Source organism: Pelobates fuscus, chromosome 9 (genome assembly GCF_036172605.1).
Source record: "Pelobates fuscus isolate aPelFus1 chromosome 9, aPelFus1.pri, whole genome shotgun sequence".
Lineage (NCBI taxonomy): Eukaryota > Metazoa > Chordata > Amphibia > Anura > Pelobatidae > Pelobates > Pelobates fuscus.
This window is the reverse complement of record NC_086325.1, coordinates 7,165,842-7,237,930: the sequence shown is the minus strand read 5'-3', so window position 1 is coordinate 7,237,930 and position 72,089 is coordinate 7,165,842. Positions and strand designations below refer to the sequence as shown.

General features: G+C 42.9%; 1 protein-coding gene across 2 annotated transcripts; it reads left to right on the top strand.

Annotated features, from left to right (window-relative positions):
* Window positions 1-25,344: 25,344 nt before the first annotated feature.
* On the top strand, window positions 25,345-65,410 carry CCDC9 (coiled-coil domain containing 9). Of its 2 annotated transcripts, none has more exons than XM_063431048.1 (15): window positions 25,345-25,407; window positions 26,468-26,507; window positions 27,003-27,107; window positions 27,819-27,962; window positions 31,242-31,682; window positions 31,765-31,848; window positions 32,139-32,309; window positions 32,606-32,787; window positions 32,923-32,975; window positions 33,504-33,618; window positions 34,713-34,806; window positions 37,830-38,262; window positions 47,740-48,201; window positions 53,284-53,465; window positions 65,126-65,410. In XM_063431048.1, exons 2-15 carry the CDS (start codon window positions 26,505-26,507, stop codon window positions 65,153-65,155), a joined length of 2,499 nt encoding a protein of 832 aa, XP_063287118.1. In that variant the 5' UTR covers window positions 25,345-25,407; window positions 26,468-26,504; the 3' UTR covers window positions 65,156-65,410. The 2 variants fall into 2 exon arrangements, with proteins under 2 accessions (XP_063287118.1, XP_063287117.1); XM_063431047.1 differs by having other exon boundaries at window positions 25,346-25,407; window positions 32,136-32,309.
* The last annotated feature ends 6,679 nt before the right edge of the window (window positions 65,411-72,089 follow it).

The window sequence follows — 72,089 nt, the reverse complement described above, 5'->3', positions numbered from 1 at the left end:
CGGGTTCCTCTCGCGAGATCTGAGCGTTGCCGCTCTAGCCCTCCCTACATAAAGTAAGAATGGAGGGGGGATATTAAGTAATGTACCTCCACTCCCCACAATCACCCACACACACATATACACAGCACCAACACACATACAGCACCCATATACATACACAGCACCCATAGACATACACAGCACACACACACATACACAGCACCCACAGACATAAACAGCACCCACAGACATACACAGCACCCACAGACATACACAGCACCCACAGACATACACAGCACCCACACACATACACAGCACCCACAGACATACACAGCACCAACACACATACAGCACCCACACACACAGCACCCACACACATACACAGCACCTATACACATACACAGCACCAACACACATACAGCACCCACACACATACACAGCACCCACACACATACACAGCACCTACACACATACAGCACCTACACACATACACAGCACCTACACACATACAGCACCCACACACATACACAGCACCAACACACATTCAGCACCCACAGACATACACAGCACCTACACACATACAGCACCCACAGACATACACAGCACCTACACACATACAGCACCAACACACATACAGCACCCACACACACATACAGCACCCACACACACAGCACCCTTACAAACACACAGCACTCTCACACACATTACACAAACAGCACTCTGACACTCACACAGCACACTAACAGTACCCTCACAAACACAAACAGAACCCTAACAAACACACACAGCACACTACCAGTACCCTCACACACAAACATCACCCTCACACACAGTACATTTACAGCACCCTCACAAGTGCACACACACAAACAGCACCCTGACACACAGTACATTCACAGCACCCTCACAAGCACGCACACACAAACACCCTCACCCACATAGTACACTACCAGCACCCTCACACACACATCACACTAACAGCACCCTCACACAGCACACACACAGCTTTGTATCTGTGTGTGTATATATGTGTATATATATATATACATATATACATACATACATATACACACATATATATATATATATATATATATATATATATATATATACGCCGCGTGTGCTTGTGCTTTAGGGTGCACACCCTAATGCAATAGGCTGCGCACGCCTATGCCTAAACTCCTTTACTGTGTTAACCTCTGCCACTTCAGCTGGAAGGCTATTCCATGCATCCACTACCCTCTCAGTAAAGTAATACTTCCTGATATTATTTTTAAACCTTTGCCCCTCTTATTTAAGACTATGTCCTCTTGTTGTGGTAGTTTTTCTTATTTTAAATATAGTCTCCTCCTTTACTGTGTTGATTCCCTTTTTGTATTTTAATGTTTCTATCATAGCCCCCCTATTATGATAGTATTGGGATAGTGTTGTGATATTATAATATGATAGTATTATGATAGTATTTTGTCAGTATGTTGATATTATGGTAGTATGATATGATAGTATTATGAAAGGATAGTATTATGATATTACGATAGGATTATGATATTGTTATAGTGATATGATAGTATATTGATATTATGATAGTACGGTATGATAGTATTATTATAATTTGATAGTATAATAGGATAGTAGTATATTATATTAGTATATTGATATTATGATAGTATTATATGATATTATGATATAATGATAGTATTTATGTATAATATTATGATAGTATATTGATAAGATATAATGATAGTATTGTGTATAATATTATGACAGTATATTGATATTATGATAGTACTGTATGATAGTATTATTATAATTTGATAGTATAATAGGATAGAAGTATATTATATTAGTATATTGATATTATGATAGTATTATATGATATTATGATATAATGATAGTATTTATGTATAATATTATGATAGTATATTGATAAGATATAATGATAGTATTGTGTATAATATTATGACAGTATATTGATATTATGATAGTACTGTATGATAGTATTATTATAATTTGATAGTATAATAGGATAGTAGTATATTATATTAGTATATTGATATTATGATAGTATTATAATATTGTGATAATAATATGATAGTATTATATGATATTATGATATCATGATAGTATTTATGTATAATATTATGATAGTATATTGATAAGATATAATGATAGTATTGTGTATAATATTATGACAGTATATTGATATTATGATAGTACTGTATGATAGTATTATTATAATTTGATAGTATAATAGGATAGTAGTATATTATATTAGTATATTGATATTATGATAGTATTATAATATTGTGATAATAATATGATAGTATTATATGATATTATGATATCATGATAGTATTATGTATAATATTATGATGGTATATTGATAAGATATAATGATAGTATTGTGTATAATATTATGACAGTATATTGATATTATGATATAATGATAGTATGATAATACATTGCAGAAATGAGGTAGGTAACTAAAGGGCTTTTAACCCTTTATTCGCCCAGGCGGGGAGGTGCGGGGGAGGAGGGGGGCTAGAGGGAGATATAGTGCCAGCTTCGTGTTCCTGGTACTATAGTATCCCTTTAAGTATGGCAATCCCATACGAGGCGATATCAGTCAATATGATGCAGGACTTTAAAACACAGACATATATAGATTACAATCAAATAGTGATCAATGCAATTACTCTGTTCTCCTTCAGGGCGTAATCCATATAATATAATACATTACAAGAGCACATTAAATACAAATCAATTAATCTTTATTAGAAATCCAAAGTAGCAGAATCCAGTTATAAATTAGAAACCAGACAATAATCACAGAAAGGGCATCATAGTAACAAAGTCTGATACTCATAGTAACAAAGTCTGATACTCATAGTAACAAAGTCTGATACTCAGAGTAACAAAGTCTGATACTCATAGTAACAAAGTCTGATACTCAGAGTAACAAAGTCTGATACTCATATTAACAAAGTCTGATACTCAGAGTAACAAAGTCTGATACTCAGAGTAACAAAGTCTGATACAATAGTAACAAAGTCTGATACTCAGAGTAACAAAGTCTGATACTCATATTAACAAAGTCTGATACTCAGAGTAACAAAGTCTGATACTAAGAGTAACAAAGTCTGATACTCAGAGTAACAAAGTCTGATACTCAGAGTAACAAAGTCTGATACTCAGAGTAACAAAGTCTGATACTCAGAGTAACAAAGTCTGATACTCAGAGTAACAAAGTCTGATACTCAGAGTAACAAAGTCTGATACTCAGAGTAACAAAGTCTGATACTCAGAGTACGAAAGTCTGATACTCAGTAACAAAGTCTGATACTCAGAGTAACAAAGTCTGATACTAATAGTAACAAAGTCTGATACTCAGAGTAACAAAGTCTGATACTAATATTAACAAAGTCTGATACTCAGAGTAACAAAGTCTGATACTCAGGTAATAGTAACAAAGTCTGATACTCAGAGTAAAAAGTCTGATACTCAGTAACAAAGTCTGATACTCAGAGTAACAAAGTCTGATACTCAGAGTAACAAAGTCTGATACTCAGGTAATCACCAAACCTAACAAACCCGCATGGAGGATAATACAAAATCAGTTACAAAGGAATCTAGAAATAAATTGAACTACAAAGCAGATAATAAACATAGAATCGTGTAATAACAGAGTAGGGGATCCTGAGACCCTAAGATTTCCGCCTTTGGCCGAGCTGCCGTGGTAAAGGCAGGGTCGGGGGGGTGAGGGAGGGGGGGGGGGGGATATAATGATTTTGGTATCAGAATCCTCTGCTCTCTATTACCCTATTGTATGTTTATCCTCTGATATGCAATCCAATTCATCCCTAGATTATTTGTAATTGTTTTCGTGTTATCCTTGGGCGGCAGCAATGACTATAATGCACAAAATTCAAACAAAAGAAAAAAGTTACTATCCGAAGCCCCTAGCGCACAAATAACTCTGTCTTTGTTTTTTATTGTATGTATTGGGGCTGGTGTGAACTCTGCTGCCCAGGAGTAGTGGGACTTGTTTTTGTATATTTGGAACAGACAATTATTACCAAAATTAAAAGGAAACTTACAAAGGGACGGGACTGATTATGAAACATAATTTGGCTTGGCCGTGGAGGACAAATCAGGCCAATTGGAGAAAATTAATTCTGAAAACGAACATGCAATTTATCGGAAGGTTCTAGGAGGGAGTCAATTGTAAGGGAGAAGATTTTTACGTTTGCCAGCGCGCTGTGCGTGAAAATCTGCAGACAATGACATGAGGCCGTCCGTTCTGTCATGTATTCCAGGGTTGTAACTAGCCCCATAAAGAAAAATAACTCTGGCTGTGCAATGTCTCAAGCTGAAACACTGCACAGACAGGCAAATACCACCAAAACCACTTCAAATCACTTCAAAGGGCCATATTTGTACATGTTGGGCCAAAACTCAGGGCAGGTATTGAGGAGTCAATAACTTTTTTCTTAATGAACCAATTTCCATGATATTACACCCAATGAATTCTTTCCATTTACCTCTTCATTCCCTCTATACTCTTCCCTCTTACTTATTTAGCCGTCACTTCCAAACTTCCCCTGCTACCTCTTGTTTCAAATCCCCACGGTATCCTTTAGATTGTAAGCTCATGGGCTATCTACCTATGCACTTTGTATAAAAGAGCGTAAATGGCTAGATTTCAGCTTACGGGCAGGGCCCTCTCTACCTTTTGTATTTGTCTGTATATATTGTATGTTCTCCACTCATTGCGGAATCTGTTGGCGCTTATAAATACCAGTAATAATAATAATAAGAAGAATAAATGATTAACGTATGGAGATTTGTTTGACGAGGTACGGATGATGACATCTTTTCAATGAGCGCCATTTGCCGCCTCGCACGTCAGGCTCTTTGGATTGCATCGTTCAGAACTTTAGTTAATGTTTGAGGTTCTAGTGATCGTATTTCTCCACCAATATTCTCCTTGAGCTGCTAAAGTGAACATGGTTTATTCACGTACACCCGCTCCTTCAGATATCCCCACGGGAAGTAATCGGGAGCTGAAAGGTCGGGTGAACGTGTCGACTAATTAATCAAATTCTGAATCTGTAAATTACTTGAAATGATTCCCTTGACTAACAGTAATCTCAGGAGATCCATTGCGGCCCTGGCTGTATGGGCAGTAGCCCCATCCTGTTTAAACCACATTTCACGACAATTTTCCACTAATGGACATAAAACATTTTTATTATTTCCGATATCTCACACCAATAAAATGGCACTATTTTTACTTGTTGTTCCTTTGTGACATTACCCATGATGAATTTCCTAAGACTCAGTTATAGTATACTCCTGCAAGAAAAAAAATGGATCTACGAACAAATAAGTTGTTTACCTGTCAAATCCTACTCTGAATTATGGGCTACCCTGCAGTAACCCTTTGATCTTCTGATAGATTCATATCCCACACAGGAGATATGATATCAAGAGATATGTTTGTAGGCAAATTGCAAAGAGAAGTGAAAAGAGATTTAACACAGTTAGCCAAACAAATGTAAATGTAATTAAATAAGAACCAGTGGATAGGTCTTAATTAATGCATGATAATCAGACCCAACAATAGATTGGGGAAAAGTCTATTTTAAAGGGACACACTCAGCTCCAGCAGGGGGGATCCAGAGTCCAGTTTTGGAGGATTATAAGATAATGTAATCACAGTACTGCAGATTAAAAACATATTTAAAGAAACACTATAGTCACCTAAATTACTTTAGCTAAATAAATCAGTTTTGGTGTATAGATCATTCCCCTGCAATTTCACTGCTCAATTCACTGTCATTTAGGAGTTAAATCACTTTGTTTCTGTTTATGCAGCCCTAGCCACACCTCCCCTGGCTATGATTGACAGAGCCTGCATGAAAAAAAAAACTGGTTTCACTTTCAAACAGATATAATTTACCTTAAATAATTGTATCTCAATCTCTAAATTGAACTTTAATTACATACAGGAGGCTCTTGCAGGGTCTAGCAAGCTATTAACATAGCAGGGGATAAGAAAATATTAATTAAACAGAACTTGCAATAAAGAAAGCCTAAATAGGGCTCTCTTTACAGGAAGTGTTTATGGAAGGCTGTGCAAGTCACATGCAGGGAGGTGTGACTAGGGTTCATAAACAAAGGGATTTAACTCCTAAATGGCAGAGGATTGAGCAGTGAGGCTGCAGGGGCATGTTCTATACACCAAAACTGCTTCATTAAGCTAAAGTTGTTCAGGTGACTATAGTGTCCCTGTAACCCCTTAGTGACCAGGCCATTTTTCAATTGTATTACCGTTAAGGACCAGGGCTCTTTTTACATTTCTGCAGTGGTTGTGTTTAGATGTAATTTGCCTCTTACACATTTACTGTACCCATACATATTATATACCATTTTTCTCGCTATTAAATGTTCATTCTAAAGATACCATCATTTTCATCATATCAAATAATGTACTAGAATAAAAAAAGTAAAATATGATAAAAAAACAAACAAAAAAAAACACAGCTGGCCATCATGCACCCATGTCCCAGTTGGAACATGTCTGAAGCCGACCAATGTAATTCACCTCAGTCAAACTGTATGTTTTTGAAAAGTACACACCCTAGGGCATTTCACATGGTGGCATTTGAACACTTTACATGCACTAATTCTACCACCAGTCTCTGTCAAACGTTTTTGTGGTGTTATTTTTCACTCACACATTCTACTTTGTGCATAGATTCTAAGCTCCTGTTAGGTGTTACTGCCAAAGGACACCACAATATGTACTTGGCATCATCTCCCGAGTACAGCGATAACACTCATGCATACGTTTGTCGGGTTCACTGGGGGGGTGCAAAGCAAAATGTCTGATATGCGTTTTTCAAATTTTATATATCTTGTTTGCCTATCTTGTTTTGAGGGCCTTATCAGATATCCCAATGTATTTTCTTGCCATGAGCGTGCATATATTTGAAAAGTTTACACCCCACAGTAGTTGAAGAACGTGTGTGGAGGTAACTGTTCAATCCTCAATTTTACACACGCACACCGCTATTTGACTGTGATTTAGGAGAGCCCGCTGTTGGTTATTGCAAGAACACACCCCGGGTTGTTTTCTGCGAGGCCTCCTAAGGACACCCATGCCCCCCCCCCATGCATAGGTCTGCCAGGATTTGGGGAAGGTACGGTAACAATTGAATGACTTGCCATTTGAGTTGAAATTGAGAGTATGTCTTCTGATAGGCCTATCTTTAGCTTGGGGCTTAACACATACCCCAGTTTTATATATCGCCACAAAAGGGTACATACTTGAAACGTAGACACCCCGAGGTATTGCATGTATGTGGAGTGCTTTGATGCAACTTTTTTTTAGCCAGAAAAAAGATAAAACAAATTGAAGAACGTGTGTGGAGGTAACTGTTCAATCCTCAATTTTACACACGCACACCGCTATTTGACTGTGATTTAGGAGAGCCCGCTGTTGGTTATTGCAAGAACACACCCCGGGTTGTTTTCTGCGAGGCCTCCTAAGGACACCCATGCCCCCCCCCCATGCATAGGTCTGCCAGGATTTGGGGAAGGTACGGTAACAACTGAATGACTTGCCATTTGAGTTGAAATTGAGAGTATGTCTTCTGATAGGCCTATCTTTAGCTTGGGGCTTAACACATACCCCAGTTTTATATATCGCCACAAAAGGGTACATACTTGAAACGTAGACACCCCGAGGTATTGCATGTATGTGGAGTGCTTTGATGCAACTTTTTTTTAGCCAGAAAAAAGATAAAACAAGTTGAAGAACGTGTGTGGAGGTAACTGTTCAATCCTCAATTTTACACACGCACACCGCTATTTGACTGTGATTTAGGAGAGCCCGCTGTTGGTTATTGCAAGAACACACCCCGGGTTGTTTTCTGCGAGGCCTCCTAAGGACACCCATGCCCCCCCCCCATGCATAGGTCTGCCAGGATTTGGGGAAGGTACGGTAACAACTGAATGACTTGCCATTTGAGTTGAAATTGAGAGTATGTCTTCTGATAGGCCTATCTTTAGCTTGGGGCTTAACACATACCCCAGTTTTATATATCGCCACAAAAGGGTACATACTTGAAACGTAGACACCCCGAGGTATTGCATGTATGTGGAGTGCTTTGATGCAACTTTTTTTTAGCCAGAAAAAAGATAAAACAAGTTGAAGAACGTGTGTGGAGGTAACTGTTCAATCCTGAATTTTACACACGCACACCGCTATTTGACTGTGATTTAGGAGAGCCCGCTGTTGGTTATTGCAAGAACACACCCCGGGTTGTTTTCTGCGAGGCCTCCTAAGGACACCCATGCCCCCCCCCATGCATAGGTCTGCCAGGATTTGGGGAAGGTACGGTAACAACTGAATGACTTGCCATTTGAGTTGAAATTGAGAGTATGTCTTCTGATAGGCCTATCTTTAGCTTGGGGCTTAACACATACCCCAGTTTTATATATCGCCACAAAAGGGTACATACTTGAAACGTAGACACCCCGAGGTATTGCATGTATGTGGAGTGCTTTGATGCAACTTTTTTTTAGCCAGAAAAAAGATAAAACAAGTTGAAGAACGTGTGTGGAGGTAACTGTTCAATCCTCAATTTTACACACGCACACCGCTATTTGACTGTGATTTAGGAGAGCCCGCTGTTGGTTATTGCAAGAACACACCCCGGGTTGTTTTCTGCGAGGCCTCCTAAGGACACCCATGCCCCCCCCCCATGCATAGGTCTGCCAGGATTTGGGGAAGGTACGGTAACAACTGAATGACTTGCCATTTGAGTTGAAATTGAGAGTATGTCTTCTGATAGGCCTATCTTTAGCTTGGGGCTTAACACATACCCCAGTTTTATATATCGCCACAAAAGGGTACATACTTGAAACGTAGACACCCCGAGGTATTGCATGTATGTGGAGTGCTTTGATGCAACTTTTTTTTAGCCAGAAAAAAGATAAAACAAGTTGAAGAACGTGTGTGGAGGTAACTGTTCAATCCTCAATTTTACACACGCACACCGCTATTTGACTGTGATTTAGGAGAGCCCGCTGTTGGTTATTGCAAGAACACACCCCGGGTTGTTTTCTGCGAGGCCTCCTAAGGACACCCATGCCCCCCCCCCATGCATAGGTCTGCCAGGATTTGGGGAAGGTACGGTAACAACTGAATGACTTGCCATTTGAGTTGAAATTGAGAGTATGTCTTCTGATAGGCCTATCTTTAGCTTGGGGCTTAACACATACCCCAGTTTTATATATCGCCACAAAAGGGTACATACTTGAAACGTAGACACCCCGAGGTATTGCATGTATGTGGAGTGCTTTGATGCAACTTTTTTTTAGCCAGAAAAAAGATAAAACAAGTTGAAGAACGTGTGTGGAGGTAACTGTTCAATCCTCAATTTTACACACGCACACCGCTATTTGACTGTGATTTAGGAGAGCCCGCTGTTGGTTATTGCAAGAACACACCCCGGGTTGTTTTCTGCGAGGCCTCCTAAGGACACCCATGCCCCCCCCCATGCATAGGTCTGCCAGGATTTGGGGAAGGTACGGTAACAACTGAATGACTTGCCATTTGAGTTGAAATTGAGAGTATGTCTTCTGATAGGCCTATCTTTAGCTTGGGGCTTAACACATACCCCAGTTTTATATATCGCCACAAAAGGGTACATACTTGAAACGTAGACACCCCGAGGTATTGCATGTATGTGGAGTGCTTTGATGCAACTTTTTTTTAGCCAGAAAAAAGATAAAACAAGTTGAAGAACGTGTGTGGAGGTAACTGTTCAATCCTCAATTTTACACACGCACACCGCTATTTGACTGTGATTTAGGAGAGCCCGCTGTTGGTTATTGCAAGAACACACCCCGGGTTGTTTTCTGCGAGGCCTCCTAAGGACACCCATGCCCCCCCCATGCATAGGTCTGCCAGGATTTGGGGAAGGTACGGTAACAATTGAATGACTTGCCATTTGAGTTGAAATTGAGAGTATGTCTTCTGATAGGCCTATCTTTAGCTTGGGGCTTTACACATACCCCAGTTTTATATATCGCCACAAAAGGGTACATACTTGAAACGTAGACACCCCGAGGTATTGCATGTATGTGGAGTGCTTTGATGCAACTTTTTTTTAGCCAGAAAAAAGATAAAACAAGTTGAAGAACGTGTGTGGAGGTAACTGTTCAATCCTCAATTTTACACACGCACACTGCTATTTGACTGTGATTTAGGAGAGCCCGCTGTTGGTTATTGCAAGAACACACCCCGGGTTGTTTTCTGCGAGGCCTCCTAAGGACACCCATGCCCCCCCCCCATGCATAGGTCTGCCAGGATTTGGGGAAGGTACGGTAACAATTGAATGACTTGCCATTTGAGTTGAAATTGAGAGTATGTCTTCTGATAGGCCTATCTTTAGCTTGGGGCTTTACACATACCCCAGTTTTATATATCGCCACAAAAGGGTACATACTTGAAACGTAGACACCCCGAGGTATTGCATGTATGTGGAGTGCTTTGATGCAACTTTTTTTTAGCCAGAAAAAAGATAAAACAAGTTGAAGAACGTGTGTGGAGGTAACTGTTCAATCCTCAATTTTACACACGCACACCGCTATTTGACTGTGATTTAGGAGAGCCCGCTGTTGGTTATTGCAAGAACACACCCCGGGTTGTTTTCTGCGAGGCCTCCTAAGGACACCCATGCCCCCCCCCCCCATGCATAGGTCTGCCAGGATTTGGGGAAGGTACGGTAACAACTGAATGACTTGCCATTTGAGTTGAAATTGAGAGTATGTCTTCTGATAGGCCTATCTTTAGCTTGGGGCTTAACACATACCCCAGTTTTATATATCGCCACAAAAGGGTACATACTTGAAACGTAGACACCCCGAGGTATTGCATGTATGTGGAGTGCTTTGATGCAACTTTTTTTTAGCCAGAAAAAAGATAAAACAAGTTGAAGAACGTGTGTGGAGGTAACTGTTCAATCCTCAATTTTACACACGCACACCGCTATGTGACTGTGATTTAGGAGAGCCCGCTGTTGTTTATTGCAAGAACACACCCCGGGTTGTTTTCTGCGAGGCCTCCTAAGGACACCCATGCCCCCCCCATGCATAGGTCTGCCAGGATTTGGGGAAGGTACGGTAACAATTGAATGACTTGCCATTTGAGTTGAAATTGAGAGTATGTCTTCTGATAGGCCTATCTTTAGCTTGGGGCTTAACACATACCCCAGTTTTATATATCGCCACAAAAGGGTACATACTTGAAACGTAGACACGCACACCGCTTTTTGACTGTGGAACACACCCCGGGTTTATCACGATTCCGGGAACCTAACACGCTAACAGACACACACACACACACACACAGAAAAGGTGCCATACCGGACCTTAGAGTGGCCGGGCTAAGCACACACAGAATAGTCAGGGGAACCAGAAAACAGAATAACGAGAAACAAGCCGAGGTCAAAGGGTAGGAGAAAGTCACAAAGTCAGCTTAACAAGCCAGAGAGTACGTAACCACAAATCACAAGTTCAGAATCAATACTATACAGCAAAGACCACAACAGGGCAGGGAGGAACAGGAAAGGTGAGTATAAATACCCTAGGTTAAATTCTGATTGGATAACTTCCAATCAGAATTAACAATCACATGTGGGAGATATCTAAGCCTCCCACTGTGATTGTGGTACTGTTGCTTTAACGCCGGGTCACTCACGTGACCCCGGCGTTTGCATAAATCAACGACCTTTCAGCGTGCAGCGTTATACATGCTGCCGCTGGGAGGCGTGACGGATGCGAGCGGCGGAGAGGAGACGCCGCTCGCCGACAGGTAGGAGGAGGGGAGACCGCGGGCGGCGATGGACTGAGGGTGAGTGCTGCGAGTTGCGAGCAGCCTCCCCTACTAGCCGCCCGCGGACCCCTTACAGGGTTGTTTTCTGCGAGGCCTCCTAAGGACACCCATGCCCCCCATGCACGGGGTAAATGTAACAACCCCCCCCAAAGAAAAAGACACCAAAAAAAAATAACTGAACGGCAAAAAATAAATTAAAAATGGGCCAGCGTGTGGTATCGTTTGAAACAGTCTCCAATGCAGAGTCCAGGCTGCCCAGGGCAATCAGGACAGTAATATACACTGTCTTTTCTCTGCCCCCTCTTAGAACAGACCCTGCATCTTTTTTGGGGACTCTGTTTTGCCGCAGTAGGGGGGATTTTAAAAATAAAATGTGTAGCCCCAACTCTGCTCTCTCCCATCACCGCCCGGGGAGCAGGTGCATCACGGTACAAAATCCCCGAAATGATCTGGAGCTGAAACTGTAAAAATCTCAGTTGCGTCCCGGGGTTTGCTTTTTTGAACAACAAGAAAGCGTTGTGGGTTGCAATCTGCATTAGGTAGATTGCAACCTTTTTGTACCAGGCCCTTGTCTTTCGTATAACTAGGTAGGGCTGCAGCAGCTGATCTGCCAGATCAACCCCACCCATATGACGGTTATAGGCCTTGATGCACACTGGCTTCCTTGTTCTCTCAGCTCTGCCACGTACAGGGACCTCCACAGTCCCCTCAGTGTGGATGGTGGTAAGAAGGTACACATCCTTCTTGTCTCTGTACTTAACTGCCAACAGCTCCTCTTGGCGCAGAGCTGAGGTCTCCCCCCTCCGTAGCCGGGTGCGTGCAAGTTGTCCTGGGAAACCTGTGCTGTTCTTTTTAATTGTGCCGCAAGCTACTGTATCAAAACAGTACAGTAGCTTGAACAAAGGGACACTTGTATAAAAATTGTCAGTATACAAGTGGTACCCTTTGTTCATCAGGGGGAATATCAGGTCCCAGACAATCTTGCCACTGGTTCCCATATGTTCTGGGCAACCTGGAGGGTCAAGGTGGCTATCCTTTCCCTCGTACACCCGGAAGGCCTGAGTATACCCAGTCTCGCTATCACAGAGCTTATACATCTTTACACCATACCTAGAGCGCTTGGAAGGAACATACTGCTTGAATCCCAGCCTTCCCTTATACTTCATCATGGATTAATCCACGCATATATTCCTTCCAGGTGTATAAGCCTCTGCAAACCTGGCAGCAAAGTGGGTAATCAGGGGGCGGATTTTATACAGCCTGTCAAACTGGGGATGCTCCCTAGGGGAACACAGGCTGTTGTCGCTGAAGTGCATGAAATGCAGAATCATTTCATACCTCTTCCTCGACATACATTGGGAGTAAATGGGGGTAGAGCAGATGGGGCTACTGCTCCAGTAGGAGCGGATGGAGGGCTTCTTTATGATGCCCATCAGCATAGTCAATGCCCAGAATCTTTTAAATTCTGGCACATCGATGGGGGCCCATTGCTGCTTTGCCAAAAAAGAGTCCGGTTTTTTAGCTCGGAATTGATGGGCATATAAATTAGTTTGGGCGACAATGTTCCCCAATACATCATCACCCAGAAACACCTCCATAAACTGCTGAGGGCTAAATCCTGTGACATCCAAATTAATGCCAGGATTTGCAGTAAAGGATGGGATGTCTGGCCTCTGGTTATGAGGCACTACCCACTCCTCAGCAGTTCTGCCAGCTGGAGCAGCACGTCTCCTTCTGGCAGGGGGACTAGCAGGCACAGATACAACATCACCAGATACATCACTAGCAGTAGACACTGTATCGAGTGATGATGTATCTGAGCACCTGGCAGGGTCAAAATCAGGGTCAGAGTCTGACATAGACGCGTCAGACTCTAGCGCAAGGGTGGCATATGACTGCTCAGCGCGGGTTGTCTTCCGTGACCCGTGTGCCATGATCACAATTGCTTTACTTAGTGACCTGTCACAAAAAAAAAAAAAAAAATAACCCCTGAAAAAATGAACAGACAGCAAAATAAGTGATGCTGTGCAAGAGCCTGTGATCTGTATAGTGATCACTGGCAGGGCAGGGGTTAATCGTTCTGAAAAGAGCTTTTGGGTCTCAAAAAAGATCACAAAAAAATGAACCCCTAAAAAAAGGCACAAACAGCAGAAAAGATCTGCTGTGCAAGAGCCAGTGATTATAGTGATCACTGGCAAGACAGGGGTTAATGGCTCTGAAAAGAGCCTTTGGGTCTCAAGATTTTACAAATCCCTACCTATAAATACCTAAATCTCTCTAGCTAAACCACAGATCTCTCTCTCTCTCTCTCACACACTAAATCACAAGTGAAGAGAGGGAGGCAGATCCACACTAATCAGAGAAATGGGGAACACACTTGGGATGAAATTGCTAATGGGGCAAGCTGTGATTGTATGACTCCAGCCTGCCCCTTATGATGCGGCATGCTAGGGACGCCCCCAGAAGCCCCATGATTCACTGCCTTTCGAAAAAAAAGGGGGGGGGGAGTTAATATTGATCATTTTCTTTATTTTATATTTATTTTTTTATATATATTATTTTATATGCACGGAGTGCCAGGACCCCTCAAGGCACTCATCACATGCAGTACATCACTGCTATACTATCAGAGCTTCCAGAGCTCAAAATAGGTGCAGACGTACCAGGTACGTCCAAGGTCATTATGGACTGTTTTCTGCCAGACGTACCTGATACGTCCGCGGTCGGGAAGGGGTTAAACAATGCCTTTTACTGTATGTTTATTGCTGTGCATTTTATATTCCAAAGGAAATGAAAAGAGAATTAACACAGTTGTCCAAACAAGTGTAAATGTAATCTACATAAGAACCAGTGGCTAGCTCTTAATTAATGCAATCAGACCCAACAATATCAATATACTATCATAATATTATACATAATACTATCACTATATCATAATACTTCCAAAAATGCCGATTGGAAAATGTGTCAGTCTTAAAGGGACAGTCTAGGCACAAGCACGGGGGGATCCAGACCCCAATCTTGGAAGGGACATTATAGGAATATTAAATCAGAGTACTGCAGATTAAAAGACATCTTTAAAAATGCATGTTATGGTGTGTTTATTGCTGTAAAAGTCATTGTACAGGAGAGGATGCAAGAGTTTGGAAGCATTAAAACTCGCCCTGGGATAAGAGGGGTATATCGGTATATTATTGTGTGTGTCACTGTGCATGATGTGTGTGATTGTATGCACATTGTATGTTAATATACATGATCTGCATATTATGTTACAGTTATATAAAATATATTATTAATTAATAATGATATAGTAATAGTAGGGTTTGGTGTGTAATGTACATAACTGGTTAATGGTTGTGAAAAAATCTGGGTTCACAATGAAAGGTCAGCGCTGTGGAATATGTTGGCGCTTTATAAATCCCAGTAATAAAAAATATAAAAAAATCATATTCCAAACTGGCTCTGGGGGTTAACCTAATTAAATATGAAAAGGAACTTGACACATGTAAAGAGGACTTGGAGGAGGACAATAGGGGTTGTAGATCCTCCAGACTCCCTGTCTCTGTACAGTGAGGGGAGAGAGGGGGGGTTAGTTTAACCTGATGCCCCCAGATCTGTTAAACTGAACTCAACGTGTGACTCTTTTGTAAGTACCATTCCTCCCAACCATACCGATCTTGGCAGGACAGTCAGAAAGAAAAGAGAGGTGAGGGATACACTATAAACATATAATGGAATACTTAACTGAAGGGAAAGTAATAATATCACTTTTAATAGTAGATCCTTAAAATATCTCCCAAAACGTGGAAGAACCTATTACAACACAGAGATCATAGTACTATGGACACACAAACAAAAAGTAAATAAAATAAAAATTAAAAAAATAGACAGAGGCTGGTCCACACTCTAGACCAATATATACATATATAGATATAAAGAATATATATAAATATATCTGAAAAACCTAGAAAAAGCAGTGAGGAAATCACTGGGTAGTCAAACAATGAACTGTAAAGTGACAAAGTGTTCAATGTTACAAAGTAATGCTGATAAATAAATCTAGGTGGTCTGCAGTGATATGAATAACTAGTGGCAACTTAATATCTAAATAGTAATATGGTATAGAATGTAGCCTTAAAAGACAGCAACCACACTCTCAGCTTCCAATAGCTATTGTTTATATATGTAACGCAGGAGAGGAATTCCTGAATTCTCAGGTAATATGGAATTAATGAGGGAGGGATACCAGGAAGGGAAAGTTAAAAAAAACTCTGTCCCTACCGTGCCTTCGAGGGCACCCCTTAACCTTAGATGACCCTACAGTATAATTCACACCCAATCCTGCCACAGTACTAAATAGATCGCCAGAGAGATGCCACAAAAAGAAAAAAGGAGGAGAACGACCAGTAGTCAATGTAAGATGGTCGAATTCCAAAATAAGACTAACACTGCATTCAGTAGTGTGGACTCAGCATGCCCCACAAGCCCCTGACGCACATTTCGCTAGTCGGCTCATCAGAGGGGAGCCGGTTAGTGGATTTTCCGGGTATTTAACCACTTAAGGACACATGACGTGTGACATGTCATGATTCCCTTTTATTCCAGAACTTTGGTCCTTAAGGGGTTAAAGGGAGGGGCTGGGCGCTGATGGGAGCATTCAAAATATCAAGCACCAATCAGAATGTCCAATAATCGGACTGAAAGTTGTGAACCAGTATAATAACATGAAGCAAAATATAATAATAATAATTAATAGTATCTAAGTGTCCTTATAACAGAAGGAGGGGATTGACGAGTATATCTTTATGCTGTCCATCCATTCGATCTGGATGTTAATAACTGCTCAAAGGCAGTTACATTGATTGGACCTATTATTAGTGGGATCGATCTGGTATGACTAAATGAAAGGATATTAAGAAAATCCGATAACTATTCTCTTGATCCTTATTCATAACTTAAAAGATAAAGAATAATCGAATAAAATAGAATGTAAATTATAATGATAAAAAATAATAAATAGTGACAGAACGCGACTGGTATGTTTTACACTAAGTAAATGCAAAGCGTAACAATGAGACACCTCATTTTTATAACAGATTGATAATATGACAGGATTTAGTGTACTTGTAAGTGTGATTGAGATGACGATATTCCAATAGGAAACAATGTGTGAGTTACTGGGAAACGGATCGTGAAATCGGTGCTGGATTAATAATGTCTCAATTATGGACCCAAAAACTAGAGACAGAAATTAGTAAGATTAGAATAAATCTAATTTTATAAATATGTTTATATTAAATCACTCACGTAGAATAAGGAACTCGGCATAGAGGTCTTTATGCCGAGCTAAGATACTCGCTAATATAAACGGAATTACAGTAATTGTATGCTATTGGTTATAGCCTCACTATAATCTCGGACGTGTAATACTAAATACTTATCAAAAGTTAATTAAACCAATCTAGAAAGAATAGATTATACCGACAGAACAAATGGATAGTAGTTTAGTATTAACATACCAATAATCAGAGAACTCAAATCTTTTTGACAAATTAATAAAATGCAAGAATTGGGTGTACTTATATCCGTATGAAAGTTGACAATTTTTTATGGGAAAGCGATGTATAAATTACTGGGGTACAGTTCATGAACTCAACAGTGGATTCACAGTATCTTTCCTGTGCCAAAAGATTAGAGACAGGGGCTAATAAAATTAAAATGAATCAGGTTTTGGTAAATAAGTTTGTTTTAAATCGCCAGAATGAAATCACAGACTCAGCATAAAGATCTTCGTTGCCCTAAGATACTAATAAATATCGGTAGAATTACAATAATTACATACTATTAGTTATAACCACTCCACAATCTCGTACACGTGGCAATAAATGCTTATTAAATCCATCGAGAGAAAGTGAATTTCCAGATGTAAATGGCAATACCGCAAAAAGTTAATAAATAGTGAATAAATAAATAAAACGGATAAAGGGCCCCCCATCAGTTCCAAGAATTACAAATGAATGTGCCTTGTATAGGTAGGCAATAATTAAATATAAATATAAGGGAGCTCTTAAAGGTACCATTAAAATAACAGGTAATATAACTATGTCCAAAGAAAGAAAATCGATTACACATTCGCAGGTTGTCCCTGAAGAAAAATATATAGATGTGTAGTAAATTATAAGGTATCTCTTAAGAAAAATAATAATAACAAAAGAAATGAATAAATAAGGAAAAATGAATAAAAAGAATCACTCCTAGATTCCCGTATTAATAGGAATATTATGAAATGTATATATAGATAGCATTAAATAAAGAATTAATAAACCCTTAATGGATGATAGAGGTGTGTAGTAAAATAGGTAATAACATCTTATTTATTTGTAGCGGAGAGCTGATTTCCCACAGCTAAACTCCACCAATATATTAAGAGGATGCAGGAACAAGTAATAAATCCAAGAGAATATCCAGCACACTCAGCAAATAAAATCCAATAGGATCCCATCACCTTTCCCAATCACTGGACAACACACAGTATCAGGAGTAGAACTGAAGTTTAATGGCAACATTCCTGCTTTTATGAGATTCTCCCATGCAAGGGAGGGATTCACCACAATTAGTACAGTAACCAATCCCATAGACGTTACCTCCCACACATCTCCTCCCCTTAGATTAGCAATTAACACAATTATACAATGCATACTTTTCCCTACTTTTTAGATGTACCCCAAATATGTGTGATATACCTTTAAATATGGTACTCCCTGGTAGCCCTGATCTGGGTGAGGAACATATCCAAAAATCACCCAGATCAGACCAGGGGCTCGGGAGTTATGGGAAGGTAAAGTTTTGACCGACCGCATGGGTAAGGTAGACGAAAATAGTTCCATGAGATCTGGCCCTGCGGTCAGTCTCAGTTCGTGCCTCAAAAGTCCCGAAAGCCTATACCATCCATAGTGAAGTCGGTAACAGGGCCGGACTGGGAACAGAAAGCAGCCCTGGAAAAAAAATTATTCCAGCCTTATAATTCATCGTGCCACAGAGTGTTTATGTTTTTTATCTCGATGTGCTTTGGGAGCGGTTATATTGTTTTTTTACCCGCAGTCCCTCACTCCATATGATCCATTGGTATTACAGTGCTGTAATACCTACCCTCCAGGCTGACACACACAAGCTCACTACAGACAAGCTCCACAATGCACACAAGTTCTCTTACTCATACACATGCTCACTACAGACAAGCTTACTGATACACACAAGCTCACTACAGACAAGCTCGCTGACACACACAAGCTAACTCAAGTCAAGATCACTGATACACACAAGCTCACTAAAGACAAGCTCAATGACACACACACAAGCTCACTACAGACAAGCTCAATGACACACACACAAGCACGCTACAGACATGCTCACTGACACAAATACAGACAAGCTCATTTGACACACACAGCTCACTACAGACATGCTCACTGACATACACAATGTCCCTATAATCTCACTAACACACACTCAATCACAGTACAGACATGCTCACTGACACTCACACAGGCTCACACACACATAAGCTCACTACAAGCTTACCGACACACACATAAGCTCACTACAAACGCACTGAAACACACAAGCTCACTACAGACATGCTCACTACAAGCTCACTGACACACACACAGGCTCACACACACATAAGCTCACTACAAGCTCACTGACACACACAGGCTCACTACAGACATGCTCACTGACACATACAGGCTAACACACACATAAGCTCACTAAAAACTCACTGACACACACCAGCTCACTACAGACATGCTCACTACAAACAAACTCACTACATGCTCACTGACACACACAAGCTCACTATAGACAAGCTCTCTAAAACACACAAAAGCATAATACAGACAAGCTCACTGCAAGCACACTGACACAAACAAGCTCACTATAAGCTCAGTGACACACACTCAAGCACAGTACAGACATGCTCACTACAAGCTCACTGACACACACATAAGCTCACTACAAACTCACTGACACACACAAGCTCACTACAGACATGCTCACTGACACACACACAGAAGCTCACTACAAACTCACTGACACACACAAGCTCGCTACAGACACGCTCACTACAAGCTCCCTAAAGCACACACACATAAACTCACTACAGACTCACTGACACACACATGCTCACTACAAGCTCACTGACACACATAATCTCACTACAAGCTCTCTGACACACAACCTCACTACAGACATGCTCACTACACGCTCACTGACATACACAATGTCACTAAGCTCACTGACACACACTCAAGCGCAGTAGACATGCTCACTACAAGCTCACTGACACACACATAAGCTATTGGTTGACATTATTTTTCACATGTTCTCTAGGAAAAAAAAATGTGACATTAAATTTAACCCCTTAAGGACCAAACTTCTGGAAAAAAAAGGGAATCATGACATGTCACACATGTCGTGTGTCCTTAAGGGGTTAAGGACGATAACTATCCCAGAAAATTGTGAACTACATCTGAACCTTTTATCTAATATTAATAAAGGACTATTCACTAAGGTGTTTATTGGTGATTTTAAGACCACAATAGCAAAGTTGGGGGAAAAAATCAAATTCTATTAAAAAATATATTTTTTTTTTACATACATACACACACAGACACTACAAACTCACTGACACACACTGGATCACTACAAGCTCTATACACACACACACACTGGATCACTACAAGCTCTATACACACACACACACACACTGGATCACTACAAGCTCTATACACACACACACACACACACTGGATCACTACAAGCTCTATACACACACACACACACTGGATCACTACAAGCTCTATACACACACACTGGATCACTACAAGCTCTATACACACACACACACACTGGATCACTACAAGCTCTATACACACACACACACACTGGATCACTACAAGCTCTATACACACACACTGGATCACTACAAGCTCTATACACACACACACACACACACACACACACTGGATCACTACAAGCTCTATACACACACACACACACACACTGGATCACTACAAGCTCTATACACACACACAGGATCACTACAAGCTCTATACACACACACACACTGGATCACTACAAGCTCTATACACACACACACACACTGGATCACTACAAGCTCTATACACACACACAGGATCACTACAAGCTCTATACACACACACACACTGGATCACTACAAGCTCTATACACACACACACACACTGGATCACTACAAGCTCTATACACACACACACACTGGATCACTACAAGCTCTATACACACACACACACACACACACACACACACTGGATCACTACAAGCTCTATACACACACACACTGGATCACTACAAGCTCTATACACACACACACACACACACACACTGGATCACTACAAGCTCTATACACACACACACACACACACACACACTGGATCACTACAAGCTCTATACACACACTGGATCACTACAAGCTCTATACACACACACACACACACACACACACACTGGATCACTACAAGCTCTATACACACACACACACTGGATCACTACAAGCTCTATACACACACACACACACACACACACTGGATCACTACAAGCTCTATACACACACACTATCAATCCTGTGCTGCTTAGTGGCTATATAATTACCTGTAACTTCCCTGTACCTGGACTTTGAGTGCAGTGTGAGCATTTTCCATGAAGCTCTTCCATTTCCTGTGTGAAAGGTCACCGGGGAGAGGCTGGGGTGGAGCTCTAGTGCGGGGGCTGGATCTGCAGACTGTCCATGCAGAGCTGGAGGGAAGGAGCGTTTGTGAGAGAGTGAGAGAGACATGCGGTGCTCTCACTGCTCTCTGCTGCAAACCAGCTGTCACCTCTTTCTGTTACCGGCCTCTGGCAGCCTCACGGCCATACAGCAAACTTTCTGCCCCAGGCTCCAGACCCAAACAAGAAGGTCAGAGGAGGAAAAAAAGAGTAATGTGCAGCACTGCCGGCCCCAGGAGCACCGGCCCACCGGGGAATTTCCCGGTATCCCGGTGGGCCAGTCCGGCCCTGGTCGGTAATCCCCTGGCTCGTGGGATTCATCCTACCGAACGACGGGCCATTCGTGTGTTTCTTTCAGTGGTTTCTGAAGACCTGGAGGTCTTAGCGGTGTTCGCCTAGTCGAGTGTCCGTTTTGAGTTCCAGGCACTCGACGACCAAACACCGCTGTTCGCGGGTTTAAGATGGCCGCCGCCACGTGTTCGGCTGCTGAAATGGGGGCCACCCAGGGAATGTAGCAGCGTGTTCGTACGTGCAAGGGAATATGAGAAGCAATCAGGGAGGTAAATTACATGTATTCTTCACATCAGGGTGGTCCGGTTGTTCGGTACTTTGTTTGTATGGGGAATTTAGTGGTTCACCTGCAAGCTGGTATATCCGTATACCGAGCAAAGTATAGCCATATATAGTTACATGTAATTCTCTGTACTCCAGGCACAGGAAAACCTCTGCAGTGCCAACAATAAAAGCAATAGATTCATGTCAACAGTTTCAAAATGACAGTGGGTTTCACATTAAGCTGAGCACAATAACGGCTGATTAACACAATTATTGAAATCACAAATTTCTCTTTCTCCTGTCTTTATCATTTAGCCATATTGCCTCCATTTTATTACATATTATTTCAGTTATTATTTATTTTATAATGTACACATGATCGTCCATGCCACATCTATCTGAAACATCTAACTGCAACTATCTCCAGTTAGTAACTTTCCATGTAAGGAGAGAGAAGTCATACAGCCATGTTCCTTTATTTACTGACACCATTTTAGGTATTTTGAGGAGTAGACATGTGCAATTCGTTTCGGTCCGAATATGAATTCGGATGAATTTCGGAAAATTATTTTTAGGGTGAGGTGGATAGGTAGGGGGATAATTTTTATTGGGGGAAGGGGGGGGTGGGGAAAGGTGACTAGGGGTTTAGTACCACTAGTCACCTGGGGGGGTGGACATTGCTTTTAGGGCCCCACCCGCCGCTCAGGGGTGGGGGCCAGGGGGGAGGACCTTAGGTCCCCCCCTTATTAGTATTTAGGGCCCCCACCCGCCGCTGAGGGGTGGAGGTCAGGGGGGACACTAGGTTCCCCCCCTTATTCCAATTTAGGGCCCCCCACCCGCTGCTCATGGGTGGGGGCCAGGGGGAGCACATTAGGTCCCCACCCCTTATTTTACTGTAGGGCCCCCGCCCGCCGCTCAGGGGTGGGGGCCAGGGGGAGGACCTTAGGTCCCCCCCTTATTAGTATTTAGGGCCCCCACCCGCCACTGAGGGGTGAGGGCCAGGGGGGAGGACACTCGTTCCCCCCCTTATTCTTGTTTAGGGCCTCCACCCACCGCTCAGGGGTGTGGGCCAGGGGGGAGGACATTAGGTCCCCCCTTATTAGTGTTTAGGGCCCCCACCCACCGCTCAGGGGTGGGGGCCAGGGGGGGAGGACAATAGGTCCTCCCCTATCATTTTACTTTAGGGCCCCCACCCACCGCTCAGGGGTGGGGGCCGGGGGGGGGCACTTTTTAAAATTTAAACAGTGAGCAGTCACAGGCTGCTCACTGTTTAATAGACATGCCCCTACTTGCGGTATAGCGAGTAGGGGCAAAATGTACTAATACTAAGTAATTTTTACTTAGTATTAGTAAATTTGGCTGAAAGACCAATTTAGGTCTTTCAGCCTTTTGGTAGATAACTCCCTAATACCGTGGGAATTAGGGAGTTATCTACCAAGCGGCTGCAAAAGAAGTCCCGAGGTGCCGAAGTCCCGAAATTCCGAAGTTCCGAAATTCCGAAGTGCCGAAGTGGCGAAGTTGCCGAATTTCCGAAGTGTCGAAGTGCCGAAGTGTCGAAGTTCCGAAATGCTGAAGTGCCGAAGTTCCGAACTTGCTGAATTTCTGAAGTGTCGAAGTGCCGAAGTTCCGAAGTGCCGAAGTTGCCGAAGGTCCGAAGTCTTGACGTGCCGAATTGGTGAAGTCACGATTTGCGAAAATCGCGAATTTCGGAATGCCGAACCGAACCGAAAATTTTCCCCATGCACATGCCTATTGAGGAGTCTGTGGGAATATAATTTCTATTTTACAATCCCCTCCTTTACTACTGAGTGTTTTGAGGATTTCATTCTATTTTTATTTCATTATTAGTTTCATTGTATGTGTTTGTTTATTGGTTTTCATTATATTATTTGTTCGTTTATTGGTTTCATTATGTTTTCAGTATCACCTTGAGAAGACTTTGTACAAATTAAACAAAATGTAATTTTCTGTTTTATGTGAGAGGCAGAAAAGGTGCCAGGAGGGAACCCCAAACATGCTCAGTGTTTATGGATTTCATTTTATTATTATTATTATTATTATTATTATATTATTTATTTATTTATAAAATATTTTACCATGAAAGATACATTGAGATTTCTCTCGTTTTCAAGTATGTCCTGGGTCCACAAATCATTGCATTGTTACATTAGGGTACAATAAAATACAAAAACAATATTAATACACAATAAATACAAATTTTAACATAGATCAGGTAGGAAATATATAATCAACCATGACAGGTGCATTCTGTTTTGAGGTTTAGGCTTAGGGAAGATTTTAAATTGTGCGGGAGGTCGTTCCACAATTGCGGTACTCTGTAGGAGGAGGAGGATCGGGCTGCTTTCTTTTTGTATTGAGGTAGACTAAGTAAAGTGTTTGTACTGGATCGGAGGTTATAGGAAGTGGGAACAGCCGGGGAAAGCATTGTGTTCAGGTAGGGTGGGAGTTATTTATTATTATCCATTATTATTATTATTATTATTATATTATTAGTTATATTATTATTATTTATTTATTATTATTATATTATTATTATATTATATTATTATTATATTATATTATTATTGTTGTTATTATTTTGTTATTTATTGGTTTCATTGTATTATTATATTATTATTATATTATTATTGTTATTATTATATTATTTATTGGTTTCATTGTATTATTTATTATTATTTTTGTTATTATTATATTATTTATTGGTTTTGTTGTATTATTTATTATTATTAATAGTTATAATATAAGTTTATTGGTTTCATTGAGACACTGGTGGACAGAAAGCATCCTGACTCCCTGTTGCCCTATTGGTCTGTTTCCATGGACTGCACTGATTGGCTGACCCCGTTGGCCCCGCCCACTCTCTGCCCAGTCTAATCATGGCGGCTGTGATTGGCTGACCAGGTTGGCCCCGCCCACTCTCTGCCCAGTCTAATCATGGCGGCGGTCTCCCTCGTGCTGCCCAAATGAGGGCGGGGTTTTGTCGTTTCAGCCACTCACGGCTGAGGAGCGAGTCCAAAGCCGGCAGCGACCAATGCCGAGCGGGTAGGGTGTGACGCAATGAATGGGGCGGGGTCTGTGCAGGAAGACGCGGGTTATATCTTAACGGAAGTCGGGGTCACCGGCAGAGCGAGGAGTGAGCGGTGAGAGACCGACAGCCGCTTCCGGGGGGACACCGGGCTGGGAGCGAGGGGGACACCGGGCTGGGGGCGAGGGGGACACCGGGCTGGGGGCGAGGGGGACACCGGGCTGGGAACGAGGGGGACACCGGGCTGGGAGCGAGGGGGGCACCGGGCTGGGGGCGAGGGGGACACCGGGCTGGGAGCGAGGGGGACACCGGGCTGGGAGCGAGGGGGGCACCGGCCTGGGGGCGAGGGGGACACCGGGCTGGGGGCGAGGGGGACACCGGGCTGGGGTAGAGAGGGACACCGGGCTGGGGTAGAGAGGGACACCGGGCTGGGGTAGAGGGGGACACCGGGCTGGGGTAGAGAGGGACACTGGGCTGGGGTAGAGAGGGACACTGGGCTGGGGTAGAGAGGGACACCGGGCTGGGGTAGAGAGGGACACCGGGCTGGGGTAGAGAGGGACACCGGGCTGGGGTAGAGAGGGACACCGGGCTGGGGGCGAGAGGGACACCGGGCTGGGGGCGAGAGGGACACCGGGCTGGGGGCGAGGGGGACACTGGGCTGGGGGCGATCGGGAGGACACCGGGCTGGGGGCGATCGGGAGGACACCGGGCTGGGGGCGATCGGGAGGACACCGGGCTGGGGGCGATCGGGAGGACACCGGGCTGGGGGCGATCGGGAGGACACCGGGCTGGGGGCGATCGGGAGGACACCGGGCTGGGGGCGATCGGGAGGACACCGGGCTGGGGGCGATCGGGAGGACACCGGGCTGGGGGCGATCGGGAGGACACCGGGCTGGGGGCGATCGGGAGGACACCGGGCTGGGGGCGATCGGGAGGACACCGGGCTGGGGGCGATCGGGAGGACACCGGGCTGGGGGCGATCGGGAGGACACCGGGCTGGGGGCGTATTTGTGACGTGTAGTATGGTAAAAACCAATGTGCAACATTTGGGGGGAAAGTCGGTTCAGTTATTTTAGCCAGAATTTTGTAATTCAGTTTTCTACTTGCGGCAATTATAGTAACCAAAACCTTGTATTATTGGTATTTGTCTGATTTTATATTTTATTTTTTCACAGGAAAACTGGTTCCTAGTTGAATTGAACAGCATCGAATATGGTAAATGCGACTGTTTATATATAAATCTATTTCTAGGGAGGTCAGTTAAATTAAACAATATAAATAAATGTGATGGCGAATCTGTCCTGTCAAAGTTTAAAAAATTACTTTTTATTTCTTTATTTTTTTTATTTTAACACTTCTGAAGTTTTGCAGAGTTTTCTCCCTTTATTTGACTGTTTCATATCCGGAGATCTGGTAGCGACCATCGTACTGCTTCTGCATTTTAATTTCAATTTTTCCTTTTAAGAAGATATTTATTTTATTATTATTTTTTTTTTTTTGTACTGATTGGGAGTTTAAAAACTCCTGACTGCATTGTTTTCTGTAATTGCAAATACCCCTCGATTTTGGCCTTCAGTAAAGAATTGAACATTTTTTCTTTTTAAATAATTGATGGATTTTAAAATACTATACCTCTCACCTGGATGTTCTAAATACCGGTTCCGGTTATTGTGATATATAGTTATAGGCTTTGTGTTCTATTGTCCCTAGGCTTCTATAGTAGACATAAAATCGAAGGAGGAGAAGGATGCAGAGCTGGACCGTAAGATTGAAGCTTTACGGAAGAAGAATGAAGCTTTGGTCCAGAGGCACAAGGTATGTACTCTAACCCGTGCGCGGATATCAGTATGTAGTGGGTGGATTTTGAGCTGATTTAATTATATTTAGATCAGTCATTGCTGAATTTGACACTTCATGATGCTTTAATGGGTAACTCCACCAAAAGTAGCACTTTCTGAGGTGGTCCGCCCCCCCCTCACCCCACCCCAAATAAATGGTAAAACTCCCATCCGTTCCATCTCTGCTGAGTCAAAGCCCTGTAGCCCTATTTCCCTGAGTTAGTCACATCCTCTTGCTGGAGGTGGCAGAGGGCAGGGAGGACAGACTGAGGCCTAGATAGGGGTGGCACAGAATGGGGTAGGGGGTGCAGATGCCATTGGCAGTCTGGCACATGCATATAATTGACTTGACTTCTTGGTTGGCTAATGATCCTGCTGGAAGTGGAGTTACCTCTAGTAGCTAAAGGGTTAACAACCTCTGGAATGTGCAGCATTTCAATGCGAAACCTGCAAATACAGACTCCAGCGGTGCTGAGTAAACCTTTTTAGACTATAGGCTACATTTTCTGTGATACCTGGCCAGGCTTTAAACTAGTTAATCGTGTTGGGAAGTGTTTACCATCACTGGCACACTGGATAAAATGTGTGTGCTCCGTTGCATTAGTCCCCCATAGAGCTGTGCTTGTTGGATACCAGCATCCTTTGTTTTGATGTATCTGTTTACCATGTGCTTGTCTTTAAATCACAGTTGATTGAGGAGGACAGAAGGAGAGCAGAGCAAGAGGGAATTGCAGTCACCACACCGCGAAAGGGGAAGAATACGGACGCTGAGCCCGACAAGGCCAGGAAAGAAAAAGAAAACTTCTCAATCACTCTTGATGTAAATGCCGGGGTAAGAACTCCTTTCAATAAATGCATGTGATGTCCCAAGCTGAGGGACTGGGGTTTAGTGTAAGACTTCCTGTACTGTTACATCCACGGATACCGTTCATGCCCAAGGAACCAGGATTGTATTAAAGGGACACTACAGGTGATACTCGAAAAATTAGAATATCGTGCAAAAGTTAATTTATTACAGTAATGCAATGTAAAAGGGGAAAGTAATATGAGAGACACATTACATGCAAAGCAAGATAGTTCAAGCCGTGCTTTGTCATAAGTGCAATGATTATGGCTTACAGCTCATGAAAACCCTAAATCCACAATCTCCGTAAATTAGAATATTACATGCAATCAATAAAACAAGGAGTGTACATAGAACAACATCGGACCTCTGAAAAGTATAAGCATGCATATGGACTCAGTACTTGGTTTGGGCCCTTTTGCAGCAATTACTGCCTCAATGCGGCGTGGCATGGAAGCTATCAGCCTGTGGCACTGCTGAGGTGTTATGGAAGACCAGGATGCTTCAATAGCGGCCTTCAGCTCTTCTCCATTGTTCGGTCTCATGTCTCTCATCTTTCTCTTGGCAATGCCCCATAGATTCTCTATGGGGTTCAGGTCAGGCGAGTTTGCTGGCCAATCAAGCACAGTAATCCCACGGTCACTGAACCAGGCTTTGGTGCTTTTGGCAGTGTGGGCAGGTGCCAAGTCCTGCTGGAAAATTAAGTCAGCATCCCCATAAAGCTAGTCTGCGGAAGGAAGCATGAAGTGCCCCAAAATCTCCTGGTAGATGGCTGCGTTGACCCTGGACCTAATGAAGCACAGTGGACCAACACCAGCAGATGACATGGCTCCCCAAATCAACACAGACTGTGGAAACTTCACAGTGGACTTCAAGCATCTTGCAATGTGTGCCTCTCCATTCTTCCACCAGACTCTGGGTCCTTGGTTTCCAAATGAGATGCAAAAGTTGCTCACATCAGAAAACAGACCAGGTCTGTTTTTCTTTAGCCCAGGTAAGACACTTCTGACGTTGTTTGTTCAGGAGCGGCTTGACAAGAGGAATACGACATCTGAAGCCCATGTCCAGGATCCGTCTGTGTGTGGTGGCTCTTGATGCACTGACTCCAGCCTCAGTCCACTCCTTGTGAATGTACCCAACACTTTTGAATGCCCTTTTCCTGACAATCCTCTCCAGGCTGCGGTCATCCCTGCTGCTGGTTTCTTCCACACTTTTCCCTTCCACATAACTTTCTATTAATGTGCTTTAATAACAAAACACCAAAAAAAGGCAATCTACAATACAGAAATAATAGAGAAGGACATAGCGCAATACTGTTGCAAAATACTATAATTGTGGTTTAAATGATTGCACTCACAAAAACAGTTTGATTGAAGGCACATCAAATATACTGCTGTGAAGAATTCAGGACTTGTGGACCATCAGAATCATGCATAGGAAGAAAGAAATAAATAATAGTGCAGAGTATCCAAGTAAAAAAGACACACTTTATTCACAAATGCACTTACAGAATTGCAGTGTCAAGTAGGCACATCAAGGTTCAGATGGAATGGCATATCCCAGTGGAAAAATCCAGAGGAGCAAAAAAACCAGATGCATAAATTAAATAAAATCAACAATAAAATAAAACGTATTAAAACAAGAAACTCTAGCACTAAAGGAAAGCCCTACGTGTTTCGTTCATAAAAGAACTTCCTCAGGGGCATCAAATAAGAAGTCCTCCAAATGCAGGCATAAAACTTTTTCTTGTTTTAATACGTTTTATTTTATTGTTGATTATATTTAATTTATGCATCTGGTTTTTTTTGCTCCTCTGGATTTTTCCACTGGGATATGCCATTCCATCTGAACCTTGATGTGCCTACTTGACACTGCAATTCTGTAAGTGCATTTGTGAATAAAGTGTCTTTTTTACTTGGATACTCTGCACTATTATTTTCTTTCTTCCTATGCATGATTCTGATGGTCCACAAGTCCTGAATTCTTCACAGCAGTATATTTGATGTGCCTTCAATCAAACTGTTTTTGTGAGTGCAATCATTTAAACCACAATTATAGTATTTTGCAACAGTATTGCGCTATGTCCTTCAATCAAACTGTTTTTGTGAGTGCAATCATTTAAACCACAATTATAGTATTTTGCAACAGTATTGCGCTATGTCCTTCTCTATTATTTCTGTATTGTAGATTGCCATTTTTTTGGTGTTTTGTTGTTATTGCCTTGAGGATATAAGAGGAATCCTTTATCTACAATACAGTTAATTAAGGGTAATTTGTGTGTTTGTTTCACCCAATACCCACTAAGTGTGTTTGCTATCTACACACAGGTGAATGTACACTGTTTGATTTTAATGTGCTTTAATACAGCACTTTGGGAACATCCAACTTCCTTCCCAATTACCTTTTGAGGCTTTCCCTCCTTATGGAGGGTGTCAATGATGGTTTTCTGCACAACTGTCAGGTCAGCAGTCTTCCCCCATGACTGTGATTCCTACTGAACCAGACTAAGAGACTATTTAAAGGCTCAGAAACCCTTTAAAGGTGTTATGGCTTACTTAGCTGTGAGCCTAGAATATTGCACCTTTTCACAGTATTCTAACTTACTGAGATTGTGGATTTGGGGTTTTCATGAGCTGTAAGCCATAATCATCGCACTTCTGACAAATCACGGCTTGAACTATCTTGCTTTGCATGCAATGCATCTATATCGTATATTAGTTTCCCCTTTTACGTTGCATTACTGAAATAAATGAATTTTTGCACGATATTCTAATTTTTCTAGTATCACCTGTATAGTCACCCAGACCAATCCAGCTCATTGAATGGTCTGGGTGCAGTGTCCCTGTCCCTCTTAGTCCTGCAATGTAAATCATTGCAGGTTTAGAGAAACTACAATGATTACCTTGCAGGACTATGACTACCTCTAGGCTTGCTAGGTGACTGACGCTGGATGTCCTCACTCTCTCCATTAATGCTTTTTATATGGTGAGGGACTAATGTTCTCACCAGTTGGAGGTGGAGCGCCGAGGGAGATCGATGCTAGAATTTTTAAAATCCTTTTAAAACTCTCACAGAGGGAAATCGAGTGTAAGGAATACAGCTTTTGTATTCCTTATAATATATAATCCCTTTGAGTGGGTTTAGAGTACTTTTTTTTTACTAAACATGCTTGTTTCTAGGTTACTAGGTTTCCAGGTTACTTCTGTGAATCCTTAACCGTTTCTGTTCAGCAGTTTTTAGGGTTAAATTCATGTTTGTTTTCTACAGGAAAAGCGGGTTGTAAATGAAGGAAGATCACCAAAACAAACACAAGATTCTCCAAGAAGTCCCACTCATAGGAAAAGTGGTAGATCAGGCTTATCAGGTCGGTCCCCTTCAAATGCCCAGACTGAAGACTCTCACCAAGATGAGGGCAATACCAGCCCTTCATCAACAAGGCCTACAAGAAGCCGGAGGAGCCAAGGGTCCGATGGACTTAAACGAGAATATGGAGCTGAGTTGCATTGGAAAAGTTCAAGAGGGAACACAGATGGCTCATCTGGAGATAGGTGGACTTCCTCTCCTAGAGGAGGAGCTGCTTGTGGAGACCGTGGTGGAAGAGGTCCTGGGAGAGGTGGTGGGACTCCTGCAAGAGGTGGTGGGACTCCAGGCAGAGGTGGGGTGCATACTGCGGTTGTAGATGCACCTGGGCCCGACAGAAAAGTCAAGGTACAATATCTGTAAACAATTTCAGACTTGTTTCTGGTTGTTTATTTATTCTTACCCTCTCTATGTTGGGTATTCTTTTCAGGAGTGGGAAGAAAAGAGAAGACAAAATATAGAAAAGATGAACGAAGAAATGGAACAGATTGCAGAATACGAGAGAAGCCAGAGGGTAAGCGGATATTTATATTGTTTAGTGTTAATCCTCTTTCAAAGGAAAACATTGTCAGACGTTTTTTGACTCCAATAAGTCCCAAGTGATGGGCCAAGTGATGGATAAATATGATTTCTGCTTTAAATCCTGCTGGATGCCTTAAAAGACCACTAAAGGAAATCCGACCACTTCATTTCAACAAAGTGCTCTGTGTGCAGTGGCAATTTAACCCTTCAATGTAAAACATTGCCATTTTTACCCACACTAACATCTAAATCTCGATTCTCATTAATACCCTTCTCTAGCAGGATGGAGCGAGAGAGAAAAATCCTATCCGGAACTTCCTTGATGACCCCCGAAGGACTGGGCCTGTTGCAGATGTTGACCGGAAGGAGGGTAGTAGGAGACATGTGCGGAACTGGGGAGGACATGATTTTGAAAAGGTCAAAACTGGCCTTGACCGAGAGCAGGAGAGTCATGTGAGTGTTTGAGGAATGTAATGCAGAGTTTAACCATGAATGGAAGCTATTGGCTGCGAATTGTATTGTCCTCTAATAATTCCCCTGTTTGCCTATGGGTAAATCAAGCCGTCTTTCCAGATGGGGCTATTGGTGATGTCACTGGTTTGTGTCCTTCCAGTCATGTTTCTTCTCATTTCAATCTGTAGAGTGATTTGTATTTATGCAGCGGCCATTCATATCCGTATATCTGTGTTTATCCTTGTGGGAAGACACATTTCTGTAGTCCTTGCTTGACACGTGTATCTGCTGCACAGGTTCGTCGACCAGCGGGAAGGAATCAGGTGGATATGACAATGTCCATGACCGGAAGGGAACGGGCAGAATATATGAGGTGGAAAAAAGAGCGGGAGCAGATTGACCAGGAGCGGCTGGAGCGACATCGCAACCAAAAAGGCCAATGGAGGCGAGAGTGGGATGCGGAAAAAAATGAATCCATGTGAGTGAGAAGATTTTTATTTTCACAACAGAAAAAATTGGGGGAAAGGATTTCCTCAATTTTCTTTTTTTCCTTCTATGTATGTATATATGTGAGTGATTTTGTTTTATTAATCCATCTTGTTTTCGGTGATAGGTTTAAAGATGATGCAACCGTACATATTGAAGATGATCCTTTGAGCAGACGAGGTGAGTTTAATTCCTAGATTTATCAAAGCAAATGGTACTATAACTAGGTCACTTTGCTCCTACATGGGACTGTCCCTTTAACCCATTAAACATGTCACTGTCATTAGGACACTTTGCTCCTACATGGGGCTGTCCCTTTAACCCATTAAACATGTCGCTGTCATTAGGTCACTTTGCTCCTACATGGGGCTGTCCCTTTAACCCATTAAACATGTCACTGTGCTCCTACATGGGACTGTTCCTTTAACCCATTAAACATGTCGCTGTCATTAGGTCACTTTGCTCCTACATGGGACTGTCCCTTTAACCCATTAAACATGTCGCCGTCATTAGGTCACTTTGCTCCTACATGGGACTGTCCCTTTAACCCATTAAATATGTCCCTGTCATTAGGTCACTGTGCTCCTACATGGGACTGTCCCTTTAACCCATTAAACATGTCACTGCTCCTACATGGGACTGTCCCTTTTAACGCATGAAAGGAATGCAATTTTTACGATTTTAATGTTTTGTTTTTTCACCGGAAAGGGAAGCGAGGAACTCCTAAACCACACACTGTGGGGGAAATTCTATCAGAAAGTATTTCTGTGTATAAACAGAAAAAGGATCGGAGACACGGCACAGAACGCAGCAAACCTTACAAGTATGTTGGAGCTGGTTAGAATTTCAGAACGCGTTCTTGTATCCGTTTGACTATAGCTTATTATGAATGTTCTCTATCCAGTGATACTTTGCAATTTTGTTCCTTTTAACTTAAAGCTTTATATTACGTGTGCAGTATTTACGTAACTTATGACAAAAATAGTCTACTTTCATTTGTAAATCATACAACCTTTTTAAAAACTGCTCCTTATATACACACAGCCGTTATTCCAGATTTTATTCCACAACACTCCTCGAAAGCTTCGCAAAATATACAAACGAAGACTCTCAAGGTTCACTGATAAAATAGGCTACTACTTTCTAAGCATTGATTTTTCTGATGTATGCAGAGGTGAAAATAAACCCTACTGATTGTGTGTTGGAGACTTTCCATCCCTTGGTCACAGAGTGTTTAGAGTGGCCGTATTTTATGCCGCAATGCATTGAAAATAGAAACATTACCCTGACGTTCCCTGTTTTGAAGACCCTTCCCACACCATTCACCGATCCAATCAGGAGAGTCTCATTCTGTGCGGTGGGGACTGATCTGGGTTTTACGGGAGAAGTAGTTTAACCCCTGCGAGCAGTTCCACTCATCACATAGGATAATTGGAACTGTAATATAAATTGAAGTGTTGTGGCATGGTTTGTTAGTTTATTAAAGGTTTGGGCGCACAATAATTTGGGATAATGCCCCACCTTGCTCCCAGTGTCCCTTCCCTTCTAATAACGACTATTACTGTTGTATACAGGGGATACGTTTTTCTCCCATTTACTTCAAACATAAACGAGGAAAAGGAACATAAGACCGTTAGAAGCCTGCTCCCAACTTCCTATTTACACCAAAACTTTTAGCCCTTACCATGGGGAACATCGGGATTAAGACCTCGAACTAAAGATTATTTAGTTTAGCCAACTTTAAAAACGTAAACTATTTTCATGGGGATATTTGCGGGGTGTTTTTTTTTTTTTTTGGTCTGGCATGGATGGTTAATATTTATTTATAGAAAATCATGTCTAAAACTGATATTGTATAGTACTGCTCGGGATTCTGATTAACCAGCATGACCTTTATTTTTCTTATCTTTCTAACAGCCAACATGACAGTCGCTGGGAGAAGCCAGAGGACTTGACAGAAAAGGAGGTGACTGCAAAGAGGGAGGAAAAAGAAACATGTGTAGAGAAAGTGGTGGGTATTTATTGGGTTAGAGAGGGATATTGAGAAAGTGGGGGGGGGGGTATTTATTGGGTTAGAGAGCCACATTGAGAAAGTGGGGGGTATTTATTGGGTTAGAGAGGGACATTGAGAAAGTGGTGGGTATTTATTGAGTTAGAGAGGGATATTGAGAAAGTGGGGGGTTTTGGGTTAGAGAGGGATATTGAGAAAGTGGGGGGGGGGGGGGGTATTGGGTTAGAGAGGGATATTGAGAAAGTGGTGGGTATTTATTGGGTTAGAGAGGGATATTGAGAAAGTGGTGGGTATTTATTGGGTTTGAGAGGGACATTGAGAAAGTGGGGGGGTATTGGGTTAGAGAGGGATATTGAGAAAGTGGGGGGGTATTTATTGGGTTAGAGAGGGACATTGAGAAAGTGGGGGGTATTGGGTTAGAGAGGGATATTGAGAAAGTGGGGGGGGGGGGTATTGGGTTAGAGAGGGATATTGAGAAAGTGGTGGGTATTTATTGGGTTAGAGAGGGATATTGAGAAAGTGGTGGGTATTTATTGGGTTTGAGAGGGACATTGAGAAAGTGGGGGGGTATTGGGTTAGAGAGGGATATTGAGAAAGTGGGGGGGTATTTATTGGGTTAGAGAGGGATATTGAGAAAGTGGGGGGGTATTTATTGGGTTAGAGAGGGACATTGAGAAAGTGGGGGGTATTGGGTTAGAGAGGGATATTGAGAAAGTGGGGGGGTATTTATTGGGTTAGAGAGGGACATTGAGAAAGTGGGGGGTATTGGGTTAGAGAGGGATATTGAGAAAGTGGGGGGGTATTTATTGGGTTAGAGAGGGACATTGAGAAAGTGGGGGGTATTGGGTTAGAGAGGGATATTGAGAAAGTGGGGGGGTATTTATTGGGTTAGAGAGGGACATTGAGAAAGTGGGGGGGTATTGGGTTAGAGAGGGATATTGAGAAAGTGGGGGGGTATTTATTGGGTTAGAGAGGGACATTGAGAAAGTGGGGGGTATTGGGTTAGAGAGGGATATTGAGAAAGTGGGGGGGTATTTATTGGGTTAGAGAGGGACATTGAGAAAGTGGGGGGTATTGGGTTAGAGAGGGATATTGAGAAAGTGGGGGGGTATTTATTGGGTTAGAGAGGGACATTGAGAAAGTGGGGGGTATTGGGTTAGAGAGGGATATTGAGAAAGTGGGGGGGTATTTATTGGGTTAGAGAGGGACATTGAGAAAGTGGGGGGTATTGGGTTAGAGAGGGATGTTGAGTAAGTGGGGGGGGGGGTATTTATTGGGTTAGAGAGGGACATTGAGAAAGTGGGGGGTATTGGGTTAGAGAGGGATATTGAGAAAGTGGGGGGTTTTGGGTTAGAGAGGGATATTGAGAAAGTGGTGGGTATTTATTGGGTTAGAGAGGGATATTGAGAAAGTGGTGGGTATTTATTGGGTTTGAGAGGGACATTGAGAAAGTGGGGGGTATTGGGTTAGAGAGGGATATTGAGAAAGTGGGGGGGTATTTATTGGGTTAGAGAGGGACATTGAGAAAGTGGGGGGTATTGGGTTAGAGAGGGATATTGAGAAAGTGGGGGGGTATTTATTGGGTTAGAGAGGGACATTGAGAAAGTGGGGGGTATTGGGTTAGAGAGGGATATTGAGAAAGTGGGGGGGTATTTATTGGGTTAGAGAGGGACATTGAGAAAGTGGGGGGTATTGGGTTAGAGAGGGATATTGAGAAAGTGGGGGGGTATTTATTGGGTTAGAGAGGGACATTGAGAAAGTGGGGGGGTATTGGGTTAGAGAGGGATATTGAGAAAGTGGGGGGGTATTTATTGGGTTAGAGAGGGACATTGAGAAAGTGGGGGGTATTGGGTTAGAGAGGGATATTGAGAAAGTGGGGGGGTATTTATTGGGTTAGAGAGGGACATTGAGAAAGTGGGGGGTATTGGGTTAGAGAGGGATATTGAGAAAGTGGGGGGGTATTTATTGGGTTAGAGAGGGACATTGAGAAAGTGGGGGGTATTGGGTTAGAGAGGGATATTGAGAAAGTGGGGGGTTTTGGGTTAGAGAGGGATATTGAGAAAGTGGTGGGTATTTATTGGGTTAGAGAGGGATGTTGAGTAAGTGGGGGGGGGGGGGTATTTATTGGGTTAGAGAGGGACATTGAGAAAGTGGGGGGTATTGGGTTAGAGAGGGATATTGAGAAAGTGGGGGGGTATTTATTGGGTTAGAGAGGGATATTGAGAAAGTGGGGGGTTTTGGGTTAGAGAGGGATATTGAGAAAGTGGGGGGTTTTGGGTTAGAGAGGGATATTGAGAAAGTGGTGGGTATTTATTGGGTTAGAGAGGGACATTGAGAAAGTGGGGGGTATTTATTGGGTTAGAGAGGGATATTGAGAAATTGGGGGGGGGGATATTTATTGGGTTAGAGAGGGACATTGAGAAAGTGGGGGGTATTTATTGGGTTAGAGAGGGACATTGAGAAAGTGGGGGGTATTTATTGGGTTAGAGAGGGATATTGAGAAATTGGGGGGGGGGGATATTTATTGGGTTAGAGAGGGACATTGAGAAAGTGGGGGGTATTTATTGGGTTAGAGAGGGACATTGAGAAAGTGGGGGGTATTTATTGGGTTAGAGAGGGATATTGAGAAATTGGGGGGGGGGGGGATATTTATTGGGTTAGAGAGGGACGTTGAGAAAGTGGGGGGGGGGATTTATTGGGTTAGAGAGGGACCTTGAGAAAGTGGGAGGGTATTTATTGGGTTAGAGAGGGACGTTGACAAAGTGGGGGGTATTTATTGGGTTAGAGAGGGACGTTGACAAAGTGGGGGGTATTTATTGGGTTAGAGAGGGACATTGACAAAGTGGGGGGTATTTATTGGGTTAGAGAGGGACGTTGAGAAAGTGGGGGGTATTTATTGGGTTAGAGAGGGGGGTAATGGAAACCGGTGGTAGGGATGGGATCAGAGGGAGTGGGTTAGATCTATATATAGACAAACTGGTTGGTAAATAAGAGTAATCTGACTGTTGATCGCCTTGCTTTAGGACAATCAGAAGAGACAGAAAAAGGTTGAGGAGCCTCCTAAACCAGCCACATCTGCAGTGAAACAAGAGTTGGTGGAAGGAGATGATGAAGATGATGGTGAATGGACAGATGCGAGTGGAGATGAAAATGAGGATGAATCTTTGGAGGAAGAAGAGTCTGAAGATGAGAACGCCAGTACCTCCCCAGTTAGCCCACAACCTGCACCCAAGGAGCAGAGGCATTCTCCTCTCCAGGATACCCCAAAACTTAAAATGCCTCCACCCAGTGAATCTCTACAGGAATCTAATCCCACCACCCCATTCTCCCCTGAAGGTCACATCGCTGTGACTGACTGGGGGGAAGAGATGGAGCAGCTGTGTAATGAGGACAGCCCTTCCCAGACAACAACTGGCTTGGGCCTAATGAAAGCTTGGGAGAACGATATTCCATCAGGTCAGTGAGCCTTACCTGCTCTATATAATGGCGTTACTTGGTGTATAAACGCATGTGGACCCAGCGAAGAATACTTACAAATTAGCCAAATACTTAGCAGATATATCACCAAAGACAATGTGTATGGATTCCTTTGCATGTTATCTTTGGGGTTGTGTGAAAAGTTAGCTTGCGCTAGCTGCAGATCTAGTGTCTGCAGCTACTACTAGCCCTCCATTTATGGATTTATTGTTCATACGAATAGTCACAGTAGTTTTTGTTTTGACGCTTGTGGTTGGACCATGCCGATTCCAAAATCACAAACCGCAGAGCGCATGTAAAAGGCTTGTTTTAAATTGTGTCAATTGTATTTTATATAAAGTAATTGTGCATTTCCATCTTCCTTCGGAACTCATACCAAACACTCGTATCCTTTCTTTAGCCTCACTGCTCTTTTTCATAATCCAACCTTCTCCTCCACCCGTCTTACTCTTTCTCAGTCTCCTTTTCTTCCGTCCCATTTTCCTCCACTGATCAATATATATTTTTATATACATTATGTCTAATTCCTTCTCATCCCAAAGACTGAAGAATTACCCGTCCTGAAACACCCAGCAGGCTTTAACAGGAGCAGATGGCGACGGAAATCACTGTATTAAAGCGGCGCGCACCACCCCACAGAGACTCCACGAGCGCTTTGTTTGGATATATAGCCGCTATTCCTATTAAACCATTTCCCACCTGTCACCAAACCCAGAATAATGTGATTAATGTAAAGCAAGGTGCTGTGAGCGCTATACCGCATTGCAGAGCGGCTGGGAGCTGTTTGTGTTGATGTCATTTTATTTCATTTTTTTTTAATTTTTTTTACAATATTCTTATTTTACTTTTTAGAATTGTGTTGATCTGCCAAACAAATCATTGTTTATTTTTATTGCAACATTCCTAAGATTTATAGATATTATTGCTGTCATTTTGTATATAATTTAGTTTTTATTTAAATGACCATAATATGTGTAAATATATATTTCTTTTTTAAAGATCTAGCCTATACAAGGCCACATTGCTGGGTAGCAGATACTTTATATTTTCTAAACACACTCATATCATGTACAGTTGCTACAGCTCTGTCCTGATTATTTCACTTTACGTCAGTGTTTACAGTGCTTTGATAAAGTACTGTATTGCGTCCAGACTTTTATTATTTAGCACCCCACAAATATCCCAACAAAACACCCAAACAGTTGTGCTAGGAGCAGTGAATAAACACAACATCCAAACTCCTTGTGGGCTCATCCGACTGGTGGAAGACGGCAGCATGTGTCACCCTGGGTTGCATATTCCATCTGAAAAGACTACATGCCTCTGACCTCTATGCCAGTCGAGTCACTACTCACATTGTGGTTGTGGTCCATAGTGCATGGGCATGGGGGGCTCTAAATCTGTTAAGAGGCTTAAACAAGCGTATGTTGGGAGGGGAGGCACATATTGTGCAGGTCTGGCTCCCATGTTCAGAGGAAGGTTATTGTACATGGGCTGGACAGGGGGCAGCGGAAATGCAGGATGTAAAATAGGGAATGGGCGGATTTCAGGGTGGTTCAAGTTTTGAGGATGCCTTGCTTCTGGTACTTCATTTAACCCCTTAAGGACACATGACATGTGTGACGTCATGATTCCCTTTTATTTATAACCTGGCAGCTTTGGGTGAACTCCCTTGGATTGGAGGACCTATTCTTTTGATGCCACCATCTCCTTTTTTCCCCCATTCAGCTTCTCTTTGGATATCCTGAATTCACTTTTCATCATTTTGTGATGGATCTGTCAAAAGAGCATCGTGTGCACTCTCGGCAAGGTGCCCCAGGAGAGTGTGGGTGCTGGCAGAAGTGCTCATGACAATTGATGGTTGCTCGACAGCGGCAACACATAAGGGCTCCACAACCGCAAGAAATCCTGTTGCATCCTTCTGATTTAATAAGGCCTGTGGAACATATGTGGCATTTTCTTACTCGAGCAGCAGTCATCTTCTCTTCAACGGATGTTCGGTATTTAACATCATCGCTCTCTGCCAGCTCCTCACATGTTAATCCTGCATGTTCTTTCCATGTCTTTTGGCATTTCTTGCATGTTTCCTTTCTACAGTGGGGATTGGGGCAACTAAATCTGTCCACATCTTGATCAAGAAGTGCAGGAAAACTTAAAGGACACCTGACAAACTGATCTGCACAAGCTGCAGATGTCTTCCTCAGCTTTCCGTTCATAGTACTTCTGAAGAATATTTTCTGGGAGTACTTTTTCCAACTCACTGGTTGGAAACTCACAGGTGCAGGTCCCTTCCAAGCAGCTCAACCTGGGCGTGAGCTGGCTGGTTGCTCCCCTCTTCGATCTGCTCCGTCATGTCGGCAGGTCGCGCACATGGCTTGCACTCGGTGGCCATCTTAAGGGGGGGTCGCTCAGTCTGGATTCCACTGCAGGGTGGCTGCTCCAGGCCCAGGTAGATGCATTAGTGACTGCCCATGCAGACCGGGATAACCCCCCCCGGTCCAGAGGGGGGAGGGGGTGAGGGGAGGCCACTTGCCGGCCAGAGACCCGGGAGAGCGGCCATCTCGTCCCGGCTCAAGCTCCTGCACACTCCGGGCCCATGTCGGATTGCCGTTGGTGCCAGATGCGGTCTTGGGGGGTATATCCGCGTGTCCCAGTCACTGGGGATCAGGTTGTTCACCTGTGTGGGTTGCTGGTTAGGTTTTGGCCCTGGAGCACGTCTGATCCCGCCAACGGTCAGGCCCCGCCCCCCCTTGCGTCCAGACTTTTTAAGCTATTAATTGAGCTGCTCTGCTGTATATTGTATGGATTTATAGGGTGCAAGGTGTTTGAATGGTTTTGTACGAACTCTGTTTAAAAGAAATCCCAATTGACTCTTCAGATTAAGAGGCACCTACTGATTTACCCTTACATAGACATGTATTTTTAAATGAAATTTTTGTTATTGAATAATGGAATATAATGTAAATACAGATACTGTTACATTGAATATTAAATAACTTTTTCAAGAGAATTTTTTTTTTTTCCTTTTGTAATAAATCAAAATTCCAAAAATGTTACTTTATTTAAATTTTATTTTTAATTTAATAAAGAATTATTGGAAGCAATATCCTTTTGTCAAAAAGTAATACATATGACATTGATGTGCAGGGAAGTTGAGGATTATAACAGGTGCAATCTAAGCAATAAAACAACTTTGGCTTAATGAAGCGGTTTTGGTGTATAGAGTCTGCTCAATTCTCTGCTTCACCTCCCCTGTCTGTGACTCTGACAGCCCCCCCTACACGCCTCCCCTGTCTGTGACTCTCACAGCCTCCCTGCACACCTCCCCTGTCTGTGGCTCTCACAGCCTCCCTACACGTCTCCCCTGTCTGTAACTCTCACAGCCCCCCCTACACACCTCCCCTGTCTGTGACTCTCACAGCCTCCCTGCACACCTCCCCTGCCTGTGGCTCTCACAGCCTCCCTACACGCCTCCCTGTCTGTAACTCTCACAGCCCCCCCTACACACCTCCCCTGTCTGTAACTCTCACAGCCCCCCCTACACACCTCCCCTGTCTATAACTCTCACAGCCCCCCCTACACACATCCCTTGTCTGTGACTCTCACAGCCTCCCTACACACACCCCCGTCTGTGACTCTCAGTCTCCCTGCCGCACCTCCCCTGTCTGTGACTCTCACAGCCCCCCTACACACCTCCCCTGTCTGACTCTCACAGCCCCCCTACACACCTCCCCTGTCTGTGACTCTCACAGCCCCCCTACACACCTCCCCTGTCTGTGACTCTTACAGCCCCCCTACACACCTCCCCTGTCTGTGACTCTCACAGCCCCCCTACACACCTCCCCTGTCTGTGACTCTTACAGCCCCCCTACACACCTCCCCTGTCTGTGACTCTCACAGCCCCCCTACACACCTCCCCTGTCTGTGACTCACACAGCCTCCCTGCACACCTCCCCTGTCTGTGACTCACACAGCCCCCCTACACACCTCCCCTGTCTGTGACTCTTACAGCCCCCCTACACACCTCCCCTGTCTGTGACTCTCACAGCCCCCCTACACACCTCCCCTGTCTGTGACTCTTACAGCCCCCCTACACACCTCCCCTGTCTGTGACTCTCACAGCCCCCCTACACACCTCCCCTGTCTGTGACTCACACAGCCTCCCTGCACACCTCCCTTGTCTGTGACTCTCACAGCCCCCCTACACACCTCCCCTGTCTGTGACTCTCACAGCCCCCCTACACACCTCCCCTGTCTGTGACTCACACAGCCCCCCTACACACCTCCCCTGTCTGTGACTCTCACAGCCCCCCTACACACCTCCCCTGTCTGTGACTCTCACAGCCCCCCTACACACCTCCCCTGTCTGTGACTCACACAGCCTCCCTTCACACCTTCCCTGTCTGTGACTCTCACAGCCCCCCTACACACCTCCCCTGTCTGTGACTCTCACAGCCCCCCTACACACCTCCCCTGTCTGTGACTCACACAGCCTCCCTGCACACCTCCCCTGTCTGTGACTCACACAGCCCCCCTACACACCTCCCCTGTCTGTGACTCTTACAGCCCCCCTACACACCTCCCCTGTCTGTGACTCTCACAGCCCCCCTACACACCTCCCCTGTCTGTGACTCTTACAGCCCCCCTACACACCTCCCCTGTCTGTGACTCTCACAGCCCCCCTACACACCTCCCCTGTCTGTGACTCACACAGCCTCCCTGCACACCTCCCTTGTCTGTGACTCTCACAGCCCCCCTACACACCTCCCCTGTCTGTGACTCACACAGCCCCCCTACACACCTCCCCTGTCTGTGACTCTCACAGCCCCCCTACACACCTCCCCTGTCTGTGACTCTCACAGCCCCCCTACACACCTCCCCTGTCTGTGACTCTCACAGCCCCCCTACACACCTCCCCTGTCTGTGACTCACACAGCCTCCCTTCACACCTTCCCTGTCTGTGACTCTCACAGCCTCCCTGCACACCTCCCCTGTCTGTGACTCTCACAGCCTCCCTGCACACCTCCCCTGTCTGTGACTCTCAAAGCCCCCCTACACACCTCCCCTGTCTGTGACTCTCACAGCCCCCCTGCACACCTCCCCTGTCTGTGACTCTCAAAGCCCCCCTACACACCTCCCCTGTCTGTGACTCTCACAGCCCCCCTACACACCTCCCCTGTCTGTGACTCTCACAGCCCCCCTACACACCTCCCCTGTCTGTGACTCTCACAGCCCCCCTACACACCTCCCCTGTCTGTGACTCTCACAGCCCCCCTACACACCTCCCCTGTCTGTGACTCACACAGCCTCCCTTCACACCTTCCCTGTCTGTGACTCTCACAGCCTCCCTGCACACCTCCCCTGTCTGTGACTCTCACAGCCTCCCTGCACACCTCCCCTGTCTGTGACTCTCAAAGCCCCCCTACACACCTCCCCTGTCTGTGACTCTCACAGCCCCCCTACACACCTCCCCTGTCTGTGACTCTCACAGCCCCCCTACACACCTCCCCTGTCTGTGACTCTCACAGCCCCCCTGCACACCTCCCCTGTCTGTGACTCTCACAGCCTCCCTGCACACCTCCCCTGTCTGTGGCTCACACAGCCTCCCTGCACACCTCGGCTCACACAGCCTCCCTGCACACCTCCCCTGTCTGTGGCTCACACAGCCTCCCTGCACACCTCCCCTGTCTGTGACTCTCACAGCCTCCCTGCACACCTCCCCTGTCTGTGACTCTCACAGCCTCCCTGCACACCTCCCCTGTCTGTGACTCTCACAGCCTCCCTGCACACCTCCCCTGTCTGTGACTCATACAGCCTCCCTGCACACTTCCTGAACGGCTTCCTTATTACAGAGTGGATTCAATCTTTATTCCTGCTTTGATTGCCCGCGGGAGTCTCTCGTGTGTGATTTTTAAAGGTCAATTAACAGAGCAGGAGATACCAAGTCTAAAGTAAACCCACTGCTGTCTGATTTGAACATAAAACCATGTGATCTAACTCCTGAATGGCAGGGAATGGAGCAATGAGACTGCAGGAGCATGGACTATGCACCAAAACAACTTTGAGCTAAATTTGTTTTGGTGCTTAGAGTATCCTTTTAATATTAATGACTTTAGAGATTTAATGTGACAGTAATTAGTTTAATTAGAGGAACCAGTGAGACAGAGGAAAAAATAATTTCCTTTGCATAAAACACAAGCCACATACAATCCATCTATATAAATATAAAGTAATGTGTGGCACAAATATTTTAAGAATAAATTCTGGTACTCCTAGCCCCACAAGGAGAAATATCCGCTGTAAATGCCAGAATGTAGAACTATGCGAAATCTTTCACATCGGCACTCTGAAGTGGCTCCCAGGTTTGTTTTCCTAGTGGTGGGGGACTACGATGATGTCAAATGTTATTAAAAGAAAATACTTTGTGACATGATGTCCTACTGGTTTGTGTAACTTTTATTTGTTATAACGTTTTTAGAGCCGTATCCAGGGATTTCCATTTGGTTTGTATTTAGTGTCGTTTTTAGAGTTCCAAGTATTTTGCATTATTTAATTTTTTAATTCTGACCCCAGAAGCTGTAATTTTTTGCACAGAATTGAAAAATGAAACCTAACCACACAATGTGGGCCCTTCTCCATAAACCAGAACATCTGTTTCTGGGGTTATGGACACCAATCTGAGACAGAAACCAATATTAGTGCTTTGTCACATAAATATTCCCAAATGTGAGCTCACTGAAACGATGCAGAGCAGTATTAACCAAATAATGTGCTAGACGAGTGTTTCACTCCCAGCGCAGCAGAAAACGTAAAAGCTAATGAACATATTAAAACAGTTTCCGCTTTATTAAATAAAAACTATAGCGCTCGGAATAAAAATGGTTTTATTACGAACACTACTGGTTTCGTGGGTACTTATGTTTAAATGAAATGTGGAGGGGGGTGTTTACGTACCTCGTTTCCTCTTCGTCTTGTCCAATCCAATGATTGTCACAGATTAGCACTGGGGATGAGAAACAGACGTATCACCGTGCTCCTCTAAACGATTGTCCCAAAGCAGCATTGAAGCCAACACCCTGGAAGGATCAGACGACATTTGACCTCATGCACTGTCTGGGGACATTAAATGTCAGAGAACAGTCTGTCAGTTGTGGGAATGGGAGCGCCATCTAGTGGTCATTAAGAAGACCGCCATTACTGGTGTGTTTAAGCCTACCATGCAAACATTGCCATATCTACAAGACGATCAACTGGCATTAAAGGAACATTCTAATGTTAAAATATATTTTTAATAGTTTTCTAAATTGTGCCACCCTTTTAAGATGGGAAAATAAATACATTTTAAATTTTTTTATCCAGAGGCGGAGGGGATTCCGTCACATAGCCGACCCTCTTCTCTGACTAATCTAATGCTTCTCAAAGGAGAGGAATGTGCGCCAATCGCCACTCTCGGCAAATCAGATAAAAGCATTCGCAGCACAGGGTGACCCCATGCTGTGTGTGATGGAAAGTCTCTAAGATTAAGTAGCCCTTTAAATTCTATCATATAGATTCAGTGCATTATTTTCACAAACAAAATACTTTAAACTAGGTAACATAAAAACAAACATGATTTTCTGAAGGAAGCTATGAAGGCTCAATCTGAGTAAACATGCTATAAAAAGTTAAAATAAGAATAAATCCTTGTTAATAGTTGCAATTAAATATCTTGGACAATATAATAATCTTTGCACCATCTAATATTGCAATTTATATTATGTAGTTTATACATGAAAATGAGTATGATCCCATTTCATTACATTTCTCTTTGTTATATATATATATTACATTATCATCCACTTTTAATATATCATTTATTTTGCACTAATAAAATATTGCTCTCGCCTTATAGTAATTTTTATAAAGTAACATTAGTGACGTATATGCATGTAAAGTATCGGGTGATTGCAATATAATCTATTGTGTTCCTTGGACGGAACTGGATTGTAATGTCATTTGCTAAGTCTTTAACATATAACAGAAAACTATCCATGTTTTATAGGTGGGGTAGTTTGAGGAGTAGGGACAGTTTACCCTTAATGTGAGATTAAAACGATTCTGAGCAGAATTAAAGGACATGCATGGACATCATATAACTTAATTGAAATAAAGTTGTTATGGTGCCAAGCGGTCCCTGGGGCTGGTGAATGGTTTAACCGCTCCAGTACTTGGTTGCCTTGTCTTCCGCCGTGTGTGGTTACTCTAATTCAGTTTGAGGAAGCACAGAGTGCCGCCGAGCAGGGCCGGTCAGCTGACGCTTTAAGCCAATCAGTAGCTCTCCATTCATAATAAAAAATGTTAATGGTTTAACCCCTTTGGGTAAGAACGTGCCAGAGACCTCCTCGCACCATAACATCTGTAATTCCATTCAGTTGTTATGGTGCCCAGAGTGTTCCTTTAAGAAGAAATTGTGAAACTATATAGAACGCATAAATGCTCAAAATGTCTACTATAGACAAGTGAAAATGTAGGCCTGGCAAGTAGAAATTCACCCCTGGTGAGCATACTATGGCTTTTTAAGGCCTGGCTAGAGGCAGTGGGGTTGGAACACGTGGTATGACATAATCCACAATATACAGCTGCTGCTCTGGCATAAAACACAGGACCATCACCAACACAAATACTTGAAAGGTCTGGGGTTGGGACTGAGATGGCACCATGTCGATGTATTCAGGATCAGTTTGACAGACACGCTGATAATAAGGAAATTGCGCTTCTGTGTTATCAATGCCGAATGGATGGCAGTGGTTGTCTGTGAGCGCTGGGGGCGGGTTAGACCAGTCACCGCCACCTAGATTGGACCGAATTGTGCGCAGTTTGTGATCCTCCCCAGTGGCTCCAAAGCATGAGTGTCCGAACTGAGTAGCAATCGCAGGAGAACCATCGGTAAAAGGGTTCTCCTGCTCTCCATTGACATTCAATATGTCAGTATGGACCTCTATGGTGAGAGCTGAGTGTGCAAATAAAATACACCTTTTATAAAATATATAAGAATTATTCGAAGTAAAATTTAGTTTGAGAAAAACAATATTTTACTGTAATTTGTCTGTTACGTCTGTGTTTGATGAAACTGCAGAAGAAAGTCAGTGAATATTAAATATTAAAAACAAATATTCTCCTTAGAGAAAGTAGTCTAAATTCTAAAGAACTGAAGTTAGCTTTTTCCCTTTCCTGCAATTTTCACAGCACAAATAAAATGTCAGATTTTTTTACATTGCACATTATTATTATTATTATTATTATTATTTTAATAATTATCTTACATTTTATTTGAATTCATTAACAAAATGCACTCCCTATATTATTCTGATTGAATTTCTCAGCTTTAGACGGTTTCACTCCCTTCAGTGTGATGACACTTTGCAAGTAAAATAAAGATAAATGTGCTATAAATCCATGTGTGCTTCTAATCACCAGATTCTGGTGCAGGCAGTGCCGTACAGACTAGTCCAGAATCGGTGGTGCACGAGGCACAGGAATCCAATAAAAATGACGGGGAAGCAGACCTAGAGGAAATGAGGCCCCCTGCAAAATGCGCAGAGGAAGTGAAGCCCCCTGAAAGTTTCTCAGAGGAAGTAAAGCCCCCTGAAAGGTGCACAGAGGAAGTAAAGCCCCCTGAAAGGTGCACAGAGGAAGTGAAGCCCACGGAAAGGTGCACAGAGGAAGTGAAGCCCCCTGCAAGGTGCGCAGAGGAAGTGAAGCCCACGGAAAGGTGCACAGAGGAAGTGAAGCCCCCTGCAAGGTGCGCAGAGGAAGTGAAGCCCCATGAAAGTTTCACAGAGGAAGTGAAGCCCCCTGAAAGGTGCGCAGAGGAAGTGCCTTCAGATGAGGTTTCACAAATTCCTTACGCGGAAGATACAGAGAAATCTACAGCAAATGGTAAATATATCTCCTGTACAATCACAATCGTCACTGTTTGACGCATTCTGTATTCAGTCTGTATACCTGCTCGCATTTTACTCTGCTGGTTGCAGTATGCACAGGTTGGGGCTTATTAGCTAAACCGCAATATATCAAATTGAAACACAAATGATCCAATTTAGGTAAAAGTAGCCGACTGCTTGGCTATTGTCACAACGTGGTTATTTTACAATTTTCAATTCACTTCATTGCTGTGATTGGTGCTTATGTCGCTTGTAAAAGATTTGAGAAAACAGAGTGTAACTGTTTGGAGAACCCAAATATTAGAACCTCAGAGCATGACATTTATGTTCATCTTCTGTATTATACCAAGAGTTTTCATCTAATTTGGGCAGTAGAAAAGAAAAATCTGCTTTTAGGAGCAATTTGTTATAAATTGCATTCTTTGGAAATATAATGCATAGTTACACAGTAACATGGGCTTAAAAGAGACTTGTGTCCATCAAGTTCAGCCTTCCTCACATATGTTTGATCCAAAAGAAGGCAAAAGAAGCTATTACCCCACAATTTAAAAATTAAATGCTTGAATATTGTTTTTTTGCAAGTATGCATCTAGTTGCTGTTTAAACATCTGCTTTACACAGCCTTCCTAAACACTTCCTGTAAGGAGTCATCTAATTTGTAAACTTCCTTTATTGCATAGTCTGTTTAATTTAGAATTTCGTATATCCTGCTCTGTTAATAGCTTGCTAGATCCTGCAGGAGCCTACTGTATGTAATTAAAGTTTATTTTACAGAGCAGGCGATAAAAACTTTTAAAGCAAGTTAACATCTGATTGAAAACGGAACCATTTTGTTGTCATGCAGTTTGTAAGTCACAGCCAGGGGAGGTGTGGCTAGGGCTGCATAAATAGAAACAAAAGTTATTAAACTGCTAAATGGCAGAGAATTGAGCAGTTAGACTGCAGGGGTATGATGTATACACCAAAACTGCTTCATTAAGCTAAAGTTATTGTGGTGACTATAGTGTCCCTTTAAATTTCATCTGCCATTTGAGTGCCCAGTTCCCCAGTCTATCCAAATCCCTCTGCAGCAAAGCAATATCCTGCTCACATTTTATTTCTTTACAGAGTTTTGTGCCATCAGCAAACACTGAAACATGACTTTCAATGATTTTTTCAAGATCATTTATAAATATGTTAAATAGAAGCGGTCCCAGAACAGAACCCTGAGGGACACCACTTACCATTTTTGTTCAGCTTGAAAATTTTAACATTAATGACAACTCGTTGTACTCTATCTTTACGTAATACTCTCGGGGAAAGATTAGTTGGAACTCAACTGCAGGTGAATGAAGGGATTTGATACTGTCACTTTAAGAAAATATAATTTATTAAAATAAAGTAATTTAGCTATTTAATTATTGGGTGGGATATGTTATCAACCACCTAATGTAAATATTAATGAGGAAGAACAGCTGTTAGAGCAAATTGAGAAAACTGCAAATCTGGGTAACACGATAATTATTGGAGGTTTTAATTACCCGGACATAAACTGGGATAGAGGGACTATTAGCTCAGCAAAGGGGAATTAGGTTTTCGAATGTGTTAAATGACACCTTTATGTCACAACTGGTACAAGCACCAACTAGAAAGGATGCTTGTCTGGACCTGGTTATAACAAACAATGTTGATCTTTTGACCAACATTCAAGTAAGGGAGCACAAATAGTGATCACAATATAGTGACCCTTCCATATTGTGTGTGTTTCCCTGTAATTTTCGTATACTGTGCCCCCTCCGCGTTCAGGAGAACTCCCACGATAGGAACTTATTCGTCTCCCAAACAGGGACCACCCCCATATCCTATTTAGAACGCGAGTTAGAACGTTCAAATAGAACGTTCTCACCTCGATCATCAGTGCGAGTCCGCAAGGGAAACGATGAGGGCTCCCCTGGGTTGCTGCTACAGTACAGACAAACGCCAGCAAGTCAGAGCGTTCGTGGATTGTTTCCAGATTCATTTGCCTCTCGAATGAGGACCTTCCCGGTGCCACTTTAGAACGTCCCCCCCCATTTAATCATCAGAACGTTCTCATCTCGATCATCAGTGTGAGACCACAAGGGAAACGATGAGGGCTCCCCTGGGTGGCTGCTACAGTACAGACAAACGCCAGCAAGTGGGAGCGTTCATGGATTGTTTCCAGATTCATTTGTCTCCCGAACGAGGACCTTCCCGGTGCCATTTTAGAACGTCCCCCCCCATTTAATCATCAGAACGTTCTCACCTCGATCATCAGTGTGAAACCACAAGGGAAACAATGAGGACTCCCCTGGGTGGCTGCTACAGTACAGACAAACACCAGCCAGTGGGAGTGTCTGCAGCAATAAGGATTTTGATGATAATGTATAAATAATGAGAATCCTGTTTCAGGATTGCTTCACAAGAATATAGCATTGAGAAGTAATTGAAGATAAGGAATGCTTAATTAGCAGTAAGTAGTTTAGTCTGTTAGACTTCAATATAGTTTTGACAGAGCAGGTGATTCCTGTTGGAAATAACACAGTCTTTTAACTTGAACCACTAATTATTGGAAATGATATATATCCCGGGGGGCAGGAGGGAGGGGGGCATTCCAGGATCCTACAGTGCCACGAAAAGGGTTTGTTTTCCTGGCACTAGAGAATCCTTTTAAACATGCTCTGGGTTGGTTTTGCTCTCTTTAGCTATCATTTTTTCATTTTAAAGTTTAGCGAATCTTATTGCCGTTTTGCACGCATTATTGGCTTCCTTATATCTTTTATAGGATGTCTCCGATTTAAAGGCTTTGAATGTCCTTTTTGTATTTTTTATTTCTCAATTCACTTTCCCACTAAACCACATTGCTTTCAATTTTAATTCTTTTATATTTATTTCCCAATGGTACATACTGAGAAATGTACCTTTCTAATATTTTTTGGAAGATGTTCCATTTATCCTCAGTGTTCTTTTCGCTAAAGAGTTTTTGCCAGTCAATATATTGTAATGCTGCCCTTATCCTTTTGAAATTGGCCTTTTTAAAATTATATGCTTTTGTGTTTTTGAGTTTATTTCAAAGGACACTGTTGCGGCCCCTGGGTAACCCGGCTTGTTACCTCAGCTAAATCCCTTCTTTCAGCCATTCAGGAACCATTTTAGAATATCAAGAGACCCTTTTCCTCCCACCCAGTAACTTGACGACACACAGTTCTGGAGTTGCAACACAATTTTATTAGGCCACACTCGGCTTTTATGCATGTCCCCGTGCAAGTCAACAGGGGTCATATCCCAGGAGCCTCTGTACCTGGGAGCCAAAGCGCCCGAAAGGGGGTCATTGTCCCTTCGGCTCCCATGTACAGAAAGCCCGCCAGACAAGGGGTCTCTCACCCCAAAGGACAGGGGTCTTCATCCCATGATCCTCTTGTCTGGAAGCCGAAGCGCAGGAAAATAAACTGTCTCTTTGTCTCCCAGGCACAGAAAAGAGTGCCAAAGTAGCCAGTGCCCTAAAAGTGTCCCCACCAGGGCACCTTCCCTGACCACTCTTTGTTCGCAAGGCTCCGGTGCTGAAACCTATAAGGGATGCATCTCCTTTCGGGGTATGAATGCTCCCCCTGGTTGGCGTTTGTCTATACGAAAGGGCGGTCACCCAGGGGAGCACTCATTAATTACTTTCCTTGCGGTTTCACACAATGTTGCCAGCGCGAACGTTGCGGTTTCACACTTATGTTGCAAGTGTGAACGTTCTGATTAAATGGGGTGGGGACGTTCTAAAGGGGCACCGGGAATGTCCTCGTTCGGGAAACAAACAAACGCTCCCACTTGCTGGCGTTTGTCTGTGCTGTAGCAGCCACCCAGGGGAGCCCTCATTGTTTCCCTTGTGGTCTCGCACTGATGATCGTGCTTGTACAAGTTGTGACATGAAGGTGCCATTTAAAAAGTTAAAAAACCTAATTCCCCTTGCTGAACTACTAGTCCCTCTGTCCCAGTTTATGAACGGGTAATTAAAATCTCCAATAATTAACAAACAGCTGTTGTCCCTCATCAATATTAACATTAGCCATCAAAAATATTAAGTTAATGCAGCCATAAATATACTGTATGCATATTTTGAGTTAGTTATACAAAGCTAAGTTTGGGGACATTTCTAACTGTGATATGTACAGTTACCACTAGGGGGCAATATTACATAGTTACATGGGATGAAAAGAGACTTGCGTCCATCAAGTTCAGCCAGTCTCACATCTGTTTTTTGCTATTGATCCTAAAGAAGGCAAAATACCCAGTTTAACCTCCCCCCCCCCCCCCCCCAATTGTGCAACAAACTAGGGGGGAAAAATAATTATTGACCCCAGAACGGCAGTCACTTTTATCCTTGGATCAAGCAGTTATTACCCTACATTGAAAGATTATATCCTTGAATATTCTGTTTTTGCAAGTATGCATCTAGTAGCTGTTTGAACATCTGTATGGACTCTGATAAAACCACTTCTTCAGGGCTCTCAACCACCTCTGTTCCTGTGTGTCCATCTCATTTGTTTAGAAATACTAGTCTGTTGGTCCACCAATTGTACAGCGCTGTGCCATTTGTTGGTGCCCTATAAATAATAATAATAATAATAATAATAATAATAATAATAATTTAAACACATACAGGTTTCTTGACTAAAGTGACAATTCCAAATTTAGGACCAAAGTAGCCAAACTGGACGTTTAGATAACTTAGAGACTTTTTTTCCAGAAAACCGCGATACCATTGGTGGATGAACCTGTTCCAACTGTCGAAACTGCTATTTGACCTTCACTTTGAATTCTCACATTAGTAAATAACCGATAGTGAGCATTGTATTAGAGATTATTTTACCACAATGTAGCTGTGATTTATGGGGACCATCCCCTCTCATAAACTCATACCTAGAACCATGAGCACAACGCAGTCTCTGTCAAAGGTACGGGATAAAACAAACCACGCACAGCAATGCAGTGTCCATGCTCCTCTTTACATCTCTGCCAGCATTCAAACTGTTCATGAACGTGTAAGTGGCCATTACGAAAGATTATTTAATGTCATTTCTGTTTCTCTAAGGTGGAGGAATCAATGAGAAACTATCAGACCTTGAGGAACCCAAAGTGGCCATGGTTAGTCTGGTTCCAGCACTGGAGATCCTGGTTCCATTGGTGGATGAACCTGTTTCAGTTGTGGACAAACCTGTTCCAGCTGTCGAAAGCGCTGTCCCACCCATGGCGGCACCGATAGCAGCTGTGGAGGTACTCAAGTCCGCTACAACTTGTGTATACATTGCAGACTATCAGACAGTTTGTTTCCGAAAAGACTCTGTCTGAACCCTGGGGGCTGATTACGCAATCACTTCACTTTTTCTATATCCCCATCTTATGGCAATCTCTCCTCTCCAAGCATGCTTGCCCCCCATAACAGTTACTGCTGCTCTCTGTGGAGCTGGACTGGCGTCTATCTCTTGCTTATAACGTCATGAACAGCCGTCTTCAGCCCTTCTACTGCATGTATTAGAACTGTTTCTGCTGCACCTACTGCATGAACATCTCTCTGTCGCCATCTCTCTGTCACCTTCTGCATGCGCGGTCACTGCCAGAGCCGTTTCCTTTGCTGATCTGGGTTGGGGTTGGTGGTGACTGAGATGGGATTAGATACAATCAGGTTAACTATTACAGCGTGGAGGAAATATCGTAGCAACTGCTGTATGCATAGTATCCTCATAGTACCCTCACTGTGAATTTATTTAGTGAGTTTGCATCACTAGTTATCGATAATCATGTTTTAGAACAATATCTCACATGGTAGTTAAAGAAAATGTCTTATAGTGGGATCAGTGAAAGAAAGAAATATTTGCTCACTGTCTACGAATACGCCTTTCTGTGCAGAGTTTCACATTGACATTCCTCACTTTTACTCGTTGCCCATCTCATGACATCACATGATCTGTGAACGCAGTGGACATCAGAATAGGGAACTCACCACATTGCAGGATAGGTTGGAGTAAGTAGTATTTTTCTAAATTTTATTGATAATGGCCCCCGATTTAATATTTTAACCTTTTCACATAATTTAACATTTTGGGATAAACTTTTAAAATTATATATATATATATTTTTTCAAAATATTAAAATAGAAAAAAATGTATCATATCAAAACATTACATTATTAAAATCGTTTTCAAAATATTAAATCATTTTAAAAGTTTATCCAAAAATAATAAATCTGGGCCAATGTTATAAAACAATACATTTTCTGTATGCGTGAATCAACATTATATGTTAACTCATGCACCCAATGAGATTCATTTTTTTGGGGAGTAAATATTTTCAAATAATGAATTTGTCAGTTCAGATAGACTAATTAAATTAAGATATTTATTTATAAATAAATTATTTTTCGATGTATTTTTTTAAACTTGTTTTTTTTTGGAAAACAAGAAAAAAACAAGCAAATTATCAAAGAAAATAAATAAAAATAAAAAACACAAACGAAAAAATAATGAATAGATAGAGATAAGTTGACTAGATTGGGTAAGTGATACCGTGTGTGTATATAGGGCATATATTAAGTAATCAACATGTTTGAAGACAAGACGACCAGTCCTGCTAAATATCTTGAAACCATTCTTGTCCGACTGAACCATAAAACATATCGATTGCGGCTAAATCTCAATATATCGTCTTAGACTGATTACTGCTAATATTTTGCATTGCATAAAATGTAATGAATGAATCTGTTAACATGTGGGATCATTACAAACGCCCCCAAATATTCCTCCCATAAATCAATGGATAAGGAGATAATGGGGACACGGCCCCTATATGATATAACACCTTCCATAAATATGTTACAGTACAAGGTTATTGTTTATTGTGCATTTATTTCCTGTACTCAATTCATTTAGTGCCGGATTAAATGGGTTGAAAGATTCACATGCATCGATTTATTTATGGACGAATCACATCTTTGCCCAAATCTGGCTGTTAAACCAGTTTCACAAAGTTCTCCATTAGCCGCTGCACCTCTTTAGGCAATCAGAGGTCTGTCTAAAGACATCACTTTATTTAGTTTGCGAACCATCTGCTTCCATAGCAACTAATACAGCAAAGTTGTTTATTACAGCATCACTTTTATTCTAACTACGTTTAAACGGCCCACCCAAAGGTCATTGAAATCCCTTTTTATAAGCCGTCAACGGAGAAAAACGTAGATGGAGCAAACATAAAACAATCACTGGAATGGGTTTCAGATGTTTCAAATTATATCTTCCATAACTCTTTTTCAGTCAAAGGCTCTCCGTGCATCACAGAATTTACAGTCCCCCCAAAAATCCCAGTATTTACTGTATGTCACAAATAATAGGAGATATAAGTTACTGCAGAACCCAAAAAGAAAATGAGTATAATAAGAGTTACTATTGTGCTGCATGCACCTCTCCGCAGCGCTACAAATTGGGAATGTGCACACCCAGTGCATTGAGAAAGGCTAAAACCCCAATCATTTGTCTTGTATATTGTGTCCGTCGATGAATCATTGCTAGCACTGGGTGTTTTTATTTCGATGTTTGCACAGCATTTATCATGTTATACTGTGATATTTTGATCTCAGGAAACGTGTCTGTAGAACAGAGTGTATTTCTGTCTGGTTATACAGATAAAGGCAAACTGATAAACTGTGACACATCTGCGGTTATAGTCAAAATCTATCAACATAGGATGAAGGAGATGGTAAAAAATACGTTGACACAATTGCTTTACTAACACAGATTATATAAAATTGTTGTAACGGATCGCCTGGCACCCCGACTTGGTACCTCCGTTAATGGATGCTCCTAGCGCTTCCTGAGGACTCCAAGCACTCTGGCAGACACCACAATCACCGAATCCGAGAAACCTTTTAAATTCTCCCAAGCATATGAATGCTGTATACCATTGAATAGGAACCATACGAATAGGCTTGTACTCCTAGCAGTCAACTGGAACAGCATGCAATAAATCCTTCCCCCCAATAATGAGACGACACATCACTTTGAGGGTAAAACAGGAACTCTGGACTGGCTCATCCAGCCCGGCTTTTATTCACAAACAGGTACATACAGGACACTCCCAGGGGGAGGATGAAATTGACCAATCACATGGATGTACCTCCCACACCTTTCCTCCCCTTAGATTAACACTTAATCCAATTATATAGTACACATTTTTCCCCAATTCCTGGATGTACCCCAAATACATATGATACACCCCTAAAACAGGTATCCCCTGATAGCCCTGATCTGGGTGAGCAACATACTCAAAAATCACCCAGATCGGACCAGGGGTTCGGGAGTTATGAGCAGGCAAAGTTTTGACCGACCGCATGGGTAAAGTATCCGAAAACAGTTCCATGCATTTTGGCCCTACGGTCGGTCACAAACAAGGGAATGAAAACAGGCGAATTGCCTGTGTTATAGAGCCTGGAGAGGGTTTGAATGAATTCCCTTGTTTGAGGGGTTCTTTCTACCGAACGGCGGGCCATTCGGTAGTTTCTATACGAAATCCTGGAAGTCTGGAGGTCTCAGCGGTGTTTGCCTAGTCGAGTGTCCGATTTTAGTTCCAGACGCTCGACGGCAAAACACCGCTGTTCGGTAGTTTAAGATGGCCGCCGCCACGTGTTTGTTTCCCGAATGGCGGCCACCCAGAGGACAAAGAATACATTACACTGATTGCCAATTACCCGTTTGCAACATTGTTGCAAACTGTAATTGGAGGCACACTTATTCCTGGGTGGTCTGGTTGTTCGGTAGTTTCCTCAATACAATGAATGGAGTGATTCTACCGAACAATCAGATGAATGCTGCATACAAATCACCCAGGATAAACGTAACACATCTATAAATACATATATAATATTACAGGCAGTACACTCGAATATGCTTCACAGTCTTAAAGGGACAGTAGTCCCAAAAGTCCCAATATGTCCATAGATGCTGTTAAAAGGGCCAGTAGCAGCAATATACAGTACAATATGCCCCAAATCACCCAGGGGCCATAGTCAGTAGGTAGGAGGCTAGCAAACAGGCTTCTCCAGGGCCCAGTGGTGAGGTTGGTTTCGCCACAATTGTTAAATAGTTAAGATTTCCTGCAAAACAGTTGAAGTTCTATATGTTAGTTAGTTACTACGTTAGTGTCAGGGGTGCCTTAAAGGGACATTCTACACCCCAAAATCACTTCATATTAATTCTGCCTCTACAAATGAAACTAGCATCAGCAGCTGCATATCGAGCAATCTGCAGCCGTATATCGAGCAATCAGCAGCCGTATATCGAGCAATCAGCAGCCGTATATCGAGCAATCTGCAGCCGTATATCGAGCAATCAGCAGCCGTATTTCGAGCAATCTGCAGCCGTATATCGAGCAATCTGCAGCCGTATATCGAGCAATCAGCAGCCGTATATCGAGCAATCTGCAGCCGTATATCGAGCAATCAGCAGCCGTATATCGAGCAATCTGCAACCGTATATCGAGCAATCTGCAGTCGTATATCGAGCAATCTGCAGCCGTATATCGAGCAATCTGCAGCCGTATATCGAGCAATCTGCAGCCGTATATCGAGCAATCTTCTGCCGTATATCGAGCAATCTGCAGCCGTATATCGAGCAATCTGCAGCCGTATATTGAGCAATCTGCAGCCGTATATCGAGCAATCTGCAGCCGTATATCGAGCAATCTGCTGCCGTATATCGAGCAATCTGCTGCCGTATATCGAGCAATCTGCAGCCGTATATCGAGCAATCTGCAGCCGTATATCGAGCAATCTGCTGCCGTATATCGAGCAATCTGCAGCCGTATATCGAGCAATCTGCAGCCGTATATCGAGCAATCTGCAGCCGTATATCGAGCAATCTGCAGCCGTATATCGAGCAATCTGCAGCCGTATATCGAGCAATCTGCAGCCGTATATATATCCATACATTGCTCACACTGCATCAATCAAGCCAGGCATAGTGCTCTTGGTATGTTGTTGAGATTCTGTTAATAGCAAGCTTGGCCTCATAGAATCACAGCACTTGTAGCTGAGCTATCAGAGGGCCACGATTGGACACCCCCCTTACTCTGTCCAGTGTGAGGATAATTGGCTTGATGCAGATAATCGAATGAAAAAGCACGTTTATGGCTTTTTCCTAACCCTGCGCCCTGAAAGCTCACATATCGAAGCAATCTCAGTGATACATTATATATGACCAGCGCTTAGTTGTGTTTGAGAATCCATTAAAATCACTTTTCCTGGTCATTTGAATCTTCCTGCATTATTATGGTTGACCATATTTTTGGAGACTTTGCATCATGTTACTCGTAATGCTTTGAAACAAAGTAATTTTTTTTTACTTATTTATGCCTTTCCAATTATTTTCCTTAACCCTTACATTGCCAAACGCATAAAGGGTTAATTAGACTAATGTAAGGTTATTGTACGGGATTTGGAATTGGCTGATAAAATAAACATAAATCCAAATCATGGAAAGCCGTAAGGTCCCAGCTGCTGTGCAGGCGTCCATATGACATCATAGAAATGGCGCCATCATTCGTTATGGGTAGAATACTCACCTTTTGGATATTCCAGATTTCCTGCATATTCCCAAACCTTACAACATCTCCAGGGAGCAGTGCCCAGACGACATCACACGCCAACATTTTCACTGATTATATCCATTAAACAGTCAAGGGATAATGAGACATTTTTTGAGTAGATTCCACCTTTTATGTGACTGAGCAGCCATGTTGGGTCAGACTCTACTGTTATCTGACCAACTGCTGCTCAACTTAATAAAAATACGCTCAGTGTTCGGATTCCATAAAGCCACGCCGAGCTGGATTAGCGATCTGCAGCAGGTTCATCCATGTAAAGACATGAGTGACATTGCTGTTAAAGAAAATAAAAACCATTGTAACATTTATTACCTTGCTGATAGTTTCAGTAGCCAGAAAGCTGTGGGACAGCCTGTCAGGGGAGTGCGCCATAATTTATACAAACCAGAGAAGGCATGAAAACAATGTATCCAAGATACTGACTGATGATGATGACGTAATGCCAAAGGAGCAATACATCAGGTAAAAGCCCAAATTAACCTGGTCTTTAAGAAGTGAGGGATTATTCCGGCATAAACTTCCTTAGAGGTCGTGTCTCTCGGAAAATATCTCGCCATTTGTATGTAAATGTTGGAAAAATCATTTCTAGGCTAATGATTGTTTTTTTTTTGGGGGGGGGAACCTTTGGATCCTGTCTGGTAAAACGATTAATGCTATGGTGGTGTTTAAATATTTCTTTAATTATCACGCACTTAATAAATTAACACTGTTCAGGACTATGGGATAATTACATATATCCTCAATACATTGTAATTAGGGTCGAGGGATTACGTTTAATTAACGAGTCTGATAATAATGTATTAATGAGTGCACAGTTTTTCTCATGGTTATTTTACGGATTAATCATGAGGAAGTGTTTGTTCCCTTACGTTTGCGTTGATTTATTGGCTGAATAGAAAATGTTTGTTAAAAGGAGGAATTGGAAATCCGAACCAACCTTTATTCCAGGTAGGTCACGTTTCATGCCGTGCAACTGGTGGAGGACTACATTACCCATAGTTCCCTTGTAGCCATTAAACAAAGAAAATAAACAGAAAAGAGTTTTCACAGAAGTTTGAATTTCCCGTGAATTCACAATTAATTGCTGAATTTGCAAATGATCCCAGAGTTCAATGGTTTTGCTTTGGCTTAAGATTTGAAATTTACTTTGAATTCCCAACAGTTCCCACTTGAGGGAATACCTTGACAACATATGTAGATTAGAATGAGCAAACTTCTACAAACCTGTTCTCAAGCAGGAGGTCAGAATTTCACAGTATCTCTACTTCAGCACAGGTGTGTGAATTAATAGTTATTCACAGGAGAAGAGTACAGGCCTCAGAGGCAAAAAGGGTGCACTTAGTACAGGGGCAGCAACACAACCTTCGGCACTCCACATGCTGTGCACTACATCTCCCACAATGCTTTAAATGTTCGCAGAGCATCAGGGGGGATGTAGTCCACGGCATATAAAGTGCCAAAGGGTTTCCTACCCCTGACTTAGTGCCTACTTCCAAAAATAATACAAAATAACACATTCCAGCCTGCTTTGTACTCAGACATATAACATAACTAGACACGACCAGGGAATGGAGATAAGGCACAGTTTGGAGATGGATTCCTCTATATTTGTCAGGTCTCACATTGCTCTTATATCCAAAGCACATTGTTCGGTTATCGACATTCAAACAAAAAGGAATAAGCAGCCCAGCCCCGCAGGCTGTAACCAAACAATTGTAGGAATTTTACACAAAAACCCAGTGAGCTTACAATCTATACTGTGGTTCATAGCAATTAACCGTTTACAATCCAGCCTGCGTTACATCATTAAAAAACAATTAAAAGTGATGGCACTTAAGGCATAAATAAAAAAAGCTTCAAATAGCCAAGGATCACAGGCACTCGGGGCTTTTGTAAATCCCTTTTTATTGCTATAAGATTCACTCTAGATAAAGTGTTTTGCTGGGAAACGTTAGCGAAGGGGGAGGTTTAATGCATTTTGATCCAGTATGCTTTGTGAAAGGCCAAACCCTCTGTATTGCAGTAAGATGTTTCTTTATTTGGGGTTTTCAGTTATTGGGGGGGGGGAAAGCTTCATTAAAGTCTTGTAGCCACTTTAAAGGACATAAAATGTTATTTATAAATATTGCTACTGCCTGCCATCAGCTCAGAATTAAAGGATACGAACGTCGATATCTGGAGTGCGCCCCCAAGTCACACCGGGGTACATGCTGGGCATTATGGGTTGCCAACTGCGTCACTGGGGTGCAAGGTTGCCGCTTGCGCCGCCCTCCATCCACTGCAGACGCCATGCTGTGTGTACAGGAAGCGGACTTCATCTATAGATTCTGTTAATAAATATATATGTGGGTGATGAGTTCCCTTAAATTAACAAATCAGTTGCTGCAATCACAGTTTGATATGCACAGATTATATATTTATAAAGGAAAATTATGTTCTGCTTCTTACCGCTACGCCGTATAACGATAAATAAAACATTCACATTCTGGTCGTCATAGAATATTTCTTAGAAGCACTTAGACCATAAATGCTCACACATGTTGCCCTGAGAACAGCACACCACCGTCTATTTCATCCTGTTCTAAAAAAATGATTTATATTGAACTTTATTTCCGATCAGATTCACGCCATGGATCAATATTACCTGCACTAAATGGAGTTGTGATAACTCTGTGTGCCGGCAGTTGCTAAAACCTGTCCAGCCTTGTATTATCCTCTGATGCAGATTGAATTGTCAGAAAAAGTTCCATGTTTAATTATATAGTGTATGTTTCTCACTCGTCACCACATGGGGTGTCTTCACTAAACAGCATCGGAAACTAAATTGCAAATTGTAAACAAAAAATGTGGCATTTCAACTGCTTGTCCCTTCTGGACTATTTTCTACTAAATTTAGCAATTTGATTTTTCACTTCGTCATAATTCCCTGTTTGGAGAATAATGCCCCCAATATCGCACAGGCACTATTAACTCAAATCTCTGTCATCATGTGTTTTCATTGCAGCTAATTTTTCAATCCACAATTATGACTGTATGTTTAAAACATTGTAATTCCTAGACAGCCAGCACCACACTGAGTATCAAACACTACCAGATCAATTAAATTGTCTAAATAGCGCCAACATGTCTCGCAGGGCTGTAGAACAGGTAAACACGACAAACGTTTTTTTTTTCATTATTATTTTTATTGAAAATTAGTTTTTCATTTTGTTATACATATGACAAAATTGGTATAGTTTACATTCGAGACAAGACAAGTGTGACAATAACAAAACATGTAACTTGCATTTATTACAACTTTATAATCATAACTTAGCCAGCTAAGAATATCTTAATAAAAAGATAAGATCAATCTCATAGATCTATAGCCAATATAAGTATGAATGAGAGTAAATGGGGGCTGTGGTCAGTCTAAACATCAAAAAGGAAAAAAAAAGGAAAATAATTAGTTATTTTCCAGAATTCGAATCCAATTAGTGTATTGGTCTTGTCTCTTTATAAGAAATAAGGAGGAAACTGGCAAATCTTTTTCCATTCGAAATTGGTATAAGATTTGGTTGACAAGCTGACACCTCTGGAAAGGGAGATGTGACTTCCATTGTCTTGCTAGTATTATCTTAACCGCCAAAAAGCAGTGGTTTGTAATACACTTGGAAGAAGTGGAGGAGAATTTCCAATTTTGATGTAGTAATGCTATGTCCGGGCCTTTTTTAATTGTAATATTAAATAAACATTTAAGTATCTCAAAGGACCAATCCCAAAGACTTTTAACTAAACTACAATGCCACCATATATGAACAAGTGTTCCCTCTGGATAGCCACAACGCCAATAGTGTGGAGTTTGACCTGAATACATTTTACTTAGTGTATATGGAGTTCAACCAAATGTTGACAATGAACATATTTACGAGTATCTTTAAGAGATGTGCACCAAACACACCAAACACTTCAGAAAGATGTCTTTGTCTTCTTCCCAAAGCTTTAACTGGGGATATATAAGGCGAATCATATTAAGGTTCAGTGCATTCAAAGCCTTTGGCCTGTTTAAGGTAATCCAACCTGCAGATCCTGTTTTTGTCAGCAGTACTTCTGCATTTGAAGATGTCTGACTGGACCTGCTCAAATGTTTTACAATTATTTGCAGCCGGTTAATGGTCTTCAGCCTTGATGTGTTGCTGGATGTCTTTTACTGTTTCTACTTCACATTATATCTGTCTCTCACACTATTCTCCTCACAAGCTGCACAGATTTCTCCTGTGGATTGGGTCCGAAGAAAGCCAGCAGACTTTTCAACATAGCATCAAACTCCTCTCGAGAATAGCTGGGCGCCATGCTTGCTCTGTAGCTGTCCTCCTGGGCTGTAGGAATGATCCCGTCGCTGCCACCAATTGTAATGGAGCGGCAGTAGTTAATCCAAGGGCTCTCCGCTGGTAATCAGGATTCAGCATACAGAAGGCAGGATACACAGCATAATTCCCATTCCCAAGGACCAGACGACACATAGTCTGGGAGTCAACTGACTATTTTGAAATGTTCTGCAATGCAGTAATAGCAAGATATATACAAGGACACCCTGCAAGTGGCTAGGTTTGCCACAGGGGACAGGGGCAAGTGATTGTACAAAGGGAAACACATACTTAACAAGGGAAAACCATCACAGTACATATTGGAGACACAAAATATAAAACCAAACCTCTGAATACTCAGGGGACATGGCACTTAGTGGCGATGTCCAACCACAGTGTCCACTGGGGCCATCAGCTGGAGTGACACAGAGGGTGTCCATTGCGACCATCAGCTAGAGTGACACAGAGGGTGTCCACAGGGGCCATTAGTTAGAGTGACACAGACGGTCTGCACTGGGCCATTAGCGATAGTGACACAGAGGGTGTGCACTGAGCCATCAGCGAGAGTGACACAGAGGCTGTCTACTGGGACCATAATTCACACACAACACAACATTTTTAGGATTATTTAATGAAGTTAGACTTCTAAGTAAATTTTTAAATTTAAGGTCAAAATTGGCAAATTGGAACAAAGTTTCTACATCAGTTATGATTTCAAATCAGCTAATCTGGTCCTAAATGTAAAATTCACTTAAAGTTCTCACTTTGATAGATTTATTAACATGGTTATTGTGACAGACCACCCTGTCACTGGAATACAGTATCCTCTTTTTATTCCCTGTTTGTTCGGTAACTGAATACAACCACGAAATACCAAGACCACCCGTGTGCTTGTTAACCTTGTTCACCCCTGTTAACACTTCCATAATGATTCACACCTCAGTGTTCTTAACCGTTGGCTGGGTGCAGTTGTTCGTATGTACGTACACGTGGTAGGGGCCACCAGCGGTGTTTGGTCGTCGAGTGCATGGAACTAAAATCGGACACTCGATCTCGCGAACACCGCTGAACTTCCATCCCCACTTGCATTCGTTTCTATACATCCTGGAAGAATGCTGTTCGGTGGAACAAATGAGGTGAACACTATCTGCCGATCACAACCACTGATTTTATGGAACTATTTTGGGCAGGTGCCTTGTGTGCGGTCAGTCAAAACTTTACCCCGGTGGTGTTTCGGCTGTATTTGTTGGATCTGAGCACTTTTTGGATATATTGTGCGCTCAGATCCAAGCTATCCGGGGATATAAGACTTGAGGGGGTACATGGCTGTTTGGGGTGTTATATAAATTGTAGATTTTCTGTACCTGAGAGGGAACTGAATTCTCTCTCAGGCACAGAGGATCATGGGAGGGATGACCCTGTAATGTTGTGTTGGAAACCCCTTGCAGGGGGCTTTTGCATAAAAGGCTGTGTGTGGCCCTGAATAAAAGAGTTCACTCCCAGCATTCAGTCTCGACTAATGTCTGTGGGGGAAAGCCATACCTGCTCTGGGGTTTTACCACTTGGGAAATTATACTCTTGATTGCTATTATTACTGGAGTGGCTGCGGCTTGAGAGAGGGAAAAGGACATCCTTGGCAGCGTAACCCGTGTCCCTATCTGGGTGGCCGTCACAGTTATTTACTATATTAAAAAGATAATTTAGCGTCTATATATTTTACAACAATTAAAATGGCGTCTTATACAAGGATAGAGGATTTTGTTACACAGGTTAAATTCTAGTTATGTTATAATTCTACGGCTATGATATAGTGTAACCCCAGAAGGGGAATGATTGAGAATCGGTAATTAATAATGGAAGGATTTATGGGGTTTAGCACATTTTGAGCTGGTACTCTGGTAGAGGCATCTTACATTTCTCTGTTTATCTCCTTCACAGCAAAACGCAGCGTTTCCACCATCATCTTGATTGCCTCGTCTACCGCACTGTCCAAAAGCCTGCTTGATATTACTGACGTAAAGTTCTCCCACCCCGCTTGACTCTTGGACATCGGCTGAAAGAGCTTCATTCACTTGGCTTTGATCTTCACGGAGAATGAATATTTTTTATTTCCATTACTCGTGTGGAACAGACATCGAAAGTTTGTTGAATAGATGATATATTGCACCATCGATTAAAGAGTTTATATAAAGCTTGAGCTTAGAAAATCAATTAGAAAAATAAGAGAAAAAAAGAAAAAAGAGATGGGACACATAAAATGCTTTGGAACTGCTTCCAGATCATCACTGGGTTCTCCATGTGTGATTCCATTATATCACCGCTTGATATAATGTATCCCAAGCTTCGCAGTTACTGCTACAGTTTGCACTATGCACCACGGAACCGAGCGGACTTGTCACAGAACAAATGATGTCACAGGGTTCTTGTGGAAATTTCAGACAACCAACCACGTAGAGCTGTGGTGGTAATGCTGGACAGCAGCCGGTGGTGGCTGAATGAAATTTAATGTTTCACATTTAGGCAATTGTACCCCAAACACTGGAAATTTAAACCCCTACTACATTGAAAGACTGTTATGGGAAAACGTATTTATACAGCACCCCCGTATTATAAAAAAATTATAAAAGATTTCTCAGGACAAATTCAGATAAATTATGTATGTTTTTTTATTTTTCTTGAATGTTTCTCTGAAATGTGTTTTAATAGAGATTCCCATTTTTGGGACCAAAAACACAATGCTATAATGCAGTAAAATATAATGCAGTAAAATAACTATATGCAGTATAATAACTATAATGCAGTAAAAATGCATTCACGGCACAAACCTCTAATAGATATATCTCAAGTCTGTGCTCTTTGCCAACATTAAATGAAAGAGACCATTGTTTATGAAAAATTGAGCCCTTTTTAATGCATTATTATTTAATGAATAGTTATTAATCTTTAGGTCCCCTCCTATAACTATGAAAAAAAAGGTATTACCTGGAATCCAGCACTGGTTGAAGCTACCGGTGCGGCTTTACACGCCCCCTCCTGATGTCAGGGCAGCCGTGTAATGTCCAATCAAGGGCTTCTCACAGATAAAGACCATTTAACCATCTCTGAGTGCATGCACAAGGGGTTGGGCAAAGGGAGTGGGGAAGGAGACAGGGAGCATTGCTTTGGGAGGGGACATCCAGGCTTCCCCTTGCAGGCTCTGTCTGTAAGGGGAAAAGTTTAACATTGCCAGCATGCAGTGCGTGCGATGACGGACATATTTTATTTACAGAATTGACAGTAGGTAGTCCGGAACGGAGTTCTGGGCTGCCAAATTCACGTGTGCCGAGGGTGCAACTAGCTCCCGGCACACAATTGCCAATACAGGTGGTCCTCACTTAACGACCTACCGGCTTTACGACTTCTCGCACTTACATCCAGCTCTCTAGCGTGGAGATTCAAGGGATTCCCCACGTTAGAGAGCTGGACTATGTTCAGGGAATAGTGATGTCCCGAACGGTTCCCTGGCGAATAGTTCCTGGCGAACATAGCTTGTTTGCCACGGATGGCGAACATATGCGATGTTTGCAGGGGCGTATTAGCCGCGAGGCAAACAAGGCATTTGCCTTGGGCGGCATTTTCCAGGGGGCGGCAAAAAACGCCGCCCCCAAATGCCCAGGGCAAATGCCTTGTTAGCCTTGCGGCTAACAGACATGCTGGGCTGGTTGCTGGTTGCTGGGCGGCCGGCGAGGGAGCTCTTCCCCTGAGCTCTCTGCTCAGCTCCCTCGCGCGCCGCCCGCAGAGTGAGACTGGGAGCCGGAATATGACGTCATATTCCGGCTCCGCCTCCCAGCCTCACTCTGCGGGCGGCGCGCGAGGGAGCTGAGCAGAGAGCTCAGGGGAAGAGCTCCCTCGCCGGCCGCCCAGCCTGCCCGCCAGTGCCGCCCTGCAGCCACTGGACCACCAGGGAATGGGAGAACCCCCCCACCCCCAGCATTCCCAAAGGTAAGGGGGGGGGAGTAAATAAAAAAAAATTGTTAATGTGAGTGTGTGTGTGTGTCTCTGACTGTGTGTGTCTGTTAGTGTGTGTGTGTGTCTGTTAGTGTGTGTGTGTGTCTCTGACTGTGTGTGTCTGTTAGTGTGTGTGTGTGTGTGTGTGTCTGTTAGTGTGTGTGTGTGTCAGTGTGTGTGTGTCTGTTAGTGTGTGTTAGTGTGTGTGTGTGTGTGTGTGTGTGTCAGTGTGTGTGTGTCTGTTAGTGTGTGTTAGTGTGTGTGTGTGTGTGTGTGTGTGTCTGTTAGTGTGTGTGTCTGTTAGTGTGTGTGTGTGTGTCTGTCTGACTGTGTGTGTCTGTTAGTGTGTGTCTGACTGTGTGTGTCTGACTGTGTGTGTCCGACTGTGTGTGTCCGACAGTGTGTGTCTGTTAGTGTGTGTGTCTTAGTGTGTGTGTGTCCAACTGTGTGTGTTTGTTAGTGTGTGTGTCTCACTGTGTGTGTTTGTTAGTGTGTGTGTCTCACTGTGTGTGTCTGTTAGTGTGTGTGTGTCCGACTGTGTGTGTTTGTTAGTGTGTGTCCGACAGTGTGTGTCTGTTAGTGTGTGTGTGTGTCCGACTGTGTGTGTTTGTTAGTGTGTGTGTGTCCGACTGTGTGTGTTTGTTAGTGTGTGTGTGTACGACTGTGTGTGTTTGTTTGTGTGTGTGTGTCCGACTGTGTGTGTCTGACTGTGTGTGTCTGTTAGCTAGTGTATGCGTATCTGTCAGTGAATGTGTGTGTATTTAGAAGGCGGGGCAGGGGGGAAGGGTTGGGTGGGGGTGGCGCGCGCGCGCGGGGGGTGTCTGAGTTTTGTCCTGCCTAGGGCAGCACAAAACCAAGATACACCACTGGATGTTTGGTCCGCCCCCTATTCATCATCATTGAGTAAACTTTGACCCTGTACCTCACAGTCAGCAGACACATTCCAGCCAATCAGCAGCAGACCCTTCCTCCCAGACCCTCCCACCTCCTGGACAGCATCCATTTTAGATTCATTCGGAAGCTGCATTCTTTTTTTTTTGTATTTTTTTTTTTTTTTTTTTTTTTAGACAGAAGTGTGTTATATTTGAGCATTCTAGGCTGAACGTGCGTATATCATGGCTAGTTGCACTGAGGGTATGAGTATGTAGCAGTACATTGTTGTGAAAGATGGCTGTCATGTTTAGGGTGTAGCTTGCACGTTATCAACTGTGTATTTATATCAGCAGCTCCACCACTAGTTATAAATCAAGTGTGAGTCGCCCCATGAGATGAGACTAGTGAATAACATAATACATGAACGATTAAGGTAAAGGCATGTAAGGAACTACAACAATAAACTCTTTAGGAGGTGAAATAATGACATGTTTAAACGCTTGCTACTTTACGATTAGTTAATGTGCAGAGAGCAGTTCATGTGATCAAAGGCATGGTGTGGAGGATCGGCTATAGTGGGACATGCTTGGCAGGCTGCTGTTTACTGCTTGTGCTCATCCGATCCCTTCTGGGCGCCAGGTGCAGACCCTGGGAGTCCCTGATACCTGGAACAACAAAGGCAAGTCTCTGGCTGAGTGCCGGGTTCGCGGCTTGAGGTGGTGGAAGCTTGTTTTATCGGGTGGTCGGATCTTTCCCGGTGGTGCTTCACGTCCGGTGCAGGATTGTGGTGGCTTAAGGTGGAGGCGAGTGCTTGACGTGGGACAGGCTCTGCATTTCTGTTTGTGCCTCCGGTCCCGTCTTCGACGCCTTTTGCGTTGGTGGATTTTAATGGGGACTGCTTCACTTAGGTGTGGTGGAGCTTGTTGGGGCTGTGGTGGAGCTTGTTGGGGCTTCCTGCTTGTTATTTGCTTCCAAAATTGATTAGGGTCTGTCCAGCTTAGACTCAATATCCTGCCATGCTTTGCTGGTACCAGGAGGACACGCGGCTGCCGCCATATTGGGAGAGTTGCAGATGAGTATGTCAGCCTGGGCGACTGTGCTCTGTGCATCCATTAGCTCCAGACAGCCTCTCAGGGGTGGACCGGGATAACCCCCACCGGTCCGAGGGGGGGTAACGGAGTTCCTGCCGGGAAGTAGCTGCTCCTGGGCATCCCAGGATCGGAAGATCGGCCGCCTCTCCCGCCCGGTGAGCACCAGGCCACACTTGCCACGCGGAGGTAAGTAAGACTCTGTCGAGTTGCTGACCGCTATTAAGCATGTCGGGTCGGTCAGGTAGGAACAACATTGCTGGGTCATCCCCTTCTGGGGTGAAATTCGCTTGTTGATAGCTGCTTAAAGTGAGATATTGAGGGAGCTCACACGAAGTGCGTCTTTCCTCCATGACAGCTAGGCCCCGTCCCCCGGAAGCTGCATTCTTAGTGAGAGGAGGGACAGTGTAGCTGCTGCTGATTTAATAGGGAAATCGATAGCTAGGCTAGTGTATTCACTGTCCACTATAGTCCTGAAGTACTCATCTGATCTCTGCTGTAAGGACAGCACCCCAAAAAGCACTTTTTAGGGCTAGAACATCAGTCTGCTTTTTTTTTTTTTTTTTTCCTGTGTAATCTAATTGCAGTTGCCTGCCTGCATGTGTGTCAGGCTCACAGCGTATACTGTGCCCACTTGCCCAGTGCCACCACTCATATCTGGTGTCACAATAGCTTGCATTTAAAAAATAACAAAAAACTTTTTTGACTGTAATATAATAGCAGTCAGTTTCCTTCACAATCACACGTGTGCTTTTCAGGGCCTGCCAGGGCACAGTGTCACACCAGTGCAACTCATATCTGGTGTAACAGTAGTGTACATTAAAAAAAGAAATACAGGGGGCTTGTTGTCACCTTTCGGGGACCCTTGGTGTTGTACGTGGCTGGGTGGAGGAAGAGACCTTCAATGACATCAATGATGCAAATGGGGAGTTTGCGGTTGTGCAAATGGGGAGTTTGCGGTTGTTTGCAGTGCGTTAAACGGGGAGTTTGGTCTGTCACTGTGAAGCGGGCGTAACCCTTACACAACCTGATCGATACAACATCATACCTGATGTTTTAAAACACGTTATTCCAAACAATTTAGGAATGTTAGGTGATTTATGCCCTTTATGGATTAAAACCAGACTCTGCATCAACTATGTAATTTTCCATGGGAGTTTTGCCATGGATCCTCCTCCGGCATGCCACAGTCCAGGTGTTAGTCCCCTTGAAACAACTTTTCCATCACTATTGTGGCCAGAAAGAGTCCCTGTGGGTTTTAAAATTTGCCTGTATATTGAAGTCTTTGAGGGATTCCCTGCTCTGCTGCGCTTGTCAACATTTGGGGAAATTCCCGGAACATAGATCTTCCCTGGTGCGCATGCTTAGTAGGGCATCCTCACTTACCGACCAATTAGTTTTACAACCGAGTCATAAGAACGGAAGCCGGTCGGTAAGTGAGGAGTGGCTGTATCTCAGTATGTGCTGTCAATCAGAAACGCTGCACATATTAACTCCTACCACAATGACCACATCTAAAAGCAGAAGTGGTCAAGGTGCTTAGAGAAACCCTTTAAAGATGTTCTGGTGGATGGTATAAATAGAATTGTCACCGCGATTTAGATCATTTTAAAACGATGCTTAGAATGTGGCAAAGTGTGATAAATGGCTGCAATTTTGATTCAATTAGCGTTTGTTTAAAGATATGAAATCAGTGAGGTATTTAGAATCATGCCCCACCAATCCCTTACTAATATATAAACACTCAATTAAATATTGTGAGCTTTGCTACAGGCCCCCTGTATGCTGGGGGCCAGACAGTTCTTCATTGCTGGCACAATAACAGCGCTATTTACTGAAGTGAGAATTCAAAGTGAATTTCAAAGTTAAGACCGAGTAACCGAGCTGAAAGCACAGCTGAATTGGAGGATTCTCCCAGATCGGCTACTCTGGCCTTAACTTTGAGTTCACCTTGAATTCTTACTTTATTGAATAACTCTTACTGTTAGATGTTTGGCATAAATGGTTGCCCTGCTGATGGTGAACACAAATTCCCGTTGTCTTGTTAATAATGATGATCAGAGATCCTTAAGTAAGCATCGAGGGCAGCAATTGCAAAAGCTGTAAAATTTCACAAGCTTCTCTGGAACTGAAAAAGGTACTATATTCCTAATCTGAGATATAATGCCTACATCAATGGGATGTGTCTGGACCCAACATGCAGTAAATCCTTTATATCTCACACTGGGAATGTCGTGTGACTAATTGAGATATTCTGATAAAATAATAATTATTGTATTGCTGCACTCTCCCCCTCAGATACGCTCCTAACATCCAAAGCATGTCCGACTCTGTGTCCACAAGCTTTCAACCCAAACTGTCCGTTAATGGAACACGGCCCGATGACTGATTAACCACGTGTGCACGTTCCTTTATTCATTGCAGTGTATTATCAGAATTACAATATTATTGATAACTATACTGTGTTGTCTTATTATTGCTTAACAACAAACCACAAACAAAAAACAAACAAACAAACAAACAGATTTTGTTCTGTAACATTTTCTGACACTGGCAGATTTTCATAAACTACATATCCCATAATGCTCTGCTAGACTGTAAATGTAAATAAAGAGATGGAGCATAGTCACTAAAGCAAAAATTGTGAAGCATGTTCAAGTCAGCTATTTTACTAGCTATTCCAGCTAAAATGTGCAATTTCTTAGTTAAATCCCCCCAGTTTCTGGTTTAATGGTTTAACTGTGGAATTCTGACAGACCGTCCTGAATTTGTGCTCCTGTTTATGGGAGAAAAACTTTCCCCATAATTTGCTACTACACTATTGTTACCCATAGGAGAGTGAAACCCTCTGCTCATGAAATAGGTGCAAAAAATAGTATTAAATGTAATTACATATATTTAATGCTGGTAGCAATACTGGGTTCCCGGACAGTCTGCCGGCGTATTATACAGTG

What these genes read in the sequence shown, in the direction of transcription:
- CCDC9 (XM_063431047.1), top strand. An exon ending in TGATCCTTTGAGCAGACGAG is followed by an intron (nt 32,976 to 33,503) that starts GTGAGTTTAATT and finishes TTCACCGGAAAG; the next exon opens with GGAAGCGAGGAACTCCTAAA. An exon ending in AGAGAAATCTACAGCAAATG is followed by an intron (nt 48,202 to 53,283) that starts GTAAATATATCT and finishes TGTTTCTCTAAG; the next exon opens with GTGGAGGAATCAATGAGAAA.